The following is a 72,089-nucleotide window of genomic DNA, read 5'->3' on the forward strand; positions in this document are numbered from 1 at the left end:
AAGGCTAGGTTGAGCGAGCTACGAGTAAAATAACGACTCATAAATAATTTAGCGTTTAGCAAAGTGACGTATTTGCCTCCTAGTTAAGCCTTATTTAAAAGCAGTGAACTGGATATTAATTATCCTACGTTGACATAATAATTAAGAAGTCTAACTGATTATACCTATCCTTTAATAATATGGGAAGAATTTTGTATGTAGTGCGCTTAGTCAACCATAACGTCTTGTATACGCAGCCTTAGCTAATTTGAAATTAGTTAGCAAGCTATTACTTATAATAGGTAACCTAATATGCCTTTGACATTAAACTCCAATTAGGAACTTTATAATTATAAGCGGTAAACAACTGGGCGTGTTCGTTCACCGAGCTAGTTAAAAACCATAGAAGCAGAAAACTCTAGTGTTCTATGCTTTTAAAAAATATTTCTAACAATTATATTATTTTAAGTACTGAATTATAAACCAAATGGCTTTTAGTGGTTCCATACAGTTTTAAAATGAGATAAACCTAAGACTGACGATGAAGATAATTATTATCCTGCTTTCGCCTCCGAGATTTATTTTACCATGTAGTACCCCTGTACGACAAGCCAATCCGCACACAATATTCAGCGCAGTAGTAGTAAAAAACAAAAGGGCAACCCCACCCCTACCACGCTGTGGGCTCGGTGTCCGAGCGGTCTCATTCCTTTGTGCGCACGCGCAACGACCGCACGCAGTATAAGAAAAATGCTTAAGTGACGTCACCAGGACGTTTTTACTGACAAAAAACGTAATTATTTTAAGTTGTGCAGTGTAGTGACGAGAATTAGACCCAACACAAGGTTGGTTGTAACAACTATTTTGTGTAAGTGCTCGTACATTTTTATTATAAGCGTTGCGTTGTGACACGACGCGTAACTTTGACCCATTTTTAGCTCCAAGTTAACGCGCGATGTTAACCAGTAGCCATTTTTTGCTCCGAGGTAATGCGAGATGTTACCCAGATTGAATGATCAAACGAACTTACCAAGTGAAGTTCGATCTAAATTATCCTGTTTTCGCCGAAGAGATTTAAGGTCCCTCCCAACCCGAAGATTTCTATATCTTCTTCCCTGGAGGTAAACGTCAATGTCATCTCTTCTCTAAATATAATGAGACCGCTCGGACACCGAGCCCACAGCGTGGTAGGGGTGGGGTTTCCCGCTCTTTTGTTTTTTACTACTACTGCGCTGAATATTGTGTGCGGATTGGCTTGTCGTACAGGGGTACTACATGGTAAAATAAATCTCTTCGGCGAAAACAGGATAATTTAGATCGAACTTCACTTGGTAAGTTCGTTTGATCATTCAATTTTTTCACAATTTAAGTACTAATGGGAAATCAAATAAATAACCATAATATTTAGTTCTATTTTTGTATTCTGTAATGGAATTCTAATAAATAAATCATTTTGTGGAAATGGAAATGTGCATTGTTCCGTGCAATGTGGCTTGATAGCCCAATACTCAATATCCGCTACCGTATATAACCACGTGTGTACATAAGTATTGAGTTTTTATTAGTTTTTATTTGGGAGATAACTAAAACAAAAGAAAGAATAACAGCACAAGTTGGAGGAAAACAATAAAGAATTTACATCACTATACACATATAGTAAATTCTATTAAGGCGTGGATGCCTTAATAGAATTTACTAATTTAGACTGATACAAATCATATCCCTTATGTTCACAAGTACTGATGTTCATAATGATGAATATTTCGTTTTATGTACTTATGCCTATGTAGAATACTATTGTGCTATTTTGTGCAATAGTTTAATATCTACCTATCCAATGATAACAAAAACACATTATGTTTGTAGTACTCTTATAAGCAGCTTCTATGATCCTTTCTCTCTCCATCCCTATCTCAAATATTGTGAAGGTTTTATGAACCGCCATTATACTTGTTTGCCCCAATAACCGTGTCAACGTGCTCCGAAATTATTATTCATTACTTAAAATATCATTAAGTTTGTTGATGCTTGCATAATGATCCAGGAAAATCATCCGGAAAATTGTTAATCCCAGATTCCGATCAAAATTAATATCCTTTATATATTCGAATTAAACGTACAAAATACATCAAGTTTTTGGATCTTATGTAGTCGTAATAAGTACGATAATACAATGAAGATGTATAATCTGATATGCTAGAGATTGATGAGCGCAGATCTGATAATTGTTTATTTATGAAACTACTTTACCATTTTACATCAGTACATAATCCGCGAGTTAATGAGAGGTACCTCAGCCCTATTTTAATAAAAGCAATGAGTTTTGTTATGAAAAAATAACCATCCCATGATATTATAGCCACTACTTTTTGTTATACAGGGTGGACAAAACAGTGAGGTCTAAAAGAAAAATTTAGATTCCTTACATCAAGGTGTACCTAAATCACCCCCATGTATAGTATAATACGATTGTGCTTAGTTTGGGAGATAGAGTTAATTTTGTGATAATTTAAAATTTTATGACCTAGTAGGCTTTAAACATTTTTATCTTTTTTTTGGGTTGACTTTTTTCAGATTTCTTTTTTTCGACAGATTTGTTATTAATTGCAGATGTTTGAAAAAAATAATCACCTTCCTATCTTTGATTCAAGATACAAAAGTTTGGCTAGAAACATTAAAATTATGCTTTTATCAACTAACACATCAGTTTTGTAAGTCAACCTACGTAATAATAATATCAAGTTATACAAATAAATATCATTCCCTCATAATCATAAAAACTATCTACTGAATAATATAATAATTAGGAGCGAAATAAATGTGATTTGATTATACCAACGTCATAATAAACTACGCCACTACGCCCTCTGAGATGCCTTGTCTCATAAATTATCCGGTCAAAGAATAAAAGAACAATTGTCCAAGGTCAAAGCAATAAAATATCATACCTATGCGTTTGATTTAAGGTAGGTATCTGAAAGCAATTTAGTGCAACCAATTTTGAGCTTTATTAACATGACGATGCAGATGAGAATTAATAACGCTGACATCATCATTCCCCCGTAAATCTGAAACCGTTCCAAAGTTCATTCAAATTCAAATCCAAAAAGTTCACCCGGATAATAAATTCCGGTTGACCGGCTCTCGCTTATATTTCCGGAGCATTTCCACCGGGAATTCAGCATGTCCGGTCCGGTTGCTGAAGACATCCGAGTCGCGTGGGATTTTGTACACACGGACTAATTTTGTTATAATAGTCATACAGGGTGGCCAGGGAGTTGACTCTTTGGAAAGTCTCTAGAGTAAGTAAGTAAAAACAAACTGCAAGTGCTCGCCAAAGTGAGAATAAAAATTAAAAACCACAAAATTAACTTTTATCTCCTAAACTAAGCAAAATCGTAGAACATACATGGGGGTGATTTAGATACACCTTGATGTAAGGAATCTAAATTTTAGCTTTGAACGTCAACTCCCTGGCCACCCTGTATAGAAAGCCAGATAATCTATACTAATATTGTTAGTGCCTTTGTGCAGATAGATTTTTGTTCCTCCCTCACGCAAAAAACTAAGGGACTGATTTGGAAGGAACTTTGAGGACTATTTTTGCAATAATACACTCGACGTCAAATAAATCGCACCTCCCGCGACAAGCATTTTCAAACGTATGCATCCCCACTTCCCACCAATATTGATACCATTTAAAAGCCTAGTTCTAACATTCATTTCATTAAAGGAAAGGTTTTTACCCCAAAAATGTGTCTTTAGAAGGATCCAGAGTCACTTCTTCAAAAAATAGGTAGTTACGCTAGAGCCAACTTTTATGGCTATAAAACTGTTAAGTTGGGTTTAATTGCTATCTATCTGTTAAAGAGGACACGTGAAATCATTATTTGGTTTTATAACCATAAAAATTGGTCTAATTGATCCCATAGGTGGGCCCAAAGTGAGGTATTTTTTCAAGTCACATTTATGGTATATGTTAATCATTTATTAAGAAATTAAATGTGTTTTTCTTTAAGGATATTTATTGGGCTTTCAAATAACACCAATATTGTTGGGGCACCATGATTGTGTCAGAAGAAAATCGTTAATGTTCGCGTCGCGGAAGGTGCGGTTAATTTGATGTTGAGTATATTTTAAAACTTTGACGTGACCTCTAAAATTTTAAGTAAATCTTGTAACCCTATTATATTAAAGGTATTTTGCAAGTCATACTTGTGTAAGCAGTAAATTCAAGTTAGGCAATAGGTATTAAGTATGTTTACCATGTTTTTGATATGAATGCTAAGGCTGCGGATAATAAATGAGCTGTGCCAATAATACATATTTTAAATTAGTTTACCAACTATTTTTAAGTAATCACAAGAGTCAATGACATTTCATAGGAATTCATTTTAAGAAGAGCTACCGTGTTAAGTTGGTGCATCTGTAAACCAAGGTGCTGTCACTTGCAGGTTGCTGAGACACTAGCGCCAACGAGTAAGAAGAATGTCATCTTTGCCTACCGATACCTGTTAATTTGTAACAATGTTCAATCATTACAGAAAACGCGACCCGTCTCTGTCTCAACGGCGAGTGGCAGAACTACTCCAACTACGTCAACTGCACGGAGCTAATAGCCAATGTGTCCCCCATCGACGTCAACAGTATATATACTTTCCAATATATAAAAACTAATACTTTGCTTCCAAAAGAAATAGTCAATGAGCTTTTCCACCGGGAATTTGGCATGTCCGGTCCGGTTGCTAATCCATCCAAGATATCCGAGTCACATGGGATTTTGTGCATACGGACTAATTTTGTTATAGTCTAAGTATATAACATTGTTAATGCGAAAGATTTTGCAGATGAATTTGGTCATCCCTCACGCAAAAAACTAAGGCACAGATTTGGAAGGAACTTTGAGAACGAGTTTTGCAATAAAATATTAACATTGACGTGACCTCTAAAATTTTAAGTAAATCTAGCGTCATATTTTTGTGTAAGCATAAAATATTTTCATATTAAGTAGGTTGACCATGTTTTTGACATGAATGCTAAGGCTGCGGATACAAATGCGCTGTGCAAACAATACTTATATTAATTTACCAACTAAGTATCTACTTTTAAACACTTACAAGAGTCAATGACAATAAGATAAGTATAGGTTGCATGATGAGCTACCATCTGGGTCTGGGTGTTTTCTATGTATGTATATTATGTATGTATTAAAAAAAAGGTATTCAAGTATGTTTATATCCGTTGTCTAGTATCCATAGTACAAGCTTTGCTTAGTTTCGGGCTAGCGGCGCAGTGTAAAATGTCCAAGGATATTTATTTATTTATTTATCTATTTAACGCTTACTCCTAAACTCCTGGCGCTTCTAAACACCAAGGGCCTGTCACTCGTTATTGGCTAAGACAGTGGCGCCAATCATTACGAAAAATATCATTTTTACCCACTTTAACTAATCTGTAACAATGTTCAATCATTACAGAAAACGCGACCCGCCTCTGTCTCGACGGCGAGTGGCAGAACTACACCAACTACGCCAACTGCACGGAGCGAATAGCCAACGTGTCCCCCACCGACGTCACCAGCCTCATCTACCTGAGCGGCTACTCGCTAAGCCTGGCCGTGCTGTCGCTGGCAGTCTTCGTCTTTTTATACTTTAAGTAAGTATATTTGAACCAATATATTTAAGCCAAATACGTCAACTACGCGGAGCGAATAGTCAACTTGACACCAACGTCACTAGCTTCATCTACCTGAGCGGCTACTCGCTGAGCCTGGCCGTGCTGTCGCTGGCAGTCTTCGTCTTTTTTTACTTTAAGTAAGTATGTTTGATCCAATATATTTGAGCCAACTACGCCAACTACACGGAGCGAATAGCCAACGTGTCCCCCACCGACGTCACCAGCCTCATCTACCTGAGCGGCTACTCGCTGAGCCTGGCCGTGCTGTCGCTGGCAGTCTTCGTCTTTTTATACTTTAAGTAAGTATATTTGAACCAATATATTTAAGCCAAATCAAATCAAAATCAAATCAAATAAGTTTATTTGCAGAACAAAATGTCATGATAATACAAATACGTCAACTACGCAGAGCGAATAGCCAACATGTCCCCCACCGACGTCACCAGCCTTATTTACCTGAGCGGCTACTCGCTGAGCCTGGCCGTGCTGTCGCTCACAGTCTTTGTCTTTTTATACTTTAAGTAAGCATTTCAACTAATATAATTAATTATTTGAGCCAACTACGCCAACTGCACGGAGCAAATAGCCAATGTGTCCACTACATCAGCAGCCAAATTGTTAACCGCTATTTTCCTAATTGCACGGCACATCCAAATCGACGTCCCCAGCCTCATTATCCTCCTGATTTGAAAAAAAAACATTGTAACCGAGTTTCAAGAAGTACAATGTGAATTTTCAAACGTCAAATCCAAAGGAACTGAGTTAGATTGTGAACTTAGATAATACGGCTCTGGATAGCTTAAAACATTGGATATCTCCGTCACAAAGGCCCTGCTCTGATGACTTCAAATAGCGCGATTACTCCCAGCTCAGTGCACATCGTTGGCTCTGGTGTACCGGTCAATGGAATACCCTCAAGCGTCTATTAACCTCGTATGGACTGCATATCAAGCTCGATACTGTGTTCTTATCGAGTTGAAATAAGAGTTTTTTTGCAAGGAAATCTTATCCTAGTCTGAATGATTACATCTTAGAAAAGAATAGAATGTTTATTCGCTTAAAACATGGTGCAAACATTTTACAAAGACAATAATTTTATTTGGTGTTGGTTTTTACCAGCTTTAAGAATTAACTAATTTGGTAATTCCCTTGAAATGTATCTTATAAATACATCATAAAAGGTTGGAATTCAAACAAGGGGTTTCTTGACATAACCTATTTCGTCGCCTCGTCCTTTTTCTCCCCATGGGAGATAGAGCAACATAGAATCGGTTTACGGAGTGGACACGAACAAATCGGTAGTCGTTGAATGAACAGTGTCCTATGCGTCATTTTATTTACTCACAGACGTCATAACCATAACCTTATCTTTACGAACCTTACGTATCTGCGTAGGAAGGTATAGTACGTCAAATCAACTGCTTATTTCCTTCTCATTTGTGTTTTGAAAGAAAAAATCTATGATCTTATTATCAAATGGAATAGGTTCATTGTAAATTACTGAAACTAAAGATCTACCTGAAAGTGATTTGGATTTTCAAGTCTATTTTTTAATGAAAAATGCAGCAAATAGTTGTAGGGTAATTTACCATCCACCTCCCACGTTCGCAGCTAAGGACTGAATTTAACAGCTAGAGACTGGATTTAACTGCTAATGTCTTCCACAAACAAAATGTACTGGACCTTTATCTGGTACATTTCTGTGTACCATCCCAGGCTGCATTTACATTTACAGGTGAAATTTCACCTGATATTATGATGTAAATGTAGTCAAACAGATACCTTCATAAAGTTAAATCCTATCACAGAAACCTTTATAATCCGCGAAAAACTATCACAAAAGACCGCTTATGGTTCACAAAGGATGCCATCCCTTTTGGACTTAAAAAATAACCGCACGCGGCATGCGGGTCACGCAAAATGTCCTTCACAGAAATATGTGCGAAAGCAGCTCATTCATACATTCATTTTTTCAACGAGCCAACATCGGCCTTTGTGTCAACACGAAAATGAATTTCAAACTAAAGTTTCTTGTAGTATAAAATAGTGGGAGAAATACTATATGTATACTTAATTATCTACTGGTTGATACTGAAGTAGGTATTCGTTGTTCGCTCATTCACTGATTTAAAAGACGATATTAAAATAATAAAAGTAGGAAAACAAGTAGATACGAGTAGTACCTATCTACGTTTTGCCAGTGAATGTTTTTACTGTTTATTGTGTTGTTTTTTTCAGCACTGGTTATATTGATGGCTAGATCGTAATGCAATTTTTATGCTGAAACATGTAAACATGTGCCTTTTAAAGGTCTAATTGCAAAGAAGAAAGACTTTTGATAATAGCAAAATGAAAATCTAAAATAAACTAATAGATGTTGTCCACACTTTTATTAGAAATAGTACCCCTGAAATGCCTTTGCAATGGCATAATGTTATTCATAGCGGTACTTTAGATATGGGCATTTGGAGCGAAGCGATTTGTGTGTAGACCGTTTCGACGGATCGCTGTCGTTTACTATAACGACAGATTTCTCTAAATCACCGCAGCGATTACGTACAATGGATGACGTAAGACGCTAAAAAGCCCATGTTGGAAAAAGGTATAAAACCATTATGGCATAAAGGTACAAATGTACACCCAAAGAAGCGAAAAAGTTCGCAACGCGTAGGACTACTGATTTTATCATAATATAGGTATTTTTCATTTGTATGTAGATGAGTGTAGGACAAATCTTATGTTTTTTGGGGCATTTTAGTATTTCTTAAAATTCGTAGATTTTCTTTTTATTTTTACTATTATTTCTGGTACACCAAAAAGCTTTCTATGAAAATAAGTTACAGCTAAGAAAACAGGGGCTTAAACGAAAAGAATACGATTACGCAGGTATTTAATTAAATGCCCACGGAAGCATGAAATGTGGTTCATTATAAAATACGTAAATCTCTATTACGTCATGGTTTCGACATTGAGGGAGAAGAAAAATTCTTTTATGTTTAAAAATATTTTCCTTTTAAGCCTACGGTTCTGTTTTTACCTTGTACTGTCCCCTAAGGCAAGGTTTGAAGAATCAACGCAGTACGCTGTTTATAATATTTCACAATAGTGACTGAGTTTCTTGCGCTGCTTCTTCTCAGCACTGACCCATTTATTGTCCCGAAGCAGTGGTAGAGTTAATACTGGGACATGTAAAAGTGCTTTTTAAAAGCCTACTTGCAAAAATAAATAATTAGTTTTATGAATTTTACCACATACCTAAGTGTTATTTTTTATGTCAGTACATTAAGGTAGGGTTCTGACTAACAACCAATACTCAAGGACTCACAAGGATATACTTAGACATTTATTTAGCTTAGTGCGGCATGGTAAATTTGGAATATTTAATTTTTATCACAAGACGCACCAACAAAACTTTTTGAAAATGCCTGAAATCCTTAAAAGCAACGCCGCAGGCTTGTATCCGTTTATTCCATTTGTTGACTATTGTTATCTTTGATACCCAGAATTACTCCAAGCTTTGTTTTGACAAAGATATTTCGCATTATTTTGTTACGAATCCCCCAATCCAATCAGCAGTGAGTAGGAAGCTTATCGAAGCCACGCCACGCTGACAGCTCGGAGTGGTTAATGTTGACAGTGATGAAAATGTTTTGCGTCTTGGGAAATTCAATTTAAAAGACACCATTTTCAGTTATTCAACGAGACAAATCTGCATGAAAACCGAGGCGAATGGGGTGTTGCTTATTTTATTAATTTAAGGAAGGTTGACGTGCTTTTTTCATTAAAAATCAATTACCTAGTAACATGTAAACTCTGCGTATACTGTGTTTGTTACTTACTGCAAAATAATACGAATATTGGCCTATTATTTAAAACCTGTTTTTACAACACAGATGAATAGGCTAGTCCATGAAAATTTATTTTCAAGCATCAAAGTTATACTATTGTCAGTTGAAATGAAAGTAAAGCAGAAAAACTGAACATGTTTAATTCTGCTTAAATGTATAAACGTATAGATCCACTCACATTCCCAATCTACAAAATCGTCGTCGTGATTTAACAAATAACAAGTTTAAATAAGTCATCAAATTTAATAACAGCTATAAAGACCGCAAACACTACGAGTGATCCTTTATTTGCGCATAATTTAACGTTTCAGATTAAAATTACAAATGAAATGTACCAGTGTACCTATTTCATTTTCACGAACCGTAGCGAGAAACGTTCCGTTGTCTCGACAATTTGAGTCTTGTTGGTTCTGCTTCCGTATCGGATCTCGCATCACTATCTTTCATAGCGGCATCTAGCTTTGAGTAGAAGAGATAGATGTATTATAGACTTCGAAAAATTATGAGTGTCTACTGTCTAGCCCCGTAGAGACATTTTAGATGACGATGAAAATGTGAAAGCTAAGAACTATAATAATTAAGAATTAAATTGTTATATTCTTCTACCATCGGGTGGCAATGTAATAACTTGTCTAACAAGCCAGAAAGAGAAGAAATTAGCAATCTCAGAAACATCATTATGGATACAAATTGTTGATAAGTTATTCAGCAATGTATATTTTTCATTTCTTATTTTACAAGTTTCAGATATCAAAGATTCAAATCAAAGATGAATGAAACATTCATTTGAAAGCAGGGATCACTAATTATAGAAACAAACAAACTAATTTCCAAATAGAACACTGGTTAGTAAGTTTAAGTGGATTTAATTAATTAAAAACCTTTTTATATGATTCAAATCCTCAGATCATAGAAAGAGATTTTTGACATTCCCTTCTATGATCTGAGTTCAAATCATTAGTGTTAGCTGACAAACAATATTTCAAGCTTAACAATAAATTATAATCAAACAACGCCAACAAATAAACTTAATTGTAAAGAAACATTATTAGTTGAGGTTATCACAACATTTCTATGTAAACAAATAAATCGTACAAACTTACAAATTGTCTCTGTCGTGTTTTTATTGTACTTTGAAAGTTGTTTGTTTTTCGTTAGCTTTCTTTGGTTTATTACGTTCTTGCAAATTACGCGTATTAGGAATATTAATACTCGGAGCCAATTTACGAACGTTAACCGAATGGCTGGCACTTACTGCTACGACAAAATGGAACAAATAATGGTTATGAACCATAATATTAACTTTCAGGGTTTAGGGGTTCCTTGCCCAAAGAGTGCAAGGGTCCCTTATTATTAGAGCTCCGCTGTCTATTCGTCTGCCTCATGGCCGTTAAAGATGAACCGTGTTAGAAACCCATTTTAAATTTTCAAAAGGCAGCTATTTATCTCTTAAGAAAACTTATCTTTTGAAAGTAAAATGATTAAAATATACAACTCAGCATTTTTGCTCACTTAAAAATACAGTGAAAAGTAGTAGTATTCTTATCTTATCTTCAGTAAAATATATAATAAAAACTGTCCAAGCTCCGCTTTATCTCGGTATTCTACTTGAACTAATTTCTACAGTGCCTTTGTAAGTTTAATATACGGTAATAGTAATGATAATACGGGAACCCTTCGTGTGCAAATATCTTGGGTATTTTTTAAACCAAAAATGGTTTTTCTAAGCCTTTTTTGTTTGTTTCAGGGATCTCAGATGTCTAAGAAACACAATACACACAAATCTCATGTCAACGTATATTTTATCAGCGTGTAGTTGGATATTAAATTTAGCTTTACAAGTAAGTACGATTATCTGTATATTTTTATATAATTTAATTACACAGGTTAGAAACGATTTAGTGATCTCACTCGACTATTTCTAAACTATACAGGATATCGAAATACTGGTTAAATTCTGAAAGTTCTTCACGAGCTCAATCAAACGATATCAATAATAGGTAACATATTAAACTGATAGATTATATTGGTTTAGAAAGAATCGAGTGAGATCACAAGTATGGTTTCCACCTTGTATATTGGTGTTCGGGACATAATATCATCAATATATTTGAAAAATTAATTCGTTTGACAAGTTTGAAATAACATTATTTAAAAACTAAGCTAATATTATGTTTAGAACAGCGCACACTTAATTAAAAACTTTTTAATTACTAACTTGCAACTAAATTAAAATTCAGTCCACTCAAGAAGATTTTATTATTAAAGAAAATATTTTCAACTAGTTTTTTTGCCCACAAGTGCTTTAACTTTGAACAACAATTGCCTTAAAAATGCACTTTTTCTAAGTTTAAAAAACAACAATAAAAAACAGTACTAACCCTGGGTTGCACTATCTTACATAACTACAACAAACGCCAAAAGCCTGTCAAACTTCACACAACAACACCGGTTATAGTTATGGTTAAAGTTAAACCTTAGACTCCTATTTGCCAACCAAACAACTGAATATTTACCCTCCCCCCAGGTACAAAACCGATAATACCGTAAAATGCTGCTGAGCACTTTAAAGTCCATCTGCACTTTATGCAAAGCTCCGATTATACTTTCAAAGCGGCGAATAATTTTCCCAGTTAACTTAACCTTTTTGCCGCCGCGTAATTTTGTATGGCATGTGCACGGCAACATTTGGGATTATATTTTGTTCCTGCAATCCGCTTTACATGGGAAACCCGCTCGAAACTCACATTTGGGTTGAGCCAAAAAAACGCTTTGCTGTGTGGTTATTTCTATAGGGGTATGAAAATACAGGGTGAATGAAAGATAAACCTTCTTTTGGATGACATAAATTAAATATTTCTGCGATAAAATATTTAGATGACTTTTTTTTGCCTAAAGAGTATTAAGGTCGTAAATAAAAAGAAAGCGGTGTGTTAAATATTAATTTATTTGTACGAAACAAATACACAAATGCTACTAACCACGCGGCAATGTGCGTTGAATGTAAGTATTATAATATGTTTAACACTTTTAAAAAAATTAGTTTTCAAATTAGTTACTTTCCTAGTACTCTTAAAAAAATGAAATTATTTTAAAATCCGTTTAAAGTAGTGCTTCCCCACTGCAGTAAAACATACATTACTAGAGCAATAAAAGTAAAACAGCACTCATTATCTTTTTATTTGATACTTGGGTTTTTATGTTTAGTATAACCACTGTTTGCAGCGTTAAGATTTCGGCGATAAATGTTTTACAGTAGTTTAAAGTTTTGGAAGCACTTATTTAATTCATCTTTATTATGAGGATAAAACTTCCAAGTGTTTGCATACAGATATAAAATTGTTTGATCAATCTTTTTGAATGCACTGTGTAAGTAAGAAACTTTATTCATTTATAGACTTTCCACATAATAGTAAGAGCAAACCGATAGCACTTCAACGAAAACAAAAAAATGATTTAAATTGAATAGATTTATCAAGTGACACCCTGTATTTGTGTTATGTTTCATTCAAAGGCTTCAATGGTTCCGTTTCGAATTACTTTACGGCGAATTTTGGCTCACCCAGTTTTCAACAAGGGTCTAGTGTACAGACGCGACGGCATATTACTGTGGTATCTGTCTAACTACGTTGTAATAGATGGGATTTTGCAATAAAACTGTGTAGTCTATCGAGCGGTGTATTTATTGTCAAATAGTTCGTAACACCCAAAGTAGCGTAAAAGTTCGCAACACGTCTTTGTTGCAATTGGAATAAGGTTGTGTTGTCAACTTTTTGGCCACTTTGGGTGTCACGAACTATTTGACACTGACTGTACGGTGTATCCAAAATATAAATAAAAATATGTTTTGTTCCAGAATTGGTCGGATGAAGCGCAGCATGAACAAACGTCGTGTATGATACTCGTGATATGTATGCACTATTTTTATCTCACTAATTTCTTCTGGATGTTAGTTGAAGGTAAGATCACAAATTTTTACAAATACCTATGCTTTAAAGTAGCCATTCAATTTTATTCTGGTGATTTCAGACCACTTGTAATCTTAATCTTAAGTTTGGTTCAGACACCAGTTAAGGCGCTAACCGCTTTGCTGAATCGGTAACCGTACGGGTAAACGGTTTGACGCAAATGTACTAGTCTGAACTAAGTCTTAACTCTAAAGTTAAATTATTTTTGATATTATAATAATAATAATACGTTTATTATCAGACCATTATGATCCATACATTGTGTTAGTAACAATCTTATACTTAAAAACTAGGTTAGTAGTAACATAAATCAGTCAAAAAACCGGTTTCTGGATCCATGCAAGTGAATATTAATCCAGTGCTTAAAGATGGGACACGATGGCCTATCTTTGATAACCGACAGGATGCTGTTGGTGCTTTCCCGTATCCTCGCAAGCATCGACGCTGTTCGTTTACGGATGATAGCGTAGAAGTCATCCACACGCGCTTCCGCGAACATAGTCGAAGCACTGCAGAACCTTGGTAGCCCCATCAGCATCCTGAAGGCATTGTTGTACTGAACCCTGAGAGCGTTATAGGTCTTTTGCGTGAAGTCACACCACAGATATATATATATATATATTACACTATGTAGGGAAAACTGTTTAAAAACTCTTAAGCAAATTATTAAAAAAGATTTGACAAAGCTCTCTTACTGGAATGCTAATCCGTCATACTTACTTTTCTTCTAAAGTTAAAGCTGTAAGTAATTTTGGGACATTAACACAGTATATTGTAGCCCCTGACAAGCAAACCCCTTGTTTCACTTTTGTATGGCAACCTCAAGCAAAATTTAATTACCGCCAAGAAGCGCAAGACAATGAACAAACACGCGGCATATAAATAAGGCTAAGTACACACACATGCGAGCGGAGCTTAGTGCGGAAGTCAAAGCAGGGCTCGAAGATGGTTCCCATACGCATTTTGTTCTAGTCAGTATAATTATACCGTACGTAGAGTCATAATGCAGCAGTGCGTTGATGTGGCGTTGCTATGACCATGTGCTATAAAATGTGCACTCTTAATTTAGTCTCTCAAATACTGTCTCTCTCCTTAACTAAAGCAAATGTGAGAGAGTGAAAAAAGGCTTAAAATAATACACCTTACCTCCGCGCTCCGCAATAAGCTGCGCGTGTGCGTGAGCGCGCACTTACCGCCAAATTATACGGTCCTCGCCTGGCCATGAATAAATCCCAAATATTTCTCTCATAATGGCGTAAACACCGCCCAATAAAACAGTACGTATGAATCTAAAAGGTGATACGTTTTCATTCGATTGATTTATCCGCTTTCACCTTAACTCCGCAGTAAGCTCCGCGTGTGCGTGAGCGCGCACTTACCGCCAAATTATACGGTCCTCGCCTGACCATGAATAAATCCCAAATATTTCTCCCATAATAGCGGCGCGCCGCGAATACAAATATTTTCAGATAAACGAGCGCGTACCTACACTTCAAATTGTCGGATATCGTACCAGTTTCAATTTATTTCAACAACATTTTTTTTTTGTTAGCACGTTTGAGACATACTTCATAATCTTGGCCTTTTAGGTTGTGTTTAAATATAATTTGTTAAATAAAATAAAGTTTATAATTGAAAGATTTGAATAATTTAAATTTGAAACAAAATTTGGAAGCGATCAGGCTAAAACTTCGTACTTATTACCTAAAACCATTTAGCTAGGTAGGTACATGATTGATTTCTCGACAAGAAAAATGTTTGCGATATTTTACTAAATTGTTGCTTTTAAGTCCAAATTATATATTCGTGTTACCAAACTAATATACTCGTGTTAACAAGTTTTGTTTTTTCAGGTCTATACTTGTACATGCTAGTCGTAGAAACTTTCACAGCAGAAAATATAAAATTAAAAGTTTATACTACCATTGGTTGGGGTAAGTAAACAATTCTCTTGTAAATTAGTTCTCCTAAGCCATAGTTTTAGTATTAGTTACCAATAATTAACTAGGACTATTCAACAAACTTTTCTTAACAGCGCTCTCAGAATGTTGAAAGTCACCTCCCTAATTATTTTGTATAGAAATAAGTTGTTAAATTGTTGGCATTCTAACAAAGTTTTCATCGACACGTTTTCGCTTGGTAATTAACGAAGTAGTTGTCACTCTAAGGAAAAAAATATTTTGAGGTAAAGTTACAAAATCGAGTGACCTCGTCGAAATCTCAACCACTGAAACAATTAAATATTTATCAGGTTGTAGATTACAGAAGTTTCGCTTATTTACAAAAACGCGACCCATGACAGTCCGCGCGACCCGTCATTGGCCTATGATCGCGCCGGCGATGGCGAACTGCTCGCGTTGGTGTGAGCTTATTATTAATGGCTTATTTATTTACACAGGTGCTCCAGCCGTATTCATCACGGTATGGGTGATATCCAGGTGTTTGGTCAGCATCGTGCCTTCGACGGACCCCGACGGGGTAAGCAAAAAAACCACTAGTAGAACAATGCTCAAATGCACATCCCACCTAAGTGTACCTATGCATACTCAGACGATGCTTAATATGCATCCCAAGCATGAATTATTACATTGCCCTCGGTAAGACAAACACAACAATAAGAGAGGCAAATAGGGTATACTTGTGATCTGTAAAAACGTTATACATACTCCCTTAGATTTCTTCCTTCCTTAGATTCATAGCCTATGGAAACAGAGGCATTTTTTTGTGTCGGAGCAAATAAAAATCTTTTTTGTAAATAATTAAGATCTAATTTAGTTTTCAGGCCTCTAACTATGGGGAGAGAAATTGATTGTCTAGGAATTATCGGTTAACGGTATCACTATTACCGGCTAAATAAAAACATTAAATATTTTTTGTATTTTTAAAGTTTTTGTTCTGGAGTTTAAATATTTCACGTTTTTAATATCGTTCGTCGTAAAATTTTATAGCTGTCTCGATGTATCGTTCATTTTTTTATTAATAAAGTGGTAATATCAATGGCCCATAAAAACCGGTATAAATAAGTTTTGATGGTCTTAAAATTTCAGTAGATATCAGAATTATTGGTTCTATTAGTCTGAATACCTATTATTTGAGATAATACCTACCATCTTTCAATATTTCCAACTTTCAATAGTAATGTGTTATGTAGGTAGTTATGCTATGGAGAGGGCTATGCTCGGTGTTTCTATACGAGATCGAATCAGAAATGAGGAGATGCGTAAACGAACTAAAGTCGCTGACATAGCCCGACGGATCAGCAAGCTGAAGTGGCAGTGGGCTGGGCATATAGTACGCAGAACTGACGGCCGATGGGGCAGCAAGGTTCTGGAATGGAGGCCACGTACCGGAAAACGCAGCGTGGGACGTCCACCCACAAGGTGGACCGACGACCTGAAAAAGGTAGCGGAAAGGCGCTGGATGCAGGCCGCTACCAACCGTGCGATGTGGAAGTCATTGGGGGAGGCCTATGTTCAGCAGTGGACGTCCTGTGGCTGAAATGATGATGATGATGATGATGATGTAGGTTTACTCTCATTTTCTGCATTAAGGCACTTCATTTCGCCTTGGTTATTATGTGGCTTAAAGTTTAAATAAATAATAAACCCACAGTCAGACATAACGTACTATCAGCTGAACTGTCTGCGATCGGTTCCGATACAACACAATGTCCCAGCTTTTCAAATAAGTCGTTATATAACTTTGAAGTGGCGACATATGCACTGATATGAACTTCCAATATCCAACGGCATTGTGGTGGAAACATACGAGGCAAACACAATCATAGTGCTTTATTTGTGCATATTGCATTGTTGTGGAAATGGAGAATTTGTCACTTCAAATTTGCATTCAGTGTGCTTACCATGAGTTTACGTTAGGTATTCTGGCTAGCGACTGCGAGTTTAACGAACTAAAATCTTCATATAATTTTTTAACGCACTCGCTATTGAGCACACCTAACGTCGCCAATACGTTATACATACTGTTTAGGGCCCAGTGGGCGGCCTACCGACGTTTTCCGGCCCGTGGTGGCCAATCGAGAACTTATCTGCTCCATTGACCATCAGCTCTAAGAGCTGTGTCTCTACCACTGCCACTCAAGTTTGAAAATTCTGCAGAATATGTTGGTCACTTTGATTTTCCTGCGGATCTCCTCATTTCTGATTCGATCACGCAGGGAAACTCCAAGCACACCTACCTACGAACAGTTAGTTTAATTGGTTATTTTTAATGTAACTTTTCTAAAAAAATTTTTGAAATTTTTAAAACTTTATACATATTTGTTGACAGTTAGCAATAATGGGGGACACGAAGATGTGCTTATGGATCCACGAGCACCAGGTGGACTGGATCCACAAGGCGCCGGCGCTGGCGGGGCTGGCTCTCAACCTGTTCTTCCTCATTAGGATTATGTGGGTAAGTCGATATTTACCTCGATTTTACAGTTCTTTAGCATTCCTTATTCGTCTGAAGAAGGACTAAATGCTAAAGAATGTCGATGTCTATCGATAACCGCGTGGTTACTGAACAGCTTTCTCATACGTATGCATCAAATCGTAACCGCACCGTCCTCAGTGCCTCGCCAATGAGAACCACCCAGAAACCACGCGGTAATCGCTGTCTGAACTAGGTCTTAATCGTTTTATTCTCTCGACAAAGTAAGCAAGTAGTCTATCTAAGAGTACGCAATGTGCTGGAAAAATCATCATAATACTTGCATCCTTTTTATTGTGATTATGGTCTCCACTGCCTCTAATTTAACAAAGGCAAATGGAGAATTTGGCCTGATATTCGCATATTTTACCGTTAGTCGCTTAGTCTATTCTGCCGGAATCCTACAGCACATAAATTGCTACAAGAAACAATAAATATAACTGTAGGTACAATTTATTGTGTAACGGTGTTTGCATGTGCCGGTTACTTACATCGAATAACTCCAATTATCTGAATGTACATAAAAAATAGCATCTACAATTTTAGACTACAATAACGTTCGCTGGCCTATTGAAAAAAATGTTTCATTTAAAACTACAAAAACTAGATTTTAGAGAAATATTAAGGATAATTTATTTTAATATCACAAGAATTGAACACTCGTAACAATTTACAATAAAACATTTAACGAGGCGAGCGATACAATTTAAAAATCAAAGTATCATTTCTCGAAAGAGAAGTTTTATTAAAGAAGGGTCGGAGAAAGTTCCCTGTCGTCAAGGGAAGATATCTCGGTCAATACTGCTTCATCGGTACTTATTATTCCTCATTTAGTTCGACTTCAGATCCAGAAGTTGACTCTTTAGTTGTATTTCCTAGATCTCTTTTTATCGATTTTACTGCTAAATAAATGTTGGTATGTATGTGACCATCTTCTAAGGTATGTAATAGGATAGAAGTGGAATCAGTGAATAATTCGGATTTTTACATTCAAAATGCTAAATTATAATATAGCTAAGTATTTAATGAATGAGAATACTTAATTCATGATTTTGTACTAGAATAAGTCGACTACACCAGTAGGCCTAAGATGCGCGCCGTGATAAGCGGTTATCACGCCATTTTATCGATTTTTCCCATACATTTTGATGTCGATAAAAGTTATCACGGTGCACATCTTAGGCCTACAGGTAGGTATAACAAAAAAAAAATTTATTAGAACTTTTGTTACAAGTAGGTACTCGTATGTAGATAGGTATGTATTTGTGTCGTGTCGAGTCTACTAGAGATTCGTAGTCTCAGACCCTCATACTTAGCAAGATATTTTTAGTCATATCTTAAATTAACGCATGTGCCAGAGTTTAAAAGAGAATTCAAACAAAACTTTTGAATGGATTTATAATTATCAAAGAGACTAACTTTTAATGACGATGGCTTGAGTCCGCTCTTCATAATGAGGCCCCTATCGTAATACTTAGTACTTTTTATTATTTAGAATGAACTTTAAATACATAACTATAGTAACTACAATATTTAATGAAATGTTGATAAAAAGTTAAGGTCACAAATGGTTTAGCGGTGTAGTCAGACAGAGCTAAGTACTTTTCCATTTATGATATAAGTTTAGATGTACAGAAACAGATCTATAATCTAAATATATATAACTCAAAGGTGACTGATTGACATAGTGATCTATCAACGCACAGCCCAAACACTGGACGGATCCGGCTGAAATTTGGCATGCAGGTAGATGTTATGACGTAGGCATCCGCTAAGAAAGGATTTTACGAAACTCCACCCCTAAGGGGGTAAAACGGGATCCACGCGTACGAAGTCGCGGGCGGCCGCCAGTAGTGCTATAAAAGCTGAGCTTACCTCATCAAGCTCTATTGTAGTTCCACTTAAAAGCTTTCTTGTTTTATTTATTAATTTTCCTTTTAACCAGTAATAACTTCAATTTACGTTTAGAAGAACTTGAATTAAAATCTTAATGGACAGAGTAATAACTTCCGAGTCTTACATTTTTTACTTAACTCACCTTTTTTCCTTTGATCCTGAATCCTTAACTACTAATAAAATACTTAAAAGTCTTTGTACAAAGTTTTTCTTCTAAGGCCCGATTCGACCAAACTTTTATCCGAGAATAACTCCTGGTATAACTGACACATAGACAGTTTCAGTATGGGAAATATGTAAAAACTGGCGATTTATTCTGAGAATTATATTTACTCTTGTTTGATCGAATCCACCCTTAGTCATACTAACTTGAATAGATTAAGCATTTAAAAGTTTGAAAGTCCTGAATACGTATACACACAATATCCTGAAGTACTACTATTTATTTGGTGATAATACTGAATGGTTTTTTGTACTGGATTGTTTAAAAATTGCTCGTATGAACAAACTCCTGCTTTTGAAACAGACTAGTAGGTATATGACGATCCCTAAATGTATTTATCTAATATAGAGTCCCTTAAAATGGTAGGCCTTTATTTGCACGCAACTTAGGTATGTAAATATTGACAACAAATTACAAGAACAATTGAAATCAATTAAGCCATGTTATATGTTCTAGCTGTTCAAAGTAACACAACATTATTTTTGACGAGTACCGTCTTACACAAACTCTAGTAGCTAGGTATTTATGGATCACAGGTAATTATAGTAAATGATACTACATATAAAGTGGATAAATATTTATGTTTATCTGCCTAGCTCGCACCCACACATCTTGTAAATTGTGTTTACTGAACTTTACTAAACAAAGGCTGACAAACGTGACTGACTAAGCTTCTTCCACCGTTCTTTCCTTAGCACCAGTCTATAATACGAGTATGTTGATCCAAATTGGTGGTAGGGCAAGCCAATATTGAGAAGTGTATTTAAGCGTTCTGAAAAGGGCCTCTTACTACGACCCAAAAGAGCTAACTGCGCACCTCGCTAGAATGCGACTCTACCGCTTACCTGCACACCTCTGTCCGTACTAGAGCATCGATGTGACGTCACGGCTGCCAGGTACGCAGTTAACTCGACCGGGTTGTAATAAAGAAATTGAATTAGCTTAATAGCTTATTTTTTTTGTTTTTCAAGGTATTAATAACAAAGCTGCGATCAGCGAACACGCTGGAAACGGAGCAGTACCGCAAGGCCACAAAGGCGCTGCTAGTCCTCATCCCACTGCTGGGCATCACCAACCTGCTGGTGCTGTGCGGGCCCAGCGACGACTCCTGGTTTGCCCACGCCTTCGACTACACGAGGGCACTCATGTTGTCTACACAGGTAAGGATAAATAATATTTAGTTGCAGCCCACGCTGTAGACAATGAATAATATAGCCCACGATATAGACAATGAGTAATAAAAAATGTGCGTTTTACTGTACACGAAAATAATTTTAGATCAATTAAAACAACGATTGGAAATGGCACAGTAATTAGCAGTTCCGTAAATTCGTCGTTAAAAATTAGACTGACCAAAAATAGCCAATATTATGTGCTATTCTGCTTGTAAGTTTTTCATAAAACCGCCTAATATTTTTTGTATGAAGAAGAAACAAATATCCTTTCCTTCCTATCTTACAAACTGACTAGTTATAGTGTCGATAAATGATAAATAAAATATTGTTACAATTTAAATAAATCCAACGTAAACAGAGCTTATTCTATGTCAAGGACTATTCATTTTTTCGCTGTAAATAAGTTCTGCGTAATTTGAGACGATTAATTATTGTTGTGATTGGTTTGGTGGAAGACGCGAGACAAAATTACAGAAACAATAGGCTAGTTGCCTAAAAAAATTTTTTTAGTCCGTAATGTTTAATATCAAAAAATATTGGACACATATATTTTTATTTGTCAATCTAACAAATAATTACATAGTTATGGTGCGTTGAAGTTGCGCACGACGTCACAACGTGCGGCATTTTTAAGCAAGCGTTGACGTCACGGGCCTCTTCTTATGAACTTTGGGGCGCTTTATCTCTTTAAATTTTCATTAGTTTGAAAAAGTGAAAAATACGTGTAGAGTATTTTTTTATAAGTTAACTGACGGACTAATTAAAACTCTTGCTTTTTGACCCAGGCAACATCCCCATTTAATAAAATAACAATTAGATAATATTATTCTTAGAAAGGGTTCTAAGAAGACGTAGTAATTCTGTTGTAATAATGAAAGATCTTTCTCGGAAATATCTCGTTTCAAAAAGTTTCCATTATCCAAAACACAAGGATTTTAGTAAAATCACAAGTAAATTCTTCGAATAATATGATGAAATAAAATCGTGACGTAACTGCTTTCATCCTGTGCACTGTACCAAAATTGATAAAGGTTGGCGAGATAAAAATCTCTTACAGGATTTCGTAGAATCATAAAAAATCTACAATAGCGCTTTAATATAACCTGATAAAATGAGAATTTACGTAAGTGTACGTGAGTAATATCTTTTAACGAATTAATCAAAACGATAGAATAAAAGGCGCACCTTTATGTTCTCAAGATTTAAGCGAATGTCTGGACGTGGAATTATCTTCTCTCGACTCTTCATGCTATTCTACGAGTAAGTATGTCCTAAGTGTCCTAAAATCGCTAGTATTCAAGAAATTGAGGAGAAATAAAATAAAAAAATCAATTCAATCTCAAACATAGACTCAAGACTAAGATTGGTCGAATTTAAATATTTAGACCTCTTTCTCGTTCAAAGGAAATAACTTTGGTAGGTACCAAATCCTTCGCTACCATACACCCTTATTTTATATAAAGCACACAGCACGTGTCGGAAAGTGTGTTTACCAATAACTATTTTTATGGGAAATTAAAGGAAACTCGCAAAACAATCCGTCCATCTGCGCGTGACATCTGTCCCGCGCATGCTCTTTGTTTACAATGGCAACACAGATGTAACCACAAAATGGAACTTGGATTGAAACTGGCAACATAGATGTGAAGAGCAAATAGGTGAATGTTTGTAACTGGAAACTGCGGGTTTCTAGAGTGATGTCAATCATTCTTCATCTAACGTGTGGGTTGTTCAACGTTTTAATTATATTTCTATACCCACCAACCACAGTTTTTATTTTATTTTAGGACATGTCAAAGTCGCATCTAACTAAATTGAATGTAAAAATATCTGGAGGCGCCAGAGGTGACAGTCTTAAGACACCTGAGAATCAATATTAGAACCTCTAAATCGAATAACCTTTAGACAACTAATGAAATTCTACTAGCAAATATAATTTTAGAAGACAAAGTTATTTCTAGGAACGGGTTTAAAATAACTAGAGAAGTTAGCAAATTATGAAGTTATAACTACTCTTTATTAGCAAATAATTTACACTAAAGCAGAGGAATCCGAGTGAAAATGAGCGGAAAATGGCTCCGTCCACAGAAAAGTGGAAATTCTCTTAGTATTCCTTGAAATAGAACAAACAATTACTTAAATGTTAAAGGGAGAACCATTAGGTGTGCTACGTTTTCCATTCAACTTTTCCTTTTATTTATATAAGGTCGATTCTTAGTCTCTATTAAGTAGTCTAATTTATTGGCATATATGACCAAAAATAATGGACTAGGTATAACATTTCACAAAAAAAGTGAATTTAAGTACTAAAGGCAGAATTTCCAGCCATCGAATAACTTTAAGAATAAAATTAGTCTATTGCCAGTTTCTGTATAACAAATATGGCAAAATGACAATTTTTTTCTTAAGATAAAAGATATCCAACGACGGCCAAATAAAATAAATCAGCCCCAAATAAACCATCTGAATCTCAGACTTCAAGCTTACTAATGATCCTTTATTTACATAGTTCGCACATCTAAAGGGACAGTAGTTTGAAATAGACGAACAATTAGATTTCAATTAACATCAGCAATTCATTAGCGAAGGCTCGACGCAGCCAACACCAGGCTTATGGAGAATTATGGGGCTTGTTTTCAATTACTGAAAGACATCTATTTATACTGCTAAGCAGGTTGCTGTAGTGAAAGATAAGGCTAGTTGGTAAGGCTCAAACGCGGTTCTCCCATATATTTTATATGGGAAAGACCAGCTATGACGTCGCATTTTCGCCAACTTTCTGATTTGAAATGATTGGTTTAGTTTATTTTTATCGGAACAATAAACAATTACAAAATATGACTTTAACTAAAATTGAACTAAAGCTTACCAAACTAACCAATTACTCACTAAGAAAAATTCGATTTATTACAACTAAAACAGATAATGTTTATTCTTAGGTCAATTACTATTAAGATATTACAAACAAATGTCTAACTACCATATTGCTTGTTGAAACTAACCGAACAAATAAACTAACAATATTATCAAATTATTGGCTGTCAAATAATTATGTAATCCCGATTGTTAACGGCATCGATAACAAACGGAACGCGAGGTAAATTAAACAATAATATCAAATTATGATACGACGTATTGATAGATACTTCAAATAATGAACATTAATACTGTTTAGTTGGTCATTGGTTCTCAAAAAGAGTAATATTATGGAAGCATTAAATGTTTTACAAGCTTTGGCGTAACTCCACGCAATACTCCATAACCAATTCTTAAGTTCCTAAAACTTACCAAAAAAAGAAGAAAGAAGAGAGATCTAAGCTGGAACAAGTGTCGTTTTTAGAAGCGTGTTAACTTTAATATTTCTCTTCTAAGCTGATTTTTAGTTGGCTGATAGTTGGGTCGGGCTGTTGATCAGTATGGAGATGTACGAAAGTGCGCACATTACACCGATTTGGTATCAGCCGATTCTTCATACAAATTAGTATCGGGCCCAACTATCGGCTAACTAAAAGTCGGTGGTCCCGCCCCTACGCTAAAAGTCCACTTCATTATTTTATTTGACGCAAATGCCTATTGGTCTACTAAATCATAAACCGTCTACGTGGGAACAGGTCTTTACATATTTAATTTTTAAAAACTCACAGCTTTTCTAAAAGATTGAGAGCCTCAGGGTTGTGTCAGCACAAAGCGCTGACAGGCGAAGCTTGGCATTTATAAAGCCAGCGTTCGCTACTTGGAAATTTCATTTAAATATAGATCCTCATCGTTTAATGTAATTTTGAAAGGTAGGTAATAAAGTAATTGCTAAAATAGAATATTCGGCTATTCTTGGTTCTATTGTTCCGAGCTTTCGTCGTTTTCCTTTCATCATCAGGTGTAATTTAATCACAGGTATAAATACGTTGTGCAATCTCCCCGTGATAGACGTATTTGATCTACTTTTCCCATGCTGGCCAGATGGAATGTGTCTGACATTCGATGTAGGTGTAGTACAGTCAGCGTCAAATAGTTCGTGACACCCAATGACTTTGTTACAAATGGAATAAAGTTTTGTTACAAAACTACGAACGAACTATTTGAAACTAACTGTACCTATCGTCGTCGTCGTCGACTCAGCCAAATGACGTCCACTGCTGGACAAAGGCCTCCTCCAAGGTTTTCCATAATGAACGGTCCTGCTCTGCCCGCATCCAGGTTCCTCCCGTGACTTTTACCAGATCGTCGGTCCACCTAGTAGGAGGCCTGCTCACGCTACGCCTTCCAGCCCGTGGTCGCCACTCGAGCACTTTTCTGCCCCAACGGCCATCGTCTCTACGAGCTATGTGCCCCGCCCACTGCCACTTGATTTTAGCAATTCTGCGAGCTATGTCGGTCACTTTGGTTCTCCTGCGGATCTCTTTATTTCTGAAACTGAAACTGTACCTATGTAGAGGGCTAATTAGTTACTTTAATATCCAGTCAATACTCAAAACCCTTAAGAGTAACATATTAGCAAACTGTGCCTTGAGTCTCTAAAAATTGAGTCTCTACAAAATCAGCCCCCTAGCACCACCTTTAGCCGTGTACACCAAATTCCGAATTAAGGAAGTGGGTGCGGGCATGAATTAAAACTTCATTTGTTTTCTTTGTGTTGTGCCCGTTTGGGGTCGTATTCCCAAAGTTTCGCCATTATAATTCCAGAGCAAGGCGGTGTTGCACAATATTGTTTGCACAAACAGGGGCATGAAACCGTTATTACGTTTGTTTCTGTATTCTGCTTTTTGATTGTGTTCTGGATTACAATAACGAGAAATCTTGCGAACTTTTCTTATGAGGTGTGAACACTTGTAAAACATACAGAAACATCGACGCGTCTAAAATTAAGTGCGAGCTGTGTGAGCTCCCAAAAATTTCAAATCAAATTAAATACTTATTTTATTTGCTCAAAACATTGATTGGTAGCGTCCAAGGCGCGTTGTGCCCGATCGCAAACCTACAAGCCGTTGCTTGTGAACTTATTTTTTGTATACTTTAAATACCCAATGCTCACAACTACATATTAAACTAACCCCCTTACTTTTAAAAAGATACATGAACGCTAGTTTAACATTCTCATATTAACGTCACTTCGCGTGTGACCTATTAGTAAGGGGCTAAGTACAAACTATTCGTTGACTAAATTACATTGCTTGCTCTTCCCAGCTTTGTCAGCTAGAGGATGATTCCTGTAATCCAGGATACAAAAACAGTTCCCAAAGTGTAACTACATTTAAATCCCAGCAAGGAGCAGGAGCGGACTTGGTTACGTTAAATTTGACTATAGCGATGGTAACTTCAAACCCGGGCCTATGTACAGACGATAGCACTTCAAGTTTGACTTCGTAGAAAACACAAACAGGTATAGGTCGTAATATATTTTAAGTTATTTAGTACTAACCTATTCTCTAGCTTCTAATTTCATTAAATATTTACCATCTGAAACAATGCGGGTTTGATTGCTGCCCTTAGAATTGTTATAATTTCATCCTAAGGTTTTCATCTAACTGACCTTCAATTTGTTTTGGGTAATACTAATACTAATTTAAATTAATCTAAGTCTTATTCAAATATAAAGCTCAGCCTGAAAAAGGCTATAAATTAAATTCCAGATCCATCCCTGTTACAAACATCCAAATCGTCTTAATAGACCGCAGTCCTTTGCGCTCCCCTGACATTCAGCCGGCAAAGAAACTGCTCGTTTGACTCACAGGCTTTGACATAGCTGATTATACGGTTTAACTGCCACTGCTTTACTTGTATTGTACCGTCTTGGGAATACTCCTTTTGTGGAAAGAAAAAGATAATCGTTATTCAAGTGTAAGATTAGGATTTAGGATAGTTGCTTGTAATGTAAACGAAATTATACAGATAAATACAAAATTATGAAGGAATATTAGAAAAAATACATATCTAATATGATGCTCTACATTGATGATAGTTTTACTTTTTTTTCAACTTGATCTGGATTTTGGACAATAATTAATAGTTCAATATTCGCTACATGCATAAATACAAAACAATAGATGCTTACAGTTTCTAATCGAAATAGATAACCAGTACAACGTTACTGAAAGTAAGGGCTTGTGACAGAAGATGCCTCAATCTGTATCGTAGCAATCTTTATGATACACAAAAGAAAGAAAGCATTGCATTCATTTGCAATATCATTGTCGTTTATACTACGTCAGGGATGGCGAACCAATGGCACGCGTGCCATCGATGGCACTCGCCACAATATTTATGGCACGCCACCAATCACAAAATTTACTATACCTAATATAAAATAAAATAGTTAATAATGTGTTTAGATTATGGGCTATCGTATTTGCCCTCATCAATTAGTGCCACTGTAGAGTAAGGTCCTGTCACTTGTACGATACTATACCCCATTGATAGCATCAGGTGTTATTTTGATGGCACGTCTATGACTAAATCAAAAAATATTTAGAAAGGTGGCACGTTGATACATAAAGGTTCGCCATCCCTGAGTAGGTGTTGTAACCTGAATTTTAAACATAGACAATTAACTGAAACTGTAGTGAATATTCCGAGCAACAATACTAATTCTTGAATTTGCATCTACATCGTCGGTAGCATAGTCCAGGAGCTACGTGCAGTTACTTTCATCATGTCTTGTCTCCTCAGTGGCTCAGATCTGGGATTACAAGCTGCCTGATGCATGCGAGGTGACGTACCTCAGAAGACCAGATAGAACAGCCAGTTCAGATAAAAATATTTAAATACTTATATGACAATTTTATTATTGTAGAATAAGTACTCTTGAGGACAAATATTGAACACATAATATTATTATACTAGTGTTATACCTATGTATGTATAAAAGTCATTAAACAGTCAAAGAGAAAATCCCTTATGACTAAAATGGATGGATTAGTTGAATATGTACAACCACTGCGCACTGCGTGCTTTCGGTTAAACCAGACCCAAACAATTTACTTATTATAAACATCAGCGTTCAAAAATGGCTACCAGTGAAACGTAATGCCATCTTCTATGAAAACAGCAATCAAGCCTGAAATAGTACACGAGACTTATTAAAATATAACATTTTAAATACACAAGACTTTCCAGAGCCAAAGCACACGATGCGTTGCGGAGATGGTGCGACACCGGAGCGGTGTCACAGCGTCATCTTACATAGAAATAAAATATCTGTTGGGCGCGACGCCGCGCGATACGTGGAAATCCTTGCGGTGCCGCGCCGCAACGAATTGTGCGCTTTAGCTCTTATGAAAATATAATTGACGTTAATTTGAATTTAGTATACTGATCTCCCTGAGCATGGCATTAAGCTGCAGCAAGACAGAATTATGCATGCCACCGAGGTCATTGAGGTCACCGTCTGTCTGGTTAATATTTCACAAACAAAACTGTCAAGCATAAATAAATAAATGTCGTCGTCGGTCTTAATTCCATGAGCGTTCCAACGCTGGAATTGTGTAAGTAGATTATAAAAGCGAAAGCACGAATATTTTCCACCTTAATGATATGCTGGGTTGCAGCTAGGACACTGAAAATATTACTGAAGACTAAAAAATATTAAGGTGTCTTGCAGTCAGGATAGTTTTATTTTACTGCAAGCTTTGGTTAATTTTTTAGTTTATTTATAATTCACATATCACCATATTAGAGTAGGTACTGACCACAACCCATCCGCGACCACATGCTGTCTGAATTTGTCTAGCCTCGTGTCGACTGTGTTTTGTTTTTTCCTTCTAGAAACAAAAATACATTTAGGTATGTCGCGTGTCAATTGTTATGTCTACGATTTTAAAAGTAACTTCTAAATTCAAAATTCATCTCTCACATTGTTCCCAGGGTTTCACAGTAGCGCTGTTCTACTGCTTCATGAACACGGAGGTCCGGCATGCGATCCGGTACCATGTAGAGCGGTGGAAGACTGGACGGACCATCGGCCGGGGGCGGCGGAGGGGCGCCTCCTACTCCAAGGACTGGTCGCCGCGGTCCAGGACCGAAAGCATTAGGTAAGAAAGTGATCAGATACTACGAGAAGCACTGGTGGAAGACTATCTATCGTCTAGGAATGACTAAAGGGGTGCTTGCTCTAAGGTCCAGGACCGAGGGCATTAGGTGAGAAAAAGACAGATTATTATATCTATTCTACTGCTTTATGAACACGTGGTGTGATACCGCGTGAAGGGGTGGAACACTGGACAGAGCATTGGCCAGGGGCGGCGGAGGGTGCCTCTTACCCCAAAAACTGCTAACCACGGTCCAGGACTTATCGATGGTGGTTAGCCCTAGCTGCAATCAAGGTATTTTATTTGTGTAGGTGTATGTCCTGAAAAACGTATTCAAAAGTCAATTATAATATGTATCTTCTTTCAAGTTTGATAAAATTATGATTCCAAGTGCAACACGAGGTATTTTAGGATAAAAACCTTTATGAATATGGTTAAAAACTCATTATGAGAATATGATAATTATGTAACCCACACTCAGTATACCTACGACATTAAAATGTCTTTTGTTTCATTTACATTATTTAATTATTCCTTTCTGCATGCAAATTCTCTTTCACGTACTATTTGCACGTTATTTGCTTTGTCCAGCGTACTAATTGAAATAATTGCATGAGACGTTCATTGTTAATTATCATTTTCTCAAAGGAAATTATGAAATACATAGTCATTGCAAAGTTTTGCACACTTCTACTTGAAGCATCAAGCAATGTTTTTGGTTATTTCGATAACAGGGTAGCGACATGGTATCGACACTATCCCAGTTACCTAATTGGTCAAAAAGATTAGAGTTAAATAAAATTAAATTGATCTTGGATACTTCATTTAGGCCCTCGTTCGTCATCTTGGAGTAAAGTTTCAAGTAGGCTACTCGTTTAAGTCACGAGTAGCAACGAAACTCATAGTGACTTGACTTTGATACTAAAATACTTCTTACTTTTACTTGCTAAATAGGAATCACTTACTTAAATTTACTCGGAGATCATGAAAGAAGCCCTAAGTAGTAAGTAGAGTAAGTTATTTAAAGATACTGAACTCTCAAAATTCACTGGGCATATTTTAATTTTAGTTCGCCATTCGATACCCCACACAAACAAAGCTTTTATTAGCAAGCTTCTAACTTGTTTTATTTCTGAGCTTTGAACAAAAATGGTCTAAAACAAAGAGGAAACTTTTACAGAAACTACCTATACTCGACGTGCTGTATTTGTAATTTATACAAACACAAACAATGAAATAAAATTCGAATTGTAACACATTTTCATCTGCGGTTTTGCAAACTATATATTGCTCGGATATTTTTTGGTTTGTTCACGGTCCCTCTACTCATAAATGGAAAATAACAACTATTTTCCTCGCGTAACTTTTAGTTTAATTAATATAAATTCATTGTGGAAAACCTTGGGGGAGGCCTTTGTCCAGCAGTGGACGTCATTTGGCTGAAACGAACGAACGAACGAATATAAAATCATGATAATGATGAATTAAAACATTTCAATAAAATTTATCTTGAACAAATTAACTAATTGTTAGTGAACCATTTAATTATAATGAGGGGCAACCGCATCACGCTATCACAATACTCATTTATTTATTCCAATTAATTTACAGTAAATATTAATTAATTTAAAATGCAAGCAGGTGATATGTATTAAACTTTTGCCTATCTAGGCAATAATTGACAGATCCAGTTTTTTTTTTTTTGGGAATAACGTTTTGAAAAATGATTGCTGTTCAGCACACCCTGTATAAGTAGATTTAGCAGTGATTTTAGACCATTTCTGTCAAAGTTTTATTCCAAATCCATGTTTGACCGTATATTTTTTCCACTAGGCTCACTGTTTGAAGAAGCCGGAAGGGTAGCAGCTTTGCTTGCCGGGTCGGACTTTTGCATTTACGAAGAATTTATCAATGGATGTAATGTGGATTTGGACGTATTTTTATTTTGTTATTTTCCAATAAATTGAATGTTTAATCCGCTTTATTATCTGGTTGTTATTTTTCGACCACGCTTTTCATTTTGTGTTGAAAGATCACCTCTTATTTTTTGCGTGTCTATACTTATATTATTGGGATTTATATCATTTGAGAGACTAGAGAACAAAAAACACTCGCGAGCAAAAGTATGGAATCATCTCATAAATACATACGTCATTCAGTTCTTTTAAGATCGCTCGGAACAAAATACAACGGGGTGATTTCATACTTTTGCTCGGAAATATATTATCAACATTTACCCAGACATAAATTTATCATACACTAAGAAAGTATTTGCTAGTTTAACATACAGCCTATTTCAAACTAATTTGCATAATAATTGAGAAACTTTTGTTGCTACACGCTTATTTTCAACTCGCTGAAACTTGTATAAGTTCGCGTTGTTCAAGAAAAGCCACAATACTACTCGTATTCTAATTTTAATACATTCTTGCTTTAGTTTCTAAGTTTTCAAGAACTAAAAAGTAGTGTTACATGCTTATTTAACAACTTTTTTCGAACTTAGAACTTGTTCCACTTGTTTTAACGAGTTTTCATTTAATTAAGATAACCAAATCTCTGGTTTAGAGACAAAATTAATTTTACATTTAAAAGTCCTTAATGTAGAGTGTCGGGATGATTTTAAATGGACAGAGTCATAAGAAAAACGAATTAACTCTTTGGAGAAATACTTATTATGCACTGGATTATTTTCAGTATAAATAGTTAGATATGTACTAGAAGAATAACTAAAAATGTCAGTAGGTACTGCTGCATACTGAACAATGTACCTATTCCTAGTTAGTAGGTATTTTTGTAAACAGAAGACAAAATAACACTCACAACTTTTTTACAAACACAAGTACATAACCATTTTGGCATGCCTATTTTATGCGCATGGTATTGTTAATTCGTATTAATTTGATACCTCAGTCATTTGTCAATTTCTAGTTTCAGTCGGTACCTACTTAGCTTAATCGCTAACTTGACAAATGGATACTAAAGGGTCGGGTATGTCTCATTTACATCAACTGACAACTGACGTGAAGCGGGTTGTAAACCTGTCAATCAGTCTATTTTCCGATTTAACATTTAGGTCCGTAGCACATTTATCAACCCAGAAAGGGATTGTAACTGTATCCAACTCGAGGCGATCAGTATTCTTTGTATGAAACTCCATAGGACTTCAACGTACACTTATTCACACCATAAAGTAAACGCCTCGCAATGAGGGCTATCGTTTTAGCGCTCACCAGTTGGCGCCACTGTAGAGTAAGGTCCTGTCACTTGCTAGTAGCGAAGACAGTGGCGCCAACTTGTGAGCGCTAAAGTGGTAGAAGGACTATCGCATTTGCACTCATCAGGATGGCGCCACTGTAGAGTAAGGTCCTGTCCTGTTAGGTATAAAAACGATAGCCCTAATTGACAAAGCGCGAAAGTCGATGACAGATCACAAAAGGCGATACGGTGTTGATCCCTTTCCGAGTTGATATTTGTGCTATGACCTTTAATACCGATATTACGTAAATACAATGGACAGCACACTAAACTATATGTATTTGTGGCAATATAGCACCTACTACAAGTAAATAAGATACCTCGATGTTTAGCTTGACGCGCTGTTATCTGTACTAATCACTTCAGTCCACGTTTTTCCTTTTTCCAGCGAAAATATTTGAAATGTTTTCCAAAATTACATTCGTATTTACTTTGTGATTCAGTTTGACCCATAAAAAAGTTCACAAATAACAGGAATAGCATAAACAGAAAAATTGATGAGAGGGACTCTCATCAATTTTTCTCGCTGCCGCCGCGCAAATTACAAATGCGGCGAGGCAGAGTTACTAGTAAAAAGCTAAAGGTTTTTGCAAAAAATACTTTTGTTACTATAGTTTGAAGGGAATGAAAATGCCTAACAATGCCCACAAAAAGTACCTAAGCTCTACAAAATACAGTGTTATGTCACAAATATCAAAATTATTGAAGCAACTGTAGGTGGATTGCACCATCTAACTTTAACTTTGACAAACATAAAAAATCTGACAAACTCCATACAAAAAGCACCAGTTATCGTCATAGTTACCGTTAAAGTTAGGTGGTGCAACTAGGCCTTAGTCTTCGTTAAATACTTACATATTTCAGTTTTTCGTGTCAAATCTATACTTATAATAAATCTGTAGAGAGGTCAATTCTGTACATGAAATATATTTTCAAAATAACTATCAGGGGGTGATTAGTGATCGATACTGATGCCAAAAATGCAATCAGTAAAATTTTTGTCTGTCTGTCTGTCTGTCTGTCTGTCTGTCTGTCTGTCTGTCTGTATGTTCCTTATAGAAACAAAAACTACTCGACGGATTTTAACGAAACTTGGTACAATTATTCTTCATACTCCTGGGCAGGTTATAGGATACTTAAGAATGCCCATGGGAACGGGAATTAGCGGGAAAATCCTTTTGTATGAAAAATCTAAACCGCTTAAGTTAGACGCTTGAAATTTGGCATGCAGGTACCTTAGTAAACTCAAAGCTTAGTTACAACAGGATTTTGCAAAATTCCCACGGGAACGGGAGTTAGCTGGAAAAAACATTTGTATGAAAAACTCTAAACCGCGTAAGATAGACGCTTGAAATTTGGCATGCAGGTACCTTAGTAAATTTAAAGCTTAGTTACAACAGGATATTGCAAAACTCACGGGAACGGGAGTTAGCGGGAAAAAAAATTGTATGAAAAAATCTAAACCGCGTAAGATACATAGATGAAGGGGGTAAAACGAGGTCCACGCGTACGAAGTCGCGGGCGGCCGCTAGTAAACAAATAAAACACAAGTAAGGTTTTATTTGTTTATTTGATTCGAACATATTGAAGCCATGTCGGTTCGCGTAATCCGCGAGCACACACGTCTCTGTCGGTCGTAAGAATAGCTTTTTGCCTTATTTACACTAACTGCCAGACGTTAGTAATATTCTTTCAAAATAAAAGTCAATTGAAATGAAATAGAAGGGAATTTTCTTTTCCAGTTATTAGGTACATTATTTGTAACTAATAACTGGTAATCGTTTGAGTCAAAGTATTTGAAAAATCAAAAAAAAAATAGATTCAGGCCTTTTATGTTAGGTGAGAGGTATTCATAATCACAAACATAAATAATGGATTGCCTAATTAACTCGTATCATGATGCACGCATTTCTATTCTAACAAATAAGTTCACGAAGGAAAGTATAAGTATTTAGTAGTAAATCCCAAAGAGGTAGGTAATTATTTTTTATCAACATCAGAATAAACGTTACCTACTATTTACTATGTTTGCGTTTTCCTCTCGTGTTAATTGTAAAGAATATGAACCTATACTATGAGATCCTTATCAAAGCTAACTAGGTAGCACTGTCAGGTTGTACAGCCACCCGTCGAAGCGAGAGTCGGCGGCGTCGGAGACCACCACCACGACGCTGCTGGTGCCGAGGACCTCGCTGGCGCTGCACTATGATGGACGGCATCTGCATGCGGTATGTTTAAATTATATTTTTATAATAAATAAATACATTATTATAATACACAATATTTATATTACTTACATAGGCCGCTACTAATCGATCAACATGGAAAGCATTGGGGGAGGCCTATGTTCAGCAGTGGACGTCCTATGGCTGAAATGATGATGATGATACATAGGTACATAATAAATTATAACACATAAAATATACAGGGTGTTAGGTAAATAAGTATATGAGCCGACACTAGCCCATGTTAACATGGGCATATAATTGGTATGGTGAAGTCAGAAATTTGATATGATCATTTTAATTTTTGTAATTTTCATTCAAAATGATTTTTTATAAAATCCGATTAGTATGAAAATTAAAATAATTAAAATGAAGACATCAATTTTCTGACTTCACCATACCATTTATATGACCATGTTAACATGGGCTAGTGTCGGCTCATATACTTATTTACCTAACACCCTGTATACACAATCCTCGTAGACCAATGACAAAAATATTGAACTTACCCCTTTTACACAACATCACTTAACCAGCCTCTGGCAAGATTATGTCGACTCTACGAGGATTACAGTCCTCGCTTCTCTGACCTCGAAATCTTCAATTCTAACCCGCATCGTTTCAGACTGGCTTTAAAAGATATCCTCAAGAATATCTCCACACCCTAATTTTATTAGTTTTATTGTTATTAATTCTTTAAATTAATTTAATTATTAACAGTAGTATAAAGTACCTATTTATTACTAACATAACTTAATCTAAACCATGTACAATAATAAATATAGGCATACAAAACATTATTCTAGCGAGCGTGCACTACGATGACAAAAGACTCGACGTTCGTATAAAGATATAAACTGGAATATTAACTAATTATTCCCCAGGTTGGAAAATGGGGATACGAGTATATTGCTCATAGCGTTATACAATATCCCACTCAATGAGAATTTTCCAGGAATATTTTCGGGACTCTTAATAAACACACTCCATGACACGTTCCGGGAACGCTGGTAATTTTCCCGAATAGCACAGCTCTAATTTAAGTGGATGAAAGATGAGTTACACTTCACAATAGATTTGACACCATTCCCCAATAATTCGAAATCACAACTTTATATAAAAAGACACTTCATTCTGGTTTTAAAATCAAATAAATTAGGATTTTTGGTTGCATTATAATTGAGATGAAGGTCAGATAAAAAGTAGTTTAATTGAGTTGACAAAGTAGTGACGCCACTTGCTTGTATTGCCATACAAAATCTATGGGAGAGTCTCGTATTGACCGTTTTAAAAAGTACGTCAATTGATTGGTGGTATCAAGTCAGCACGTCTAACTGAATCTAAACGATGCACAATGATAGCCTTCAGTCAAATTCAAATCCTTTATTCTTTTAAGATGTTACTATGTATAAAATAGATCCTCAGATTGCCAAACTCCAAGCTTTTCGAGTTCATTCGAGTAATATTTAAGACAATGATTCGGTCCACGATGCTGACCCACCGACCGCTGCGGCGGAAACAATTGATGCTCTATTGTCTGTGCAGAGGCATGCGGGCCGGCGAGTATCGTGTGAACTATGCAATACCTACCCAATACATACTGTATTACAATAAATAAGCCATGCAATAAGTACTAGCTACAGTTAGGTAAAGCTTCTTTATGTAGGTACTCGTACATACTATTTAGCACAGCCTACTCAAATTCTCTATTTAGCCTTAAGGTTATAACTGGTAGAGAATGCCACATGGCATTAGCTTAACATTAACTTCGCCTTTTGTATCGCATTTTTTGTGTGCAATAAAGATTATAAATAAATACTATGTTGACTATTTAATCATAAGCACCAATGGACAGACTAACGCAAAGAAAAAAGAAAATGAAAAAGTCATTCCATATCGATATCATATTCTTTTTTTTCTCTCACTGTCTCTTAAGGTAATAAGTACATAGTTTGGGGCACCTTTTGTGTAAAGATTTGATGACACAGACAAGATGAAATCCTTCCCTATTCGGGTCAGGTCTCTTCCATTCTCAGTGGCTTTGATCCGAGAGCAAGTTAACTGTAGTTAACTACACTCAGCGGCACGGAATTTGGCCCAAGCCTAAACACCCAGATATGAGGCCAAATAGCTGTTGTATACCTAAGTTTCGTGTGACATGTTAACAGAACTTTTGTTTTTGTTAATTTATGAGGCTAGATTTATAAAAAAAATGCATCTATTTAACTTTTTAGACTCTAAAAACGCATTTCGTTGTTGGAGCGTAAAGAGTACGGGTAAGTTTAAATTCGATATTAAATGTTGTAAGGGCTTGACGTTTAGTTTTTTGTTTTTAAATTAATCTTAGGGTTGTTCTCGTTTCCATAATTTGAGAATAATGTCCATTACTCCAGCTCAAGTTGCTCAAATAGTGTTGCTTAGAAGTCAAGGGCGTATGCAGCGGGAGATGGCTGAAACTTTCAATTTATGGCGTACAAACTTAAGATATACGTTAAAAAGGCATGACCAGACCGCCTTTTACACAAGAAGACCAAGAAGTGTGGAATTAAGGTGTATGTCAGCGCGCGATGACCCAATTATCGTGCTTGCAATATCAAGAAATCGGGTTCTCACTACGTTTGAGATACGCCAGCATTTACAAACAGCAAGCCCAGTGAATGTCAGTGAGCACACAATAAGAAGAAGGATGGAGGACCATAACCTGCATACTCGAAGACCAGCTCGAGGACCAGAACCTCTCCGATACCTTCGCGAAGTGCGACTTACGTTTTCTAGAGAACATGCAAATTGGACGTTAGACTAATGGAGTAAACTCTTTATGAAAACTGTCTGTTTGCGTAGTAACTCTTCTCCGCTGCTTCTCTATAGACTTCCACGGCCGTCTGGAGCTCTTAAGGTAACTCTGCAATCATTGATCCATAGAACTTTACTCTATTAGCCTTGCGTCCAATTTGCATGTGTTCTCTAGAAAACGTAAGTCGCACTTCGCGAAGGTATCGGAGAAGTTCTGGTCCTCGAGCTGGTCTTCGAGTATGCAGGTTATGATCCTCCATCCTTCTTTTTATTGTGTGCTCACTGACATTCACTGGGCTTACTGTTTGTAAACGCTGGCGTATCTCAAACGTACTGAGAACCCGATTTCTTGATATTGCAAGCACGATAATTGGGTCATCGCGCGCTGACATACACCTTAATTCCACACTTCTTGGTCTTCTTGTGTAAAAGGCGGTCTGGTCATGCCTTTTTAACGTATATCTTAAGTTTGTACGCCATAAATTGAAAGTTTCAGCCATCTCCCGCTGCATACGCCCTTGACTTCTAAGCAACACTATTTGAGCAACTTGAGCTGGAGTAATGGACATTATTCTCAAATTATGGAAACGAGAACAACCCTAAGATTAATTTAAAAACAAAAAACTAAACGCCAAGCCCTTTCAACATTTAATATCGAATTTAAACTTACCCGTACTCTTTACGCTCCAACAACGAAATGCGTTTTTAGAGTCTAAAAAGTTAAACAGACGCATTTTTTTATAAATCTAGCCTCATAAATTAACAAAAACAAATGTTCTGTTAACATGTCACACGAAACTTAGGTATACAACACCTATTTGGCCTCATATCTGGGTGTTTAGGCTTGGGCCAAATTCCGTGCCGCTGAGTGTATCTACCTCAAACTTTGTGCTGCTAATGTAATATCAAAGTATTTGTTGTACTTTCAGTACGAGTAAGTTACACGGCAGCTCAAAAGGTGATTATCAAGTAATATAATAATCTGCTTCGTTAACTAAATGTTTCCTTCAGTTTGAGTTTGCATTTCAACGCTCTACGAACTTATTACATTACTCTTCTATTTCTCAAGAGATTATCTTGGCGATTGAGTTGGCTTTAGGTTTTAAAATATCGTCAGTTGCAGGTTCACTTGGGGTAACTGACAAAATACAGTTTTTCAGTAGAGCCGTTTAAAGTTTTTTTTCGTCTTAAATCGGACATAGCTTTTTTCCTATTTAACCTTTTTTGGATCTGTTTTTACAGAAATGCTTAGAATTCTACGCGGTTTTAGATTAAATAAAAAGAATTATCTAATATGTCTTAGTTAAGGAAATAAATTGCAGTTACACCAATGTATTTTTGTACTTTTGACAGTTACACTAATTTTACACCATACTTTTGGAAAAAACATAGGTCAAATTGGTGTAAGTACTGCCCAAATTAAAATAATTTGATGTTTTTGCTGGGTTTTGTTTACTTAGTTGCTGTATAATTTATGTAAAAGTATTAAAAAATAAGAGAATTCATGAAAAAAATAACATTTTGTCGTTTTCTTTGTTTTTTTTTTTATTTATTAGAAGTAACTTTTATTTTATTCATTAAAAAATGTTAAAAAAGCCATGGGAATCAAGAAAATATGTGTATTTAATTTTTTTAAGACAGAAATATTGAAATAACTAAAGTATTACTGTGAAACTAAGTAATTTCAATATTTTTTTAAGCTTTGACTTACCAATACCGTATTTAGCTCTACGGGGCAACTTAAACTGTAAACAAAATGGATTTAATTTCCCACCTCTTTATAGCAATGTTGAATTAAGGTCATGAGTACTACAACACTAAAAGTAACAGAGTAACAACAGGTTAATGTTAGCAACGCGCAGTGACGCCTAGTTGGCTGGATAGTTGCTCAATTTCAATTATTTTTTTTGTTGAGCTCACTTTAACTTCTTTAACTGATACTGCTGGTATAATAATAATGTTATATGCCTTAAAACTTTCTAAATTCCTATTTTATTTCATGTTATAAACCTTAGCAAATCAGTGTAATTGCAAAGTTTTGTAGCAAAATTTTTACATTATTACAGATACACCAATTCAACCTGGTAAAATTATTACAATGTCAGTTACACCAAAATTATGAAGGAAATCTGAAAAGTTCACACCTGAAAATGTCCGTGTAATTGTATTTTTTTTAAAGCTAGAATTTTTTTAAGTATACCATTCGAAAGAGCAGAAAAAACTAAGAAAAACTGTATATTTAACTCAAAAACCGTATTTTGTCAGTTACCCCAAGTGAACCTGCAACTGACGATATACTGTGTGGAACGGAGCGGAGAATGAAATATTAATATGCTTTTAGTGTTAGCTTAAAAAGTTTTACTTAGTGTGATTAATTATGTACGGGTTATGTCAACTAAAGAGCCATCCTTGAATGGGACGTTACTTTTGATAGACTCATTCATACGCACACCACTATTCTAGAAATAATTCGCTCAGATTAACGTTAGTTTCATCCCAATTACCGCATAACAAAGAACAATCAGAAATTAAGTATTACAATGATACAGATTCATTATTTTAATTATTCTCCGTTTCGTTCGCAAACCCTACCTCTTCATTTCAGTTAATATATGCGGCATAGCAAATATCTGTGCATGAGATGATCTTGTTTAATTTTTACCTACCTACTACCAATTCTTCTAGAAATGTTTATGCTGTAACTTGGTCATATAAGAGTGTAATTGGTTACCTTTATACAGCTATAGTCTGGTCTGCGAGCACGTAGAATTATGTCCAATGACCCCAAGCTACCCATCCTTATCTCTCGCGCGTAATTATGTTGCTGTCGCGCTCGCACACTCACAGCGGGCGCCCGTCGCACAGTCGCGACAGCAATAATAATTACGCGCGAGCGATAAGGATGGGTAGCTTGGGGTCATTGGACAAAATTCTACGTGCTCACAGACCGGGCTTTAATAGTTGTAACATGCGCAGGATTACATCACAAGCGGGAGTGCGAGCGGAGACCAGTCGCCGGTGTGAGGCGGGGGGCGGGGGAGGCTCTCTCGCCTGCGCACCCTTCCTGAGGAGGACGCGCCCCTCGAAGCGACCCCCGCCTCCCCCGCCTTCCCTGCCTCAAATGACCCCAACATCCCCGTGATCACAGTCCCCAAAAATCAAGCGAACACTAGTGATGCGAAATCTAACGGACCTTTTGCAAACCGGACTGACGTCGGTTCTAACTTGTTCGATTAATGCATTTAATAGATCTTAAACTCATTTATAAACTGCAATTTTCACTTTATATGTAAATACATAATTACATTGCTATCGATGGTTAAAAGTAATTTTGAATTGATGTATAAAATTAAGATTAAGTACTTAGTTCATTGTTATGCAACGACGTATTGTGTATTTTTTATTCGTTAACATATTCTCTGTAATATTTTAGCTCAGTAATTACCTAATATAAAAACTTAGCCATAAGTTAAATGTATTTAATAGATCTAAAAGCTAAAAAAAGTGTGCCATAATGATGGCCGTTCAGGCTAAAAAGTTCTAGGATAAAAACTCTATCTTGTCTAGCCCCTAGCCTACCAGTAACATAATTCAGCTATGCGAATTCTCAGTGGTGTGAATTGGGTAACCTCCATACCTCCAACCTTGGGTATATACCTCCATATAACACTAAGTATCTAAATGATTCACCAAAATATTAAATACATTTTCATCTCATCAAGTAGGTTATCAATTGTAAATAATACTAACGAACCAATATTGTGTATAGTTTCAAGGAATGTACATAAAGTTAATGCATTTTCTTTTTTCTGTAGGATATTAAGTTTTGTATTCAATACATTAAATAATAACTTGTGAATAGCATTCGTATTGTAATTTACCGGCAGGATGATTATTTCTATTTGTTATTATTAGATTTAACGTAGTTTTAAGACACAAAATCGGGAAACAAAGCGCTATTTGTAATATAAAATTATAATAGCATATCTTAAATTTAGAAATTGACCTTTTAGAAAGATATTTATTAGGTATTTGTGTAGTATACAAATTTTATTAGATGTAGATAAAAATTTGAACAAATTAATTTGACCTTGATTGGGAAATTCTGTAAAAATTCGCTTTTATAATTGGTCAACGGTACGACGAATGCTGATGTATATTCACTTGTAATTTTTAATGGGACATACTCGTTTATATAAATGTATATAAATAACACAAATACTTAGGCTATCATTAATAAAGTCCATGAAAAGATGTTTATTGAATAAACTCATTATATTTATGTGTTGTAAATATTGTAGCCTCATAAGCTTTGCAAGTATGTATCGACTGACCAGCGTAAGCGCAAACACAGTAAATAAAATACCCTTTATGGTTTATGGGGGGATTAAAAACTATATAACTATAGTCTTCAATGCTATGCCATTTAAAATTATCTTCAATATTTATTTCTATGAATGTAAATATGACTATAGTAGTAATTGACAGACTATTACATAATATACTAAATCTTATTATAAAATATTGTACAGCCAATATCTCTGTGTTATTTAAAGTCAAATGTACATTTGCCTACTTTAAAATAAAAACCGTGATCATACAAATATTAGCCGTTTTATTTAATTTAAAGACCCTATTTTTTTAAATATCTTGATGAAATGAGGGTTTTCGCGAATGAAAGATCCGCTAGATGGCAGGACGTGGATGTGAGGTCTGACTGCTGCGTGATTGGTGGATTTTGACATATCTGTCAATATCATGTCAAAAATAACCAATCATGCAGCATTTGGACCTCTCGTCTACGTATTGCCATCTGGCGGATTTTTCATTCGCGAAAACCCTCATTGACGATCAAAACTTTCACCCCCTTTTTAATCTCCAAAGGGATGAACTTTCGAACCGAAACTCAAGTTCCAAATATTGGAACTTGAACTATGTACTTTATATTAATGAAATTAAACCGAGTTTTGAATGACGTTTTAATTTTGAAATTCTGACTTCGAGTGTAAACTCATTCAACGTGTCAAATCATTATTAACACGTTCCTGGATTAGAGGTTTTACATTTCAGCAATATGACATATCCACAACAATCTTCCTAATTAGGATGGTAGGTACACTATAGCAACTGTGGTTGTATAAGGGTGCTATTTTCCAATAAAAATAAAAAAATCTGACGTGTCGACTTTACCTAAGACAAGATTGTCGAAATTAAATCTGGGTCAACAGAACCTACTTACTTGCAAAAAAACCGGCCAAGTGCGAGTCGGACTCGCGCACCGAGGGTTCCGTACAAACCTGCAAGGTTTACAAAGTTCGTTCATTACGACAATCGAGTCATAACTATGGTATTTTTATTGCAAAATGAAATTGAGGAAAAAAGTAATAAGTTTATGTTTATTAAAAATATACATATTTTGTAATGTAACTAAAAATTTAAGGGTTTCGAAATTTTTCCTTTATGTGTGCTATAAAACGTTGCTTCATGCCAAATTTCAAGATTCTAGGTCGACTGGAAGTACCCTTTAGGTTTTGATTCCCTTGCGAGTACTTGCGAGTTTCAAAATATGCAGCTTAAATTGCTGTTTCTTTTGATTGCGTTGACATAGAAGTTTGATTTTGTTACAGCTTAAAGGTATTATAGACCTGAGTATTTGGTCTGAATTTCAATTTAATACCTCTACGCGTTTATGAGGAAATGGGTAGTAAGTTTAAAATTATTAAAAAAATATATATTATGTGACGTAACTAAAAATTTATGGTTTTTGTAGTTGGCTTAGAAGTTTGATTTTTTCACAGCTTCAAGGGACAGTAGACCTGAGTAATTGATATAAATTTCAGCTTCATACCTCCACGCGTTCCTGAGAAAAAGGGTCTTGACAGACGGACGGACAGACGGACAACAAAGTGATCCTATAAGGGTTCCGTTTTTTCCTTTTGAGGTACGGAACCCTAAAAAACTGGACTATTTGTGAGTGCGAACCAAAAATACTCTTAGAGGCCGTCTATTTTAGTCCTCCGATCTCAAAAATGGAGGGTGATCCACAAGTCATTATAAAGTTCGACGACTACCTACAAAGGGCGGAAACAGCAATTGATGTTTAAAAGATTTGATCTTTATTGACTTGGTTTTACAGCCCATCAATCTGTTTGATTGCTTCGCTTTATGGCCGGTACAAATGTAAGGAACTCATTACATCTAGCATCTAAAGAATTACCCACGAAATAAATTTAAGGCAAGTCAGGCGATCTAGTTCCACCAACCACGTCATTCTAAGTCAGTAAAACTGACTCATCTAATAGTGAAAAAACTTTTATTCTAAAGGAATAGGAATGTTTAAAAAACTTTGTTCTACAATATCTGGTGTCAGACTCAAGAACAAAAATCTAAAGGTAGGTAAGCAATACCAACAGATAAAATCAATCATAATCCTACATAAAGATAATAACTCAAGCTCACAGACAACTCTCAGACCCATCTCTTGAGACCGACGAGCGTACTCTGCTGCTATCCAAGATCATATCCACCTGTTTGGAAGCCCAGGGACCCACCCAGGAGTTGTATGAGAGCATGTCATCAGACCCAGAGAACAACCAGTCCTTCAGATCACGAAGAACGACCCTGGTGGAAATGGAATTATATCCTGAAATCCTGAAAAACATTGAAATGTATTATAGTCAACATCAGACTAATGCAATAGGTACCTTGCTGCATCGTTATCCACACAAAATTCTGAATTCCCATCGGTGAAATCCAGTGAAATCCGAGACTCGTCAGTGTCAAGTCAGCACAAACGAAATGGCAGACATGCATGATAACTGGACTTTTAAAGGTAAGTAACACAGTATACGATCTGTCTTTACAACTTTATCCGTAGTATTCTACTAAAATATCAGAATTTACTTTATTGCCCAGATTTAAGCGGTTTTTTTGTTGATTACATTTGACGTTTTCACCCATATCTCAAAAGATCGGTTGAGACTGGACTGTAAAGGTGGACGAATGTAATATATTTTAGATTGCCTGAAGTCATATTACCTAGTAATAGTATGACCTCATAACGTCTAAGGTCTCGTGAAAGACACCTTCTCGCAACAGACAAAACCTTATTAGTAAAAGTAGGTTCGCTTCAGCCAAACGACGTCCACTGCTGGACAAAGGCCTCCTCCAAGGTTTTCCACAATGCACGGTCCTGCGCTGCCCGCATCCAGGCTCTTCCCGCGACCTTTACGAGATCGTCGGTCCACCTAGTAGGAGGCCTGCCCACGCTACGTCTTCCAGCCCGCGGTCGCCACTCGAGAACTTTTCTGCCCCAACGGCCATCGTCTCTACGAGCTATGTGCCCCGCCCACTGCCACTTGGTTTTAGCAATTCTGCGAGCTATGTCGGTCACTTTGGTTCTCCTGCGGATCTCCTCATTTCTGATTCGATCACGCAGGGAAACTCCAAGCATGGCCCGCTCCATCGCCAAAAGTAGGTATTGAATTTGAAATTCAATTTATGATCAAAATGACAGTCGTATAACGACTTTCGTCTCTTGTAATTTAATACAGTCATCTTAGGCCCAGAACTGACGGTGAAACGCAACTGCAACGAAACTGCAACTGCTAATTACTTTTGAGTTGCATCTAAGTTTCTGCCATAGCGTCCGTTGAGAGACCACACATGACGCGACCAGTTTGAAACTTTCAGTTTCAGTTTCATTCATAAGAATCATCAGAAAGTTGCAGTTTCGTTGCAGTTGCGTTTCACCGTCTGTTCTGGGCCTTAGCCAAACCCGCCGATCCGCTGATATGAATAGTCGACTTTTGACATGTTGACAAAGTCGTAGAAAGTAGACATGATTCTTCTGAAATAAAACCGTCGACATCAAACCGCCGGGCTTTCGGCGAGCTGAGTTGAGTTGCACCACCTAACTTTAATCCCTTAACGTTAACCTGGGTGTTGTGCATGGATTTTGACAGATTTTTGACGTTTGTTTAAGTAAGATGGTGCAACAGGCACTAGTGTGTGGACTCCTTAACACACGCAAGCTATCGCGAACAAAAGCATTGCAAAGCCGTTCATTATTTTACCAAGCCGGTATTTTAATAGTGAGTTTCGTATTCTTTTTTCAGAATGTCCCTTTCACTGCTGAAGCCTCCGGCCGCCGGTTTTTTATCTCATGTGTTTTTTTTTTTATGCATAACAAGGCAGGTATTTGACCACAATCGCACCTGATGTTAAGTGGGATGCAGTCTAGGATGGTACATATCTGCCCTGTAAGTGCTTATTCACTGTAAGTGCTTATACGTTTCAGTCAAACAAACTGAATTGAAATTGTGTTACTTAGTAGGTACTTTAAAAAATATTTCGTTTGTAAAAATATCGTTACTTACTCGTATGATTGAACACAAACCTTTTATCGTAATTGTCCACCCTGAAACATTTCAAATGTAACTAACTAAACAAAGGATATGTCAGAAGAAATCGCATTCTTCAAAATAAAGAATTTCAGTTTCACTCTAACCGAGCATCGGTTACCGATCTTATTGCAATCTAGATAATGGAAAATTCTTCGGCAAACACAATTGGATTATTACCACGTTATTTTTATTGTCTTCCATTTTCCAATGCACTCGCTTCTTTGAGATGGTCCTATACTGGTAGACTTGGATGAGTTCTGTATGGTGATCACGTCGTATCGAAACTGCATTATCCAGTAAATGCAATCATGTAAATGCACAAGACGATGCAAATCGATCGAGCTGAATGTAATCCATCTGCCTTTGTGTATCCGAAGACAGCTCCATGTGGAATCCTTTTAGTTGAATGGTATGACAACTTTTAGATTCAACGAGTCTTAAGTGAATGCAATTCAAAATAAATGGTCATAGTCTTGGAGATTTGGACTTTCTCGACTCAAGTATACCGGGTTCGATTCCCAAAGGGTTCCCAGAACTCGTATTAGAACAAGTCCTGCTTCAATCAAAACAGAACATCATCATCAGATCATTTAGTATTCTGTAGGGCAGCGGAGATGTTTGTTGATGTTGTTGATTGAAAGGCCGTGTTTCACTAATAAGTTTATTGCCAGGTCTGCACAGTTTAAGATAATACAGCACAATCACAAGTGTAATGGCCGGAGTACGAAACGCTACTGGGCGCGATGGCGCTCAAATACAAACGTCACAAGACCGAACGAATGAAGGAATGAATGAGTTTTAGTGTTGGAACCCAACAATTCCTTGACCTTAAAACGTACCAGAGACAAATGGAGAATTTGGCCTACACTCCCCACGCTGGCCAGACGTGTTATTAGTTGCTCAGACGAGTTAAATCAACTTTCTTCTTCTTTTCTTTTCAGCCAAAAACCACTATCCAAAAAGAAATATGATTCCATTTCTATAACGACTCATAAAGTGGATATACCCCAGTCGTTTTAAGATAAGAAGAAAAAGTCAAACGATTATAGCTTTACGATTGAACAAGTATCAAGGTCACTGCTAAATAGCTAAGAGCAAACCTTGCCAATGCAAATGGCACGTAAATACATAACAGCCAGGGTATAAATTTGAAGGGCAGGCGCGGTTTACGGTTTGCTTGACCTGGAAGGTGCGCTTAATGCACCTTAGTGGCAGTTACTATTTGCAGTTCCACTTTGAAGTTCAATAGCAAGTTTAGGGCTGGCGGACTTTTAACTGAAGAATAAGTTTGGCACGTTGACAATAACAAGTTTATTCTTCAGTTAAAAGTTAACTGACGATTAAAAAAACAGCCCTAAATGGGACATAAAACAATCTGACAAAAATAATAATTATTAATATCTAATCTTTGCTCGAATTGAATCGAGTTTTCAGTGACATTTCAGGATATCCCTTTCGTTTCATTCTTTCCCTGTTAATATAGAAGGTATACTGAGACTTACAATAAAGTTCATCTCCGAAAATTGATATGAAATATAAGGTTTCATTCTTTCATTACTTATACGCGTATAAAGAAAACCATCAGACAATGATGATTGGTCAGAATTAGTGGAGGTTATTGCTAAGGAAAATTGATATTTAATGGTTCTATAAGACCCAATATTGTGAAAGTCAGTGTAATATATGAAAGTCGTTAGCAACGTAAGAGGCCGTATGATAGTTTCAATAACTCACTTTTAGAAAACCTACATCATCTAGTCTACATGGTTTGGATGCTATGTTTTTGATAGCAGCTATTTTGTCTTGTTCGCTTTTATTTGTTGATTCATGTCATGATTAGGGACTGTAAAACTGTAAAGGCCCTAGAGTTCCACATGACTCAACTGGATTGACTTAGAGATCAGTTTAAAACAAGGAAAATAACTAAATATACTAATAAGGCTGTCGATGACAGCTAGGAACCTAATCAAACTGAGAACAAATATAAACTGTGTACAGTATGTGTCTCACAAGTTACGAAATCCAGAATCCTGAAACCGAGGTAATCTTCTATTTCTTAAGAGTATAGCGTAGACAGCGTAGTCCATGTTAGACGCCATCATATTTTATGTTTCCTATACAACCTTTGTCAGGCTGTCTATTAGTCAAATAGTCATCCTACGCTACACTTTATGATCTAAATCAAGAGTCTTACTAACTCAAAGGCTGTCGTTTGATCGAGCTCCGAGCCCTGCCCATTGCCACTTCAGCTTCTACCTTTGTACTTACCCTTGTCACTCGACCAATATGTGAGATTTCAGATTGATTTAATTAAACGATAGTATTTTCAGTCAGTCTAAATATAATAAAACAGCAAAATGCCCATCACACTTGAATATACAAGGATGTTTTAGATATTTCTAAAATAGAAATATCTAAAATATAGTATAGGTAAGTTCTTAGTAAGCTATTAGGGACTTTACCTGCAAGTGGTGCAATGGTGGCGCATGCATTCCTTGTTGTTTATTATTCAACGTAAAAGTAAAAATGTTATCTTTAAGGTGAGTAAATATAGAGATGAAAATCAATCAAGCAAAACACCGTAAAATCTTAAGTAGTTGTAAAGATTGGTGTTGCAACAAAATATATTTCGGGCTGATTTTTCAATCGCTGAATAACTTTCAACTGAAGAATAAATCTGACGATTGAAAAATCAGCCCTATGTCTGATAAATTTATATACTTAAATAACATCCAACTATAAATAAATAAACTTTTAAATAAATTAGAGCGGCATTGTGATTAAACTTAGCAGTCACGTCCATCGGTTATAGACTCGAGCCCATAAAATGTAGCCTCTCTACATCGCCAGTATACTGGCTCGGAAAATTTATTACCGAGTCTAAGCATTATGTGCTTCTAGTGATTAAGCCACGCGTGATTAATAACGGAATTAGCGGGGAGTGGGTAATTAATTGACTGTAAACACACAAACATTCTTTCGGATTTTGACTCTGTTTAGGGCATGTTGTTAGTGAAAGAATAAGCTTTAAAAATAAGTAAGTAACCATTTGAGTTAAGGAAGAAACAAACGCTCTTATTCACAAACATTACTATGAGGTTTCACAGTACGTGTGGACGCTCAGGGTGACACACGAAACACTGTGCGTTCGATTTGCTGCTTCACATAAGCAAGCATCGTTTGTGAATACGGGCGAAAATTAAGATCATTATGATTTTAAAAGTAATAACGCTGGATTTTTTACCTTCCTTCCCTTTTTATCTGTCCTACTGTACTGTAACTGTCCTCTCCCGGGATCTGTTGTAAGATAAATTACATCTTTAATTTAAATAGTGTCTTAAATCCTCTTGAGGTTTGTCCAGACACTATTGTTCTCTATACAAATAAAATTAACGTTTTAGTATAAGCATCCACAACTATAAGAAATATAGGCATACAAAACTAATCTTTGTAATAAGTGACCTAATCATGGATAGTTGTTATTGTGGACCATAGTTTACGTTAAGGTTTATAGCTGTACCTGAGGTGTTGATTAACTTAAACAATACAGAACAGCCCACCCACAGCCTACGTGAAATTTATAGCCCAAGGCTTTGAAAAGCACTGTTTACGGTGATTAACCAGCCACGCACGATTAATGCTCCCAACGAATCACCTGAGGATTAATTAACAAGAGAATACCTCAGTCTTATCTACAGGGCTATCCCAGAAAGCCGTTTTCGTAATTTAAGTCTGTTTGTCGCTGTCGCTCACGCGGGAATCTTGTTAGACGTGAAAGGGATGGAATCGTTCGAAACTATGGATGACGTGGTTGAGAGTAGCCCCTCTGGCCTCTGACGTGTTTTGTTTACAGAAATTAATCTTTGAAGCGTGTTGAGGCCGAATACGGCCTAAACAGTCTGGCTACTAAGAAAATGTTTTCTTTTTCCTTACACAGGTATTTATTGACTGTCAATTGTTTTTCAATGGTAATTTTACGCATTTCGGTTTTTAAAAGACGTTTCTCTTTTCATTCGATAACGTCGATTTTCAATTGTTTTTTCTGGAAACTTTTCGAGACAGCAATTGTACTACCTACGTACCTACCTATTTTTATTTTTGACAATTTACACAAATTATTTAGTTAACCTTATGATCTTAGTTTTACTTATAAAATTGAAGATGAAATACTTAACAAGTGATATAATTTATGAATAAACAATAGATGCAAAGTTAAAGCTTATGCTCATCGCACTAACATTGTCTACAGCAGGGTTCAAATAGTACGCAACCAAATTGACGTTGCAATACGAACCACCGTGCTAATCCACCTTTTACAAAAGAAGAAATACAATTGACATATTGATTGATTTTATGAGTTATGATGAAGTGCTCACGCTGAATTAGGTAAAAAGGTCGGGGCCGAGTAGCATCTGTCTCTGACACCGAATTTATTGCAAGCATTGTTGAACCACGAAATCCACTCAGTGCAGACCCTTGACAGGTACTGACGTTAACAGACGGCATTACATTACGTTTTATTTAGTAGCCAACTAACCAATCATACCTATAAATAAATACTTTTATGATCATTCAAAAGAGACATTTTTATTTCTATCGGAAATCACATAATAAACATCTGTAATGTTGAAAAAAGTTCGTTCGTTTCAGCCAAATGACGTCCACTGCTGGACAAAGGCCTCCCCCAAGGTTTTCCATAATGAACGGTCCTGCGCTGCCCGCATCCAGGCTCTTCCCGCGACCCTTACCAGATCGTCGGTCCACCTAGTAGGAGGCCTGCCCACGCTACGTCTTCCAGCCCGTGGTCGCCACTCGAGAACTTTCCTACCCCAACGGCCATCGTCTCTACGAGCTATGTGCCCCGCCCACTGCCACTTGATTTTAGCAATTCTGCGAGCTATGTCGGTTACTTTGGTTCTCCTACTTGAAAAAAGTAGTGAACCTTAAATAAAGCATAATACAGTAATTTATTAGTAATCTGTGATAATACTTACATACAGCCGTTTAAACTAGAGATTTTAAGCTTCTAAATATTCCACACCTCGCCTTACGTTCAACGTTTGTTCCCAAAAATACTCCTTTCAACGCCACTAAATAATTGATTTATTAACGTAATATAGTTTATATTGAACTGCCTATTATACAATACGCCTCGGCCTTCGATTTAGAAACCATACAAAACTAAATCGACGTACAAATTGAAGAAAGATTCGGCCTTACGTGTATGCCTTGAAATTATGATCTAGCTGGCCTACAAAGGCTAGTAAAATGTATGTAGTTATTTGGCAACAAAAGCTATTCCAGCGCACATTGCTACTTACACATCCGTTTCGGAAGCTTCGAGACTTTGACATATTGCTCTGAAGTACAGACAGACAAGTCAACCAATAAACGTCTGTCGTGGAGTTAATTTGAATTCACATATTTTTATTTATTTACTGAGTAGGTATCTACTAAGTAACAGTTTTACCCAAAACGTCTTCTATCTACATATCTTTACAAATATAAAACAAATGCAATCCCGCTTTCTATACACTTAGATCTTTTGAACTGGGCAACGGTTTTGATGCAGTTTTCAGCAACAAATAGAAGAATTCAAGAAGCAGATTAGCAAAGCAAAGTTCAAAAATATGTTTTCATAATTTTCAGTTAGTAAATACTTAAAAGTTTATACAAGTATTTGCCTAAAGAAGTAACGAAGGTTAAGACATCATTAATTTCATCTTAAATCTCATTTCTCATTCTCTATTATTTACACCAATGTAATTTTCCTAAACTAAACATTTTCAACTTAAAACGACACTAAGTTTCGCACCTAAAAAGTGATATTTGAGCGAAAAATATCAGCAAATCATATTTCAGAAAATATCAAAAAGATGAAATCTAATGAAAATTCACTCGAGCCTATTCTATTCGAGACGATGCCTATAAAATAAGTATGCTTAAAATGGGCTGACTTTCATAAGATTACAACATTTAATTGAAATCAGGAGAATTTACGTGCCAAGAAACGAAATATGATATAAATCTAAATCGAAATCTTATTCTATAAAATATCTAAATCGAATGGGAAAAAGATTTCCACGCAGTTAGATATTTTCATGGATAGATGTTTGTTACTTCTTCAGGAAAAATTTACAAATCCTATAATAAAGCTTCACGATTTTCAAATCGGCATATTGAATCATCAACAATCCTTTACTTTATGTGACTTTTTATCAAATTTACGCGGACTAATCTGATACATATCTGACGAAATCTGTATTTAATCTACATATACATAGATCGAGTATTTACAGCCCCACTGTAGTGTAGGTTTCATAATAGCTTAATTTGGCCGTCAGCCAGTTTTTCGGACGGGCTCAAGAGTAATTAAAAGCTTGCCTCGGATATTTTGCAACTTTATTATCAGATAAACTGCACGTGTACAATGTACGCGACATTTATTATTTCCACTCAAGAAAAAAGTACCCTCTACTTTAATGTTTAATCTAGGGAGTAAATAAGTAATATGATTTTTATTTTAATTGCCTCAACCGAGCCAGATATGTTAGTTAATCCCAAAAATACTGTAATTACTAGGTAGTTGTTTCTGGGCTTTCTGTTTTGGGTAGAAGCAATAAAGGTTACGAGAATGCATCTTGACAAATAAATAAGCTTTAAGCCTTTAACGGGCCTAACAAGTGCACATTTTTCATTTTTTTTGGACTTTAAGACAAGGGAATAAAGTTCAAAATAAGGTGGGAACTATATTCCCACTTCCGTACAAAACGTTAATTAGAGCGCAGGAGAACAGAAAGCGTATTAAAATTAAAAGCTATCTCTGGAAAGAACAGTTCATATAGGGGAGAGTTCGGTATATTGTACCCAGTGGCGTAACTATAGGGTGGCAAGTCGGCAAAATGCCACGGGCCCCCAGCCCGAAGGGGCCCCCGGTCAGAGGAAATCTCAATTCCCAACATTTATTATTATAGATGACCCACGCTGAACTGTCCCGCCAAACTCAATGACAGGGGGGCGCTACCATCGTTCAACTATATGGTTTCCAACATGGCAAAAATCTGAACCAGCGATCCGGTATTGACGGTGGCGCCCCACTGTCAATGTCATCGACAGGACAGTCCAGTATTTTGGAACTATACACATACTACTTAAGTAAAAAAAAGTTTTGTCTTTAATTTATTTGTTACCTTCTTAGTTGCATACACAACTAAAAAAAATATACCTAGGTATTAAACTTTCAATGCATTGGTAAAAAAAAAATTTGTATGTACCTACCTACTTCACGTAGTGATTTATTAGTTAACTTTTACAAATAAAAGTGTATAAATAAATATTATAAAATAAAAAATACTATTGTTGTTGGTTCAGCTTCTTCATACAGTGTGAGTCACGTTAAAGTGTACATATGAAAATAGATGAAACTAGACCTATTTTTATCGAAAAAAATTTTGAGATTTTTTTTAATATTTTTTATAGAATTTTTTTTCTTCCAATTACTTATTGTAAAAAAAACGTAATAACTTTTGAACTAAGCGGTATATCCTGATAAAATAAAAACAGTAATAATGCTAAATAACAGGCGATACTAAAAAAATACATAAAATACACAAAAAATGAAAACAAATAATAAAAAATGATACTTTTTGAAAAAAAATTGCTTTTAAATTCGTGTTTTTGGTTATTTGCTAAATTTCTCCAAAAAATGCCCCTATAACAGGTGGTTTTTATTACTTTGTATTATTCTCTATCGTATTATCTTTGTAAAACCAAAAATCGCATGTCTCTATCCCTATCACAACATTTGCTATGATCGTTTGAACAAAGACCTGCCACAACATTTTTCTCCGCTACATGTAGGGACAATTTTTATTTATAAAATGCTTATTTTACTTCGAAATTTTTTGTTTTTATTTGAAATCTAACTTGTCTTTATCAAAATTACAAATCTTGAGCCATTTTTAGTTTCGTTGTTAACGAAGCGTTGAATGGCGCGCCCGGAGAGGCTTAGTTCAAACGATCATTGCAGACGTTGTGATAGGGATAGAGACATGTGATTTTTAGTTTTACGAAGGTAATACGATAGAGAATAATACAAAGTAATAAAAACCACCTATTATAGGGGCATTTTTTGGAGAAATTTATCAAATAACCAAAAAAACACGAATTTAAAAGCAGATTTTTTTCAAAAAGTATCATTTTTTATTATTTGTTGGCCTTTTTTGTGTATTTTATGTTTTTTTTAGTATCACCTGTTATTTAGCATTATTACTGTTTTTATTTTATCAGGATATGCCGCTTAGTTCAAAAGTTATTACGTTTTCTTTACAATAAGTAATTGGAAGAAAAAAAATTCCATAAAAAAATTTAAAAAATCTCAAAAAAAATTTGACCTCTTTTTTGTCGATAAAAATAGGTCTAGTTTCATCTATTTTCATATGTGCACTTTAACGTGACTCACACTGTATATTGGGAAAGTGGGAGGGCCCATTCGATGAATTTGCCACGGGCCTCGAACGGTATAGTTACGCCACTGATTGTACCGCCGGGTAAATTGTACCACCCTTATATTTCGTAAAGTATTTATTGAATGTCTGTAATTGCAACACTTAGCGATACACAACTAAATTCAATTAATATCAGCCAATTGGTTTTTGCCGTGACAACGAACACGTGTGTTTTATTTTGAAAATTATTTTTTCATTGTTTTCAAGTAACTTTTGACAATGCATGTTTACTTTGTAATTTTGTTAAATTTAATCACAGGATGTTTCTAATATATTATTTAGAAGCGTAAATTAGTGTGGATTACAATTATTTGAAACATTTTTCGGTATTTATAAGCTATATTTTTTACCGATTTTTTAAAAGCACTATCACCTAGTCGGCTAAATTGTACCACATCAAGTTGTATGGAACTTTACCAAAGGATTTTGATTTTTTTTTAGTTAATCATATTTTGAAGTTATAATAGCGTAGTTATGTTTGACTAACAATAAATGAAAGCAAAAGACTAGCAAAGTAGATTAGGTGCAAGTGTGCGTCACGGTAATTGAAATTACAAAACTTTTACTCAAAATCGTGATAACGTGTAAAACAATATCGATTGTCTATGTTATTAACTACTGCTCCTTTTCGTTACCTAATTTGTTAAGAATGTGTGGTATAATATTTTGCCATAGTTTTTTTAAAGGCTTGAAATTTATTGAAATCCAATATAGTAACCATGTGGTACAAATTATCGAACCGGTTGGCTAAATTGGACCGAAGCTCTGACCTCGTATTTTGTTGATTTGTGCTAAATATACAACAATTATGTTGATTAATACCTATGAAATAGTATGTTGAATAATTTCTCTTTAATTATATACCATGAACATTAGCAAAAACAAAAGAAAACTATGTGTAAAATGGGATTGAAAAAAACTGGTCCAAATTGCCGGACTCTCCCTTATGTAGCCTAGGCGCAGACCGTCGACTTTTAGAGAAGGCGCACACCGTTGATTTTTAGTTGGCCGATAGTTGTGCCCGATTTCAAATAGTATGAAGAATCGGCTAAATTGAATCGGCGTAGTGTGCGCACGCCGCACTCCCATACATGCCCATACTGATCAACAGCCCGACTAAACTATCGGCCGACGAAAAATCAACGGTGTGGCCCAATTCTGATTTCTATGAAGAATCGGCCTATACTATACCAAATTGATGTAATGTGCGCACTTTCATACATCTCCATATTAATTAACAGCCCGACCCAACTATCGGCCAACTAAAAGTTGGTGGTCTGTGCCTAGGCTTACACTTACAACGATTTCTCAAGCCGTTATTACGACTTTTTTCAGTGAGAAATTACGAGTATATAGAAAATCTTTTCACCTCGAACTTTCGTGTAATAAAACTCCAGACGTTGCCAGATTTTATTGCGAATTTATTATGATAAACTTCTGATAGTGTGAGTATGTGTGTCACTTTATTTATGTCTCAAGGATACCGAATTTAACCTAGTTTTCAGAGTATTTTTTTATAAAAATACGGGCCTAAAATACAATAACTCAATAGTCAAAAAAATTGCTAATATTGAAAGACCCCTGGAATGCACCATCTTACTTTAACTATAACGAACATAAAAAGTCTGTCAAAATCCAAACAAAAAAACCGGTTATTGTCAAAGTAGGTGATACAACTCAGCCTAAAAGCATTGCGCAAATGGCTATCACCTAACTTTATTAAAATGACATTATTTTGTCCTTGACCATACCCTATCCAGTGGACCTCACAAACATCAAAGACGGCTGTTTACTAGCCTTGAGTTCACGGCAGTTAGTGGCCAAGTAACGATGTTACCTAGGCACAGTTAACGGGCAAACTTCGCTCCCGTGATCACGGTATCACCGAACACGGTAACGCAATAACGAGTTATAACCTAACTGCGAGTGAGACGTGACCTCTTAAATGGTAACATAAAACAACAAGTATAAACGTAACGGTTAAGGTGTAATAGAAAATAACATCGAACTTATTTCCTGAGAGGAAAATGGGAATAGGTACGACATATTTATTGTTACGAAACACAAAGCACGACTTTTTATTTTCATTTTTCCTAAGTTTTTTTTTTCTAAAGAGATCTTACCTAAAACATTTTCATGTCCAATATGGTCAAGACAAGACCATATGACTCGCAATTATCAAAAATCAATTATAAAAAGTTATCAGATCTTATGTAGAGCCAAACTTCTAACTCTACAATCCCTAACTACACAAACTCTATGTCTTAGTCAAAATAAGTGCCATGGCCGTTTCGCTATCGTCATCGGGGATTTTATCCACTGTTCATTACTTTTCTGTTATACAATAAGGCTGAGTTGCACCTCAAAGCTTTAACCATAACTATAACGATAACCGGTGCTTTTTGTATAGAGTTTGACAGATTTTTGACATTTTTCAAAGTTAAAGTAAGATGGTGCAACTGAGCCTATGTCTTGTATAGCCTGACCAGGAACATAAAAACCCTCGCCATGTTGCGGAAATCTAATGGTACTAATTTCTTTTAATGGCAACAATAACTAAAAACTTCATTGACATGTCACCTTGCATGTCAGTCTATTGCTGTCAAAGTGTAAACAAACTTTATTTTAAATGTGCGCAATTTTGCATTCAATTTGCATTTGACGAAAAGTCTGTCTCCTGCAGAAAGAAGTTTCATTGATTTTGTGAATTAAATTGCTAAAATCTTTTTATAGTCGTGAAATAAAAGTGGTTCACAATGTATTCAAGTATTTGTCGAAGAGAAATAATAAGGGTTCGGACAATATTTTAATTGAATATTTTTTCCGACAAGGGTGTCAAATTGACTGACATGTTTATCGTATAGTACAGTCCACTATGAAAATTAGCTGTGGTTTGTTTCAACTACCTATTTTAAAGTTTTTTGTCACTTTCTAAGTGTTGAATTTTATGGAATTGGGAAAGAAGTACCGAGTTTGAAGCCTTCATGAGCAGACATTGCAGTTGAATATTCAAGTTCTGAATTTGATTATTGATGAATAATAAAATAAATCCTACTACGGAGTTAGTGGTGGGTGATGGAGGAAATACGACTTCTGAATGGTACACTAGGAACATTTTAGAAGAACATGATGTGCCATTTACTCCATTTATTGTGGACTCCTTTAGTTTAATTCACGATAATGTTCGTTTTCACAGTGCTCGCTCAGTACAGGCACATCTAAACCATTTGGATATACCCATGATGCAGTGGCTGGCAAGATCCCTAGACAAGAATCCTATAGAGCATGTCTTGGACTTTCTTAAAAGATGTGTTAAACTCAGAATACCACCGGTGGTGTTGAGAAACGCGTTACTAGAGGAATGGCAGACATTGCCCCAAAATACCCTTCATATCATTAACTGCAGCATGCTCAGATGAATGGAAACCATCATCAGAGCAAGAGGGGGAAATACCCATCATTAATTCATTCATTTGGATAGTGATAAGCTACCCTAATTTTTAATCTGGCCACAATTTCTAATTTTTGTTCAAAACTGAAAAATTGAAATTTCGTTTCGATGATTTTTTATTAAATAAAAACGACTAAATATTTAAAAAATATATGTTATTTTATTTTATTTTAATTATCTCTTTATTTTGTATAATAAATATTTCATAGATCAGTAGTAATTTTCCTTATTTTCATACTTTTTTTTGCGTTCCGCTAAATCTGCCGGTGTGTGTAGCTCGTTTGATGGTTTCATTTAATTTATTTAAACCAGATTACCTATAATAATATGTTTTCGTTAATTTATGAAAATATTAAATTAGCCCGTAATCCTGAATCCTGATACATAAAGTTAGCCTATTAATTTAACACCGGTACGACTGTACTCAGTGTTGCACTATCAAATGCAATTGATGCGCCTATGCCAGGGTTTTTATGTTCCTGGTCAGGCTATAGTAACAAAACTTTACAGATAATACAGTTTCTATCACCAAATATGAAATACAAACACGAAATTCGCATTGCGGACTGTGAACTGTGGGTCACGATAACACTACCGCTCCGGTTGACATCGGATGTTGGTGACAGGCGACGTGAAGCGGAGTTCAATCGGCGAGACTTGCAGTTGAAACTTTTTGGTAAACGTTCTCCATAAGTTATAAAGTATCATAACGTCAGTGAAGTTCTTACAGTTCGTAAGTCATTTTTTGACCGCGTGCTTTTTTCCTGTTAATGCACATTTTTGACTTAGGATTTCGCACTGTTAGAATTTCACTGACAACAAATATACATTCAGGTACAATGTTTATTTAATGAGAGACTATTTAATACAAATTAGACATCGAAACTAACCGAAAACTGTTTAATTTAGTTATATTAGTCTCTATAATAGCACCTTTGAACAAATTAGGTCGACTCATCTCGACGGTATAATAGTCGATTCACAAAAAAAAGCTTTTAGACTGGTTAATGTATATTCAGAATTCGTAACCCAACTACAGATTTCCTAATACTTACTACCCAACCCTCAACTTTTCATACCTTAACAGGCGTTTAAAATATGATGTGAGACAGATTTAAAATTAAATACTTAATAACATGTAATTTTCAAAGGACAAAGAAGCCGTCTCATAACGTCATGATCCTCGGTTATTATCTCACAATCTTATCGTAAATTACTTTCTTCAGACTCAATGCTTTACTGAAGTTATTATGGCATAGGTGCGCAATATCTAAGCCGGGGCGGTACGTTTTACGACGTCAGATGAGAAAATAATACGGAAGTGGGATAAGAAAGCACTTCCTCTCTATAAATATTGTCGTTACGACCCCCTACCATAAGGTAAATACATACAGCAGCTACCACACTGCCTACAAAATGGGGGTTCTAATTGCTCCAAAAAATGTTGGCTGATAGTGCGTCAGTAAATAGTAGTTTGAAAGTACCTACATAGCTTAGATGTTCTCGATCGACTGGTTAGGAATATTCTGACCCCAGTATCGACAACCCGCCGAAAAAACTAAAGCACACACATATTCCTGAGGTTTTTAAAAATCTCCCGTTCCCCTCTTGTACCTACATTAGTCTAATTTACCAAAATATTTAAAGCATTCTTGAGCTTTTCTCCAAGTGCTGCTGGCAACCAAGCGTATAATCAACTTATTTATGACACGAACATTCAAACACCCCCGAACCACTCGAAAAGAAACACACAAACAAAAAGTGCTTGAAGCAAAACCCCTTACTCACGGCATAGCGAGTGGTCGCAATTTCCTCAAGAAGCACGCAGTCACTCGGTAAGTAAGTGAACATACCGCATCAATCTCCACTGTGGCTCAGTGCAGGCCGAGTGCTCTCCCAGATAGCAAATAAGCTGCATGCTGTAGGCAATTCACTTAAAATAGAAATTCTTTATTGCACCCTTAACAAAGTAAAAAACCACCCAACTAACTCATCAACTTAGAAGCCGTTAAATAAGACCTCTCCCTCATTCCATTATTATCCTTATATTATCGTCCACTGCTAAACATAGGCTTCCCCCAATAATTTCCAGATTGACTGGCTGGTAGCGGCCTGCATCCAGCGCCTTTCTGCTACCTTTATGAGGTCGTCTCTCCACCTATCTACGACATGTCTAAATCATAAGTCTATTAGTAAAAGTTAAATAATGTACTTTAAAAGGACTGTATTTTCAAAGCTTATTTAAACAGTACAGCGTTGGGAGACGCGGGAACTTCCAGAGAATTTAATTAAAAATAAGCTACTAGGGGAAGTAATTTAATTGTTCAGTTACACGGCCGGTAAAGATGTTATGCCTTAATTCCGCTCGTCAGCGCTCCGTCTATTTATAACGGAATGTAACTGTCTGAGTTTTATATTATAACTAGCTTTTGCCCGCGGCTTCACCCGCGTGAAATTTATTTTGTCACAGAGCGTTATATATTATAGCCTATATGTTATTCTGGATTATAAACAATAATGCCGTAAAGTTTTACCAAAATCCGTTCAGTAGTTTTTGCATCCATAGAAACTTTAATAAATAAAAACACTTAATCAATCTTATTATAGATCAGGTACTTGGCAATGCCCGTAGCTGATCTTTAGTTTTCCAGCTTTTAAGCTGAGGTGGAAAAAGCACAAAATATAAATAAATAAATAAATAATAATAATACGTATTCGTAGGATTTGTGACTTTCCGTAACCGCAATAGGACTTAAATTTCATTGACAATAATAAAAAACCGATGTCTGAGTAAGTGAATACGAATCAGCGGTGTTCAATGCTACAAAAATGTCGTAGCACTTATTTCAGTCGTATCAAGTTTCATATTAAATACTGGTTTAGCTGGTTACTTTCGTAGTTATAAAGCCAATATACAGCCAAATTGCAATCTTGTTGCAATATCGGCGACAATGTTCGCCCACAGGCATTGGGGCAGAGTGGTTTTAAAGATAAAATGGTCCGCACACGTGTGCCTTCCTCAACCACAATGTATTTTGTGATACCTTGTACCTAATTCCCGAACATTATTTTAACCACTTGACACACTTCAAATAAGTATACATGCGTTATTATGTCGACGATTTCACTAAATTGAGCTTTATGTTTATAAAAATCTTATTTTGAAAACTTCGTTTCTGTAAAATTGTGTGAAATTCGTACAGTATTTTTCGTGAAAACGTAATTCTTCCTTGCAAGCAGAGACACAAAAATTCAGCCACCCTTCCCCACAAGCTGCGGTTTCAAAATATTATTAAAATTAAAAAATATAATATTTTCAGCAAAATATTTCGTAATTTGTGCCCCGAGATAAGAATACCAAAGTGTATAAGTAAATATTATTACGCTGTGTAAGCCCTCATTCATCTTTTATGGAAATTCTCCAAGGAATTCACTTCTGAGTTTCACTCGGTTCGTTCACATCGGGCGATTTAATTTCAGATAAAGACTCATCAGCGGTGGGACTCAGAGTCATATAAGAACTCACAAAAATATTTTCGCACTGGCAATAAAAAGAAAGCTGTTTGTGATAAAAACGTGCACTTTATTAAATTAATTGCAGTGAACGAGAGATTCTATTTAACAGCTCATAATAGTGTACTTATTTCGTTCATAAGCCCTTAAGAGGTTTCTTATAAATACATATTTGGATTTAATCTAAATACAAGCCCTTGAATGCTTCTCTTTATTAATTTTCCAAGTATTTGTAAATGCAGTTCTGTGTAGCTCCACGTTTAATTAAATACTGCATATATTTTGTACACAACCTGTGCCACGTCTCCAAAGGTCTCTCTATTCATAATGAAAATTCCGGCTGCCGTATAGTACAAAGGATGCTGCGCCACACAAAGTATGAGTAGTGCAATCCTCGCCTGCTTTACTCTCATGCCCTCCCAACCGCAAGCATACACTGCATCGGCCATTGCTAGGCTAGAAGATATCAGCATCTCTCCACCAAAACAATACACCACCAATGGCATCACAGCAGTCAATCCTGTCAAAGCAGTATTAATCAAACCCCAAGAATTCAACGTTTGCAGTGTCGTCACCAATACTATCACCATTATCAAAAAGTGCGCGCCGAATATGACCTTGTACAGATCCCCGATCTTTGCATGAAATCTCATTATGAACTGGTGGTGCTTCACACAGAATACCAGCAACTCTTGGATCTTCTTTGGTTTCTGTATCTCCGTTAATGAATGTTCCGTTGCCATCATTTGCGAGGATTCTTTCTCTTCGTTCTGACCATTGTTTTTGATTGCATCCGAAATTAAATCTTGGTTGTAGACGATTCCATGGATTTCGTTGAGGATCTCGCAAATGGCGTAGAAATGGCCAAGTTCATGAGCGAGGAGCACGACAAATAGCACAATGTATCCAGTCTGGTTGATTACAGAGAATAAGGTGGCAATAATGGTGAGTATAAAAGCTATCTCGTAATATGGGCTCTCATATTTCGAGAAGATACCTGTAGAAATCATTAAAATTATTACAGGTCTTAATTTAACACAAAAAAATAGGGATGTAAAAGATTGCTTACCATAAATGTCACCAGGCATAGTCGGCAAATATCGATCATTGCTCAAAATAGTGAAGAAAACAGGCAAAATGAGGTATACAAAATGCGTGAAGCACTGGTTAAGGATGACCAGCCAGGATACCATATGGGCTTTGCGGAGGATGGCCAACATTTGCTTGTGAGCGGAGCTGTTCTCAGAGACAGCAGTGAGCCCCTCGCGACTCAACTCCATAATTTTTCGGAGACGAGAGCTGAAAGCATAGTTGTGTAAATTCATCAATTAGATCTGCTTACGTATTACGATTATTGGTTAGTATCTAAACATTTTGATAGTCCAGCGAAAACCAAACTCAAATGTTTTTAGGTAGTCTCTGTAAGAATTCTTTAAACTGAAAATGGCAATGCCAGATTTTGTATGGAAAGTGGCGTCTTTTTTTTCGCGCGGCCATCGATCAAACTTTGTTTTCTGATTACAAAATAGTGTAATAAACCAAACTTACTATGGCATGTAGGTATACCTCTAAACTCAGTCTGAACTGAGTTACGAGCATTAGAAGTTTGATGATTGTCATACTAGATTTGCTGTTTGTGCGCAAGTTTTGTAAGAAATTGCAACAAAATATTGCGCTATTTTTTTATTGCGCTGATTCTGCTCCATACTGATGTCTGGAGCCTTTAATGGATGGTATTGTTTGTTTACACATAGTTACAATCTCACTAGTTTTTTGCAATTTCTTATGAAAATCATCAAACAAATCTAGTATGAAAATCATCAAACTTCTAATGCTCGTAACTCAGTTCAGACTGAGTTTAGAGGTATTTATGTCATAGTAAGTTTGATTTATTACACTATTTTGTAATCAAAAAACAAAGGACATTGGGAACTTTAATATGAGAAAATGCCCCACGGCGGACAAAGATGAAACGTATTTTATTTCAAAGCTTTATACTTGTAGGTATATTCACTTAAAGCGCTATGTTATGATATATGGGAATTCTGAGATATGACGAGTCTAAGTTGAAAATATATTTGTCTAAAATGATTTGATATTTTCACATGTTATGTTGTTTGGCATTGCAGAGTAACCAATAAAAGTAAATAAAATAATATAAATAAATAAAAAATATAAATAAAATAATATAAATAAATAAAAAATATAAATAAAATAATATAAATAAATAAAATATTATAAATACTTAAATTAATATTAGACAACATCTCATATATTACTCCAACCCAAAATAAGTAGCTAAGGCATTTGTGTTATGGAAATCGGGAACGACGAACCACAACACACCCAAACTAGAGACAATGTGAAAAGATCGTTTTCTATAATATTGTCCCGGCCGGGAATCGAACCCGGGACCTCAGGATTGGCCCGGCACACCTTGAAAACCGGTGTGTGCGCCTCTCCGCCACCGAGGTCGTCAAAAATGTTACCTAAATGTAAAATAAAATAAAATATTAAAACTTCATTTTCTCAATATTCCCATATAAGAGAGAAAAAAAAATGCACGGAAATTCATTGGATATTAGTATGTATCATCTGTGATAGGTTTCGTTTGTGTCCGCTACTTTTCGAAAAGTGGGGCAAAAAGTTCCCAATGTCATTTGGTCGATGGCATGGCCGCGCAAAAAAAAAAAGACGCCAATTTCCGGCATTGTCTTTTCACGAATTGACAAGACCACGTATATTAATTTTATTACGATAGAAGAAATACAGACTGTTATTTTTTTGGGATAGTGATAGTAAGGCAAGCATCTGCTAAAATAAGTTCATCCACTTTTCGTGCTCTCTCTCATTTTGTCAATTTTTGCAGATTATTGATACTCGTAATCCGAACGTGAGTACCTACGTAGAATTTTGCCCAATGACCCCAAGCTACCCATCCTTATCGCTCGCGCGTAATTATATTGCTGGCTCGACTGTGCGACGGGCGGACAAAATTCTACGTGCTCACGGACAAGGCTGTAACACTTCCGCACCTGGACGTGAACATAAAGATGAACTTCGACAGCGGCACTACGGTACTGCTCCAGCAGTTGATGGCCTGGAAACTCTTGATCTTGTCCGGGAACACCTGCGATAGGTATATCAGCTGGCTGAAGGAGCCCACGTAAATGAAGACGCCTCCGAAGAGCAGGGCAGCAAATACTGAGAGTATTGTGAATTCTAGAAGGAGATAGAATGTTATTGTCCATTGCAGTCTTTCAGCATCTTTTAAACGAAAGGGAAACGAAAGCACATTATTTTGTGCTGCATTTGAAGCCACGATAGCCGAACAGTGAAGAGGTCGGATTGACCGACTCGTGATGTGGGGAGTGTGGGTTCGGTCCTCGCCGCCGCTCGACTATACAGTGTGAGTCACGTTAAAGTGTACATATGAAAATAGATGAAACTAGACCTATTTTTATCGACAAAAAAGAGGTCAAAAAATTTTTGAGATTTTTTTTTATTTTTTTATAGAATTTTTTTCTTCCAATTACTTATTGTAAAGAAAACGTAATAACTTTTAAACTAAGCGGTATATCCTGATAAAATAAAAACAGTAATGATGCTAAATAATAGAAATGTATGCATTCTATAAAAAATTAAAAAAAAATCTCAAAAAAATTTTGACCTCTTTTTTGTCGATAAAAATTGGTCTAGTTTTATCTATTTTCATATGTACACTTTAACGTGACTCACACTGTATTGTGGTGAGCTGACTCGTGACACAAGCATAATTATTTAGCTAAGTGCGAGGGCCTAACGGGAATATTAGTAATTTGTGCAATAACAAATTAAAAATCTTTTTTTTTTAAATCAAAGAGATCAAGTGAAGTGTTACACTTACTACGAATTCCATCGTCTCCAAAAACATTGCGAATACCTACAAACTGCTGGATATAGTTCACCATATTCTTCTGCGTATTTAAAGGGTCGTCACCCGTGTTAAAAATTATTCCTTCAAATTTACTATAATATTTCGTAAACATCTTTAAATACGTCCGACTGCTGAGATAAAGCTCCTCAAAGTAATGCTTTTAATTTTCGTATTTGGGTATCATGTTAAATAATTTGAAGCAATTTCAGGTAGTTAATTATGATTATCCGTAAATTGGGTGCTAATTGCTGTAAAAATATTTGAGACAATTAAAACAATATTTTGTGTTATTGTAGCCCAACGTAATAGCCATATTTTTCTTTACAATTAACAATTACATTTTACTTGTACTTAGGTATAATAATGATATCCCACGCCCAAGGGCGGTATTTATTCTATGTTGCTAACTTCTCCAAAAAATATAATAAGTAGGATTGGAACGGAACGTTAATATCAAATTCAAGAACGAGAAAGTCAGTCATGTGTTGCATCGAGCTATCGAGGTACATACATAGCTTATCAAGATTTTCTTTTCCGATCTATGAGCGAATGATATTTTCCTTCCTTAGACATCGTCTGCCTTGGTTATTTTACATTCTAGATTTAATATTGGAAAATTATGCACCGAAGAAATAGTTGGTTGTTTTTTTGTTCAGGCAATATCTTCCGGTGCCTTTATCGTTTTCAAATTATAATAGAAAGTAGTTATTCGCAAATGGGTAAGCATTCCTCTATTATAATCTGTTAGAAGTCTGTAGAACTATAATTGCGAACGAAAAATTACAAAGTTCTCCCTAACAAAAGTTACGAGAAATAACAAAAATAGTTAAAATATTTTTCCCAGTCATGAGAGACGTGAAGAACAAAGAATATCTAGACTTCAGTAAGTTTGGCGACAATTGTATGTAAGTACAGTCGACAGCACATCATACTATATTTTTTGTTGCAAAATAGCTCGTATAACAACGGCATAAGATGCCTTAATGTTTACTTTGACGTTCTGTCGTCTGTGTACTATTTTTTCTAAGTGTTTCCATCACACAGTGTCCCCAGGCGTTGGACCGCAATTTCTTTATGATTACTTGCGCTATATTTATTGACCGAGTTCCGTCCCGTAGGATTAATTTGTTATCTTGCGTCGGCGACAAAATTTTGCGAGTTCTTGTCTAGTTACAAGTGTCATAAAGGCTCTATAAATCGCGCGTGTACTTCGATGTGATTGCCAAAATTTAAAGCAATTTAGTAGAGTTTGGCCATGTGGTTAAAAAGCAGAATAAGAGCATTCATTCCTCCCGTGTAGGTATTATAAAAAGCGATAAAAGGATAATATGCGAACTTCATGACCTCCTAAAACCGCCTATGTAGCAAGCCATTACTCCATTTGCTGTACTGCTGCAGAAAAACTAAATAACTTGATTTTAAAGCAGTCGGTCTTAACATACCTAAGCATAATCACTGACACAGGAACATGTTCTCCGAAACAAGATTCACTATTATTATTCTAAACATACCTAACATTCTTGTAGTTTCCTCAACACACAACGGAGTAACTCTAGTTTCATCCCAGGAACTTATTAGCGTAGCCTCCTTTGGGACTCCAATTCAAAACATGTGTAGGTACAGCCACACATAATAATTTGAAATCCTTGTTGAATACTTATTAATATGGCCACTATACAGCCTAAAATGGCAGAATCACTTCAGCGGAACTATACAACACAAAAATAAGTCTCTCGTGTACACTGTAAAATTTGTGGTTACTATTAATTTTAACTACAATAGGTAGTTCTTAGGTAAAAGTATAAAAAGACTTCGTAATGTTGTACAAAGTTAATAAAATAAAATGTAATTCAAGGCCGGAACAACATAAACCAACCGTTATTGCTCATTAGGCAGGATTAGAGGCAAAGTCCTTAACAAGGGCAAAATCCTTTTAAAGGTAAGTAAAGACTTAAGGATCGTGTTAATGTCAAGCAATAATGTCCTTAAATAAGGTTATGGTACTTGAAAATGTTATACATTTACATTATTTTGGTAGTCGAAAGCACACTACATTTCGTAGCGAAAACGCACTTATTTTTTACTATCTTCCTGCGTACTTTGAGAAATTCCACTAAATATGGTTACATGGTTAGTTTGTCGGTCACCCGTCCATTAACGAACACGGCATTAGGCTGCTTAATTATGGTGTCCGCCACCAAAGCGCTGCCACCACTGAACTACAAGGAACTCTTACAACAAGCCGCGAATATCCTCTAGTTACCATAATAGTAACAAATGAGGCTCTCATAATCACAATGAACCACACCATATCACCAGGTTGCACGAAAGATACCAACAAACATTCACTAACACTCATGTGGATTTATTGGTGTGTACTTTCCATCCCAGAAGGAGATAGGTACATTACATATTTGATACATGGCTCTTTATCTTTCAGCCATTTACTCCAGAAACATGTTTTAACAAATCGTACGCAATTTTTCAGTTCCTTCTCAAGGCTTAGCCTGAAAAATTCATGCGTGCTCGAAAGAGGCTTCTTCAGTCATTGATCGAGGATGTTGTGGTTTCATTTCGAGATAAAATCCCACACGTTGGTAGATCTATCTTGTTCAGTGATCGAGAAAATTGCTCGTGTGCTACATAAATAGAAATGAGGTCATCTTGCAGCTGGTTATTTGTTGCCAAGAATCTCACCAAACCCCGAATGCCTCTTTTCAATTTAGGTAGGGCAATATCTTATTAAATATTATGAAATAATTACATTTTGTAAATATAAAACTCTCCCACTTTCGGGGAAATCGCCTTTATTGTACATACACACTCCACATCGTCATGACAATAGATGACAGGCATTGAGTTATAATGTACTAATATTACTTCAATGATGACAGGTACGTTTTTTAACACATTTTAGATACGCTTTAGGCGAAACGCTTGTATGAAGGTATCCTATATCTAGACTTAATTAATAGGGCCGTAAATTACGAAAATATTTCTAGAATCTTACAGTTTCCCAAGAGTTCCCCACCAAAAGTCTTTGTATTCTCGCAAATGTGTAGCGTTTCTCAACGTATTTTGCCCGAGACATCAATTTCCGAGATTCCACGGCCTGCTCATTTATTTTTTATGAAATTATGATAAAACAGCAGCGCGGGCTGCTGACAAACGCATTTCATAAATCGAGCGGCTGACTAACGACCTGCCGTGACGACCTGCCAGCAGGATTCACTTTCACGAAATTGCTTGCTTGGAAAAATAAGCGCCAATTATTTTAAGCGCCATTTTATGGGAAGAAATATATTTTGGGCAAATAATATAGACCCAAAGAGGTGGGACTTAACTCGAAAGTATAAATGACAAAAATGCTACAATTCTGTGGGAATAACTTGGTAGGGTTCAGTTAGATGAATTAAAATTTAGTAATATTAATTAAATTTGAATGAAAAAGTATTCGATAAAATATGATAAAAAAAATAATCTTAAAACCATGGTCACCGTAAACTATGAGTAAATGCTACTTGAAAGTTCCAAAAGTGTTACGGAACATAAAAACATTTCAATGTTTGTAACGAATGGCATAAAACTACGAAAACGATACTTCAATCTATGATTAGTAATTTTTAAATTTTAGTTTTTAAGTCATTTTAAGTTAATGTAAGTATTATTATAAAATTCAATGTTTGTAACGAATGGCATAAAACTACGAAAACGATACTTCAATCTATGATTAGTAATTTTTAAATTTTAGTTTTTAAGTCATTTTAAGTTAATGTAAGTATTATTATAAAATTTATTCTCATCTATGATTTATTGATACCTACATACCTACTTCGCACTTAGTTGCATTTCGTTGCTTTCAGTAGGTAAATGAAAAAACATAGAAGCGAATAAAAGTTTGAAGTAGTGAACTGTTCTTAGCACATCTGCGGTTCCGTGTACACGAAACTAACTCAACTCTCAGAGTATGACATAGGGTACTGTGTTTATTCTTGGTTTCCTTAGGCTTTAGGATATTGTAACTTTATATCAATGATCTTTTAAACTGCGATCTCCAACCCGCCTGCCAAGCGTGGGGATTATGGCAAAACCCTCCACTATAGTGGATGAAGCTCCAACCGTGGACCGTAAAGGGCTGTTGATGATGATGATGGTAACAACTATAAGTCAGACATAATCAGATGCTATGGTCAGTTAAAACTACGTCAGACACATGGCGGCTCGTAAAGTCTGATCTCATTTGCTATCTTCTAAAATTAATTAAAATTGAAATGGTTTCATTGTTGATTGTTTAATCAACAGCCTTTTTTTTGACTTCCCGTTCACTTTTCTCCTTACAAATCTGAAATACGCTGTATGTACCCGATAAGCCAGGGTGTGGAATTTTCAGGAATTACTACCCTGGGGCAATTCCCGAGGGATGATCCGGGCATTTCCAAAGAGCTTACGAAACCCTTATCCTGTTATCTCCACCCTGTATTTTATTTCACTGATACAAGCCTTGGTCCCTGAAGCTGTGTAGGTACGAGTATTTGAGGCATAACCGTTTTGACATAAAATGTAACTTAGAAGATGTATTTTCTATAGGAGAGGATCCGCAAAAATATTTATAAAGAGAATTAGTATTATTTAGATAATACTTTCTGTTCTTATAATGTTTTCTCTCTTTTTTGCAGAAGTGGCTAAATTATACGCCAGTCAATTTTACTTATGCACTAAATGTTGAACTGACTGAATAGTCAATTCGTAGCATGTGTCGTAGCACTCGTAGTAAATTCCGTAGCTTCCGCAGTATCGTGGTTCGTAGCGCGTCCCTACGCTACGACAGCTACGATTCACTACTCTACGATCGAGCCCTAGCTTTCTATAACTGTAAAAATAGTAAGATGTAACAAAATGTAGACCTATCTACGAGTACATTATAACTCTATACATCCTTAAATTAGACGACCCCCAGTTGCCCCAAATCTATTCAAATCTTCGAGCCCGGTAAACTTTTGCTGACGTCACTGACGTTGCATTCGTTCGACCCCCTAATCTATTTTATCCACTTTTAGATGTAACCCACACACAGCTCCCCAAAAACTCATATGTGAAATAACTCACAAATAATTTGTGAATGTGTGTGGATAAGAAAATGTATCCTCAACAAAGTGTAATAGAATTCTAAAATTAATAACACATAGCGCGTCACCATGTTAATAAATTCATCTTGATACAAACCAGTTCAATATCGGGAGCGTAGGCGCGGCTTTATTAAATCCATGTGCGGCAAAATGAATTTATTCATAAGAAAAAAATATGCAAATGGGAAATCATTTTATGGAAACGAAATTTATTTATGGGTAAAATATTTAATAAAATTGGAAAACATTCAAAGAACTTGTATAATACATTTTTTTTATTACTCGGCAAAAACGCAATTAATAATTCTTAGGTTGTTTTTGCAGCGTGTTGAGCCCTACTATAGACAGAAGTTATAGCGCAGTTAATTAAGAAAATGACACTGTCATGTCTCTCACACTTACAAAATTGCCTTTTGGCGAAGGGAAGGAACGTCGAAAACTTTAAAGACCCTGTCTTATTATCTTACACGCTTATATTTGATCTACTTAGATTAATTTAACAGTAAAAACATGCCTCTTTCCGTCTACTCGTACAAATTCAAGTGATAATTTCTTCCTCCAGGAACAAAGATTACCCACACCTTTTTAATTTGGGGAAGTTGTATATTGTCATCGTAAACTAAAGCGCCCATTTAAATACTCGTTTCCCAGGATTAAACTTAATCAACTTCATTAAACCTAAACCGAGTTTATGACGAGCTCTGCTGACTTAAGTTTTATAACCAAATGTCCCTTTACTCCTCTTATGCGAGTTTTATGACCCATACAGGCCACATTCAAACATTGTAAGTAATATTAAAGTGGTTAGTATGCTAATCCGTTGTATAATGAAGATAAACGTATAGTTACTAACGGACTAGTGCCGTTTCATGTCTGGAAAGACTCTTTTGAGTAGAGGTAAGTACCTACAATCACACTAACATTATAAAGGCGAAAGTTTGTGAGTGTGTATGTTTGTTACTTTTTCGCGCAAAAACGAATGAACGGATTTTAATGAAACTACAGTATAATTGTTTATAACTCAGAGTAACACATAGGCTATAATTTTTGACGATCAGTGACAAACTGAATTTCACGCGGATGAAGCCGCGGGATAAAGCTACAGCTAGTTATACATATTATTTACTTTTACTGTTAGGTATTTATCAAATCAATCAAAAGGCTAAGTGCGATATGATTGCCCTGCTAAGCTAACTGCTTCTCTACAGAAGTACTCGTAGGTAAAGTCTTTACACATGTTACAGCATGCGATATTGAAAAATTCTAACCTAATCTGGCCTGGTCTAATGAAAACATCCATTATTCCAAAAGGCCCGCGCCCAGAACCTCGGGAATAAATACTTATTGTCTACTTTAGGGCAATCTATCGTTAGTGAGCTCTCCGGAAAGATTGGGCGATACATGGGTCTGCGGGAAGTTTCAGATTGAGGTTCAAGGCTAACATTCGACAGCACATTAGATTACACATTTTCGTTGCAAAATAGAATCTATTACGACTGCATAGATGCCAATGTTTAGCATGATGTTCTGTTGATGTACCTATCTAAGCATTAGGCTGATGGAGTATCTAATACTGATTTATGTGAAGGTTGATTTCATAAATGATTGTATGAGCTGAATATAATATTATAAAGTGATCGGAATACTTTGCTTTGGCCATGAGATGGGATGATGGGAT

At 35.9% G+C, this 72,089-nt stretch overlaps 2 protein-coding genes across 5 annotated transcripts; one reads left to right on the top strand and one right to left on the bottom strand.

The window, feature by feature from the left end:
• The first annotated feature begins 5,820 nt into the window (after positions 1-5,820).
• Positions 5,821-41,196, top strand: Dh44-R2 (Diuretic hormone 44 receptor 2). Of its 4 annotated transcripts, none has more exons than XM_028319759.1 (10): positions 5,821-5,954; positions 11,251-11,344; positions 13,360-13,462; positions 15,325-15,405; positions 15,870-15,949; positions 17,762-17,887; positions 20,996-21,184; positions 29,057-29,223; positions 34,589-34,703; positions 40,470-41,195. In XM_028319759.1, exons 2-10 carry the CDS (start codon positions 11,291-11,293, stop codon positions 40,515-40,517), a joined length of 963 nt encoding a protein of 320 aa, XP_028175560.1. In that variant the 5' UTR covers positions 5,821-5,954; positions 11,251-11,290; the 3' UTR covers positions 40,518-41,195. The 4 variants fall into 4 exon arrangements, with proteins under 4 accessions (XP_028175560.1, XP_028175559.1, XP_028175562.1 ...); XM_028319758.1 differs by lacking the exon at positions 5,821-5,954 and adding an exon at positions 6,073-6,176 and having other exon boundaries at positions 40,470-41,196; XM_028319761.1 differs by lacking the exons at positions 5,821-5,954; positions 40,470-41,195 and adding an exon at positions 6,073-6,176 and having other exon boundaries at positions 34,576-34,624.
• Positions 41,197-61,629: 20,433 nt separating this feature from the next.
• Positions 61,630-66,803, bottom strand: Or-49 (olfactory receptor 49). Its single transcript, XM_028319743.1, has 4 exons — positions 66,797-66,803; positions 64,405-64,591; positions 62,439-62,668; positions 61,630-62,366 (listed from the first exon to the last, which is right to left on the bottom strand). The coding sequence occupies exons 1-4, from the start codon at positions 66,801-66,803 to the stop codon at positions 61,630-61,632; spliced, it is 1,161 nt and encodes a 386-aa protein (XP_028175544.1).
• Positions 66,804-72,089: the final 5,286 nt, after the last annotated feature.

Source organism: Ostrinia furnacalis, unplaced genomic scaffold (genome assembly GCF_004193835.3).
Source record: "Ostrinia furnacalis isolate ACB-3 unplaced genomic scaffold, ASM419383v2 OfSCF7331, whole genome shotgun sequence".
NCBI lineage: Eukaryota > Metazoa > Arthropoda > Insecta > Lepidoptera > Crambidae > Ostrinia > Ostrinia furnacalis.

Excerpts from the sequence above, each read along its gene's own strand:
- Dh44-R2 (XM_028319758.1), top strand. The coding sequence starts at position 6,079 with ATGTCCCCCACCGACGTCACCAGCCTTATTTACCTGAGCGGCTACTCG. Across the intron at positions 15,406-15,869 it reads TTATACTACCATTGGTTGGG|GTGCTCCAGCCGTATTCATC; the intron begins GTAAGTAAACAA and ends TTATTTACACAG. Across the intron at positions 34,704-40,469 it reads ATGGACGGCATCTGCATGCG|GATTACATCACAAGCGGGAG; the intron begins GTATGTTTAAAT and ends TAACATGCGCAG.
- Or-49 (XM_028319743.1), bottom strand. Across the intron at positions 62,669-64,404 it reads ATCTTTATGTTCACGTCCAG|CTCTCGTCTCCGAAAAATTA; the intron begins GTGCGGAAGTGT and ends CTATGCTTTCAG. Across the intron at positions 62,367-62,438 it reads TATGCCTGGTGACATTTATG|GTATCTTCTCGAAATATGAG; the intron begins GTAAGCAATCTT and ends TGATTTCTACAG.